Here is a 72,089-nt window from a genome sequence, read left to right on the forward strand (position 1 = left end):
TATATATATATATATATATATATATATATATATAATAATAGGCAAAGCCCTCACTCACTCACTCACTCACTCACTGACTCACTCACTGACTCATCACTAATTCTCCAACTTCCCGTGTGGGTGGAAGGCTGAAATTTGGCAGGTTCATTCCTTACAGCTTCCTTACAAAAGTTGGGCAGGTTTTATATCGAAATTCTACGCGTAATGGTCATAACTGGAAGCAGTTTTTCTCCATTTACTGTAATGGAGATGAGCTTCAACGCCGTGGGGCGGAGTTTCGTGTGACATCATCACGCCTCCCACGTAATCACGCAGTACATAGAAAACCAGGAAGAGCTCAAAAAAGCGCTGAAGAAAACATGCATTATATAATTGAGAAGGCAGCGAAACAATAAGAAGCGAGCGAGTGACATATACAACCATATTCATGAGTTCTGCTACTTCAGAAACAAAGCACGATGTAAACCTACACTTTAAATTAAGTTCATAGACAGGCTGACGCTGGCGTTTGTAATTTAGTGCCTGCCCATATAAGGCCGTCCGTCAGCGGCAATCCAATAGCAAACTGCCACGGGTAAATATTCACGGGTGAAGGACTGTGCTTATGGAGAGGAAGATGAGATGGTCAGGGTGGTGTTTGACACAAACTCAGCGAAACTGCGAGAGAAAGTTTTAAGAAAGTTTTAAGTGCCAGGACTAAGGTAACATTAAATACAGCCACGGACATAGCACGAGATGGCACCAGCACAGCTGGGAACCTTCGATGCATGTACACCGAGCGGCTCACGTGAACTGACGCGCGTGCACAGATAAAAGGCAACAGTTCCAAAGAGCGCTGAACAAAACCAATTACACAATTGAAAAGGCAGCAAAAATATGAAGCGTCTGATAAGCATATTCATAAATCCAGCTACTGCGGAAACAAAGCACACGGTGGAAAAAGTCAATGTCCCGCTAAAGGAAGACAGTGTAAAAAACCCGTGCATGCAGTGTGTCAGGTCTCAGATAAAGAAGAAGACGAGCTGTTTATTGATGCAGTAAGAAACGAATCGATGAATGAAACCTGTCATCTTTACAGCGATTGACAAACACGGAATGTAACTTGAACACAACACATCCTACAAATACGAACCTGATTGAAAGAAATAATGATAATCAAATCCTTGATGACAGCAACACTCAGTAACACTCACAAAACAAATACTGTATATTGACAGTCATGTTACGTTATTTTTAAAATGTTCCCTTTTCTTTTCTACCTTTTTAACACACTACTTCTCGCTGCGATACGGGTATATATATATGTATATATATATATATCCCGCTCTACATACTCGAATAATGGATACTTTATTCGCCATCAATGATTGTTTTGGTAAAGCCATACTCAGTGTATTCATTAGATGAACGGTAAAAAAGTAAGAGCGAGGGGAGGATGACTCATTGAGGCATGCAGGCTGTAGTCGCGTCAACTCTATCTGAATTGCGATCACATTTGAAAAACATATCTTTTCAAGTTCTATTTAGTCCATATGTGTCAAACTCAAGGGCGCGGCCACATCCGGCCGGCGTGTAATTATATCCGCCCGCAGATCATTTTATATACTGTATTATTGTTATTAATGGCCCGGGTATATGAAGCGCTGGTAACACAATAAACTACAGATCCCATAATGCAGCGCTTCAGCTGCCTTGCATCAGGGTAACCTGAATGCAATTCAGAAGATACAGAAAACAGCATAATTAAATAAGAATCTGACACTTCAGCGGACGTTTTAACCCGTGCACAATCACAAAGTGATTTCAAGTGAAGCTGCTTTTATGGGAGACACAAATGCACCAGTTCACCTTGCCCCACTTTCCCTGTTGCCAAGTACTGTTAAACCAAGTCGTCACTACGGTGTTCCCAAATACGCACTTTGCTGATAAACTGAGCGCACTGCGCACTGAGTTTGCACGGCGCTTTGGTGACTTTGATGAACAAAAAAAGTCCGTCTACATGCGGCTCGAACCTTGTGCATGTTTGGTAGCACATATCTGTGTGAGAAGCTCTTCTCAGTGATAAAGACTAACAAAACAGCACACAGGAGTCGCCTCACTGATGAGCACCTGCAATCCATCCTGAGAATCTCCACAACACAGAACCTCACAGCAAACAGAAACGAACCTGTGGCCAAAAAGATGCCAGGCGTCCAGCTCTAAAATGACATATGAGCAAAGACAACTGAATGATTTGATTTGTTATTGCACGTAAGGCGGAGTCAACCGTTTTAACAAACAGCGTATTGCACTGATACGAAATAGCTGTGTGTGTATATATGTAGATATGTATGTATATGTATATATATGTTTATATATGTGTGTGTGTATGTATGTATATATATATATATGTATTTGTGTGTATATATGTGTGTGTATGTATGTATATGTGTGTATATATGTGTGTGTATATATGTAGATATATATGTATGTATATATGTGTATATGTATAGATATGTATATATATATATATGTTTATGTGTGTGTGTGTAAATATATATATATATGACAACAACACTCATCACTCACAACAGTGACAAAACAATTACATTGACAATCAGGTTACGTTATTTTCAAAATGTTTCCTTTTCTTTTCATTGCTTCTTTAACACACTACTTCTCCACTCGAAGCTGGTATTTTGCTAGTATATACACTGTGTGCACAATTATTAGGCAAGTTGTATTTTTGAGGATTAATTTTAATATGGAACAAACACAGTGCTATCAGTCAATCCAAAATGTTAATAAACCTGAAACCTGAATGTTTCACAACGGAAATGTGAGTGTGAACATCATCAGGGAATACATATGTGCACAATTATTAGGCAACTATTAGTGTGCAGATTTATTATGCAACTAAAGGAAAAATGAAAATTTTCCCATCTCACTTGTTTATTTTCATCTGTTATAGTGAGAATAATAAACAAACACCTCAAAATTTACAAATAAACATCTCTGACATTTCAAAAAATCAATCAATCAATCAATGACCAATATAGCCACCCTTCTTTCCAATAACAGTCATAAGCCTTTCCATTCATGGAGTCTGTCAGTTTCTTGATCTGTTGACGATCAGCTTTTTGTGGAGCAGTGACTACAGCCTCCCAGACACTCTTCAGAGAGGTGTATTGTTTTTCTCCCCCGTAAATCTAGCGTTTAAGAAGTGCCCACAAGTTCTCGATAGGGTTTAGGTCAGATGAGGAAGGGGCCATGTCATTATTCCTTCATCTTTAAGGCCTTTACTGGCTGGCCACGCAGTGGAGAACTTCGATGCAAGTGATGGAGCATTGGCCTGCATAAAAATCATGGTCTTTTCCTGTATCACTGTTTGAAGAAAGTGTCTTGAAAAACTGGCAGTAGGTTTGGGAGTTGATTTTGAGTTCATCTTCAATGCAAAAGGTCCAACTAGCTCATCTTTAAAAATACCAGCTCATACCAGTACCCCACCTCCACGTTGGAGTGGAGCTCTGTGCCCATTACTGATCCACAGGTCCATCCATCTGGTCCATCAAGAGTCACTCTCATCTCATCGGTCCATAAAACCTATGAAAAAAATCTGTCTTCAGATATTTCTTGGCCCAGTTTTGACGTTTCAACTTATGTTTCTTGTTCAGTGGTGGTTGGGTTTCAGCCCTCCTTACCTTGGCCATGTCTTTGAGCACTGAACACCTTGTACTTCTGGGCACTCCAGGTAGGTTGCAGCTCTGGAATATGAAAGTACTGGAGGATAATGGGTTCCTGGTAGCTTCACGTTTGATTCTTCTCAAATCTTTGGCAGCTAATTTGCATCTTTTGTTCTCAACACGTTTCTTGCGACCCTGTTGACTATTTGCAACAAAATGTTTGATGGTTCTGCGATCACACACCAATATCTTAGCAATTCCAAAAGTGCTGCATCCCTCTGAAAGACTTTTTACAATTTTTGACTTTTCAGAGTCAGTTAAATCTCTTTTTTGGCCCATTTTGCCTGAGGAAAACTAGCTGCCTAATAATTCTGCACACCTTGATATAGGGTGTTGATCTCCTTAGGCCACACCCTCCCTCATTACACAAATACACATCACCTGACGTGCTTAAATCCAATAAGCATTCAAGTTAATACAGCTTGGAGTTGGAATATACGCATTAAAAATGATGATATGGTCAAAATACTCACTTGCCTAATAATTGTGCACACAGTGTATATATACACTTTGCCCCATACACTACGCTAGACAATTTGCGTTTCTGCCGCTCGCGTATGGGGTTGCAGATATACAATTTAAACAGATTGTTATTTTCATGGGAATTGTTACATATGCATAATAGAACTATTTTACATTACAGTGAGTAATTAACCACATTAAAAAATAGTAAAACGTAATAATTTGAAAGAAAATTATTTTTCATGTTGCGTTATACAATTTCGTTTTATTTGGCTTTGAAATTAACATGCAAATACTTTTAAAACTTAAAACTTCAGTAAAAACAATTTATTTAATGAAATTTATATCAATATCGCATTGAATTTTGATTCTGTGTTTGGAATTACATCGTGACCACGCAACGTATAACTGCCCGTGAGTGAAGACTAAATGGTGTTAACAGTTGTAGATATTCTTCGGGATATTGTAAATTGATGTTTTCACCTCCTCACAATCACCACCAACTGTTTCATGATAGTTTATTGATACGCATTTAACCAATTTGCCGTGTAACCGATCAACAATTTTCATGTTAATTTGTTTGTCTTCATCGTTTCTTGGTGATAGGATTGCCTGTATACTCATTTCTTCTGCTGATAACTCTTTGGGATGAAATTTTTCAATAAGATTTGGACATAATACGTCTTGTTTAATTGGGAACTTAAAGTGACTAAATGTAAAAATGTATAAGAGCTGAGAGAGCAGGAACTGTGTCTGTCAAAAGCATTCACACGAATGAGAAGTGAGAGGATTGTGTGTGTGGTTGAAAATGGTTGAAGGAGGGCAGGACATGAAAAAATCTCATGGAAATAGTATTGTCTCATCTCGTCTCAGGGTTTTCTTTTATATATATATATATATATATATATATATATATATATATATATATATATATATATATATATATATATATATATATAAAATCCAATGCCTGTCTATGTCTGTTCGCTTTTCATGAGAGAACTAACTAACGGATTTAGATCTTTTTTTTTTATAATTTGCTTGAACATTCTAGGTGATTTTGCAACCTTTCTCATCACGCTAAGAATCATATTTCACTTGCTGGAGTGATTTATTTGCACTAATCCAAAACAGAGGCTGAGGGCTAAGGGGAGGGGGAAGAGTGACATCAGGATATATATATACTGTATATATTTTAAAGCCAAATTTCCTTTTTGGGACAAATATGATCTATTTATCTGTCTATTTATCTGTGTATCTGTCAATTCCTGGCTTGTGCCAGGTGCCATCAGGATAGGCTGGGGGCCCACAACGCTGAGCTGTTTTAAGCGGATCTGATAATGAATTGGCAGGTTTTTTGTTGGCCCTTGTCATTCCGTATTTAGAAGTAAGCTTAATCTTCCCTTCTATAATTCTTATTTTTAAACATGTCACAAAGAAAAGTCAAGCAGTCGCCATTGTGTTTTCAAAAATATTGTACACTGCATAAGTATTGTGTATAATTTTCTCTGAATAAAAACACACTTGGAGGGTCTAATCATTTTAGAATAGAAAGGAGACAGTCTATCACTAAAACAGAAAATCAATCACTTTTAACATGGATAACTTCCGGTGTAGTAAGGTACACCCCCATTTTGTCTTTAGAAAGAGAATATACCTTAGAAATGATATTACTTATTCTGAATATTGTTCCACCATTGCATTCATCAGTCTTTCAGTTTTCTCTTAGATGTAACCTTGTGTAACAGTACAAACTTACATATTATTTATTCTACAGTATTACATTTGTAATATCTGTATGTATGATTTCTTAATTGTTTTTTTTAAGTGAACATCTATTAAAATGAAATGACTCCAGTGATAATATATTTCTGGTCATTTGTCTTTTTGAGTGAGCAATTGGGTAACCTTAAACTTGGGCAGCTAAACTCAATCTTTAGGTCAAATCTTAACTACTTGAAAATATCATTTATTAGGCTAGGTTGACATTTCTGTTTGAAAATTGCACACTTCTTCAAATGTATTTAATCTTTACTTTCAAAAGCACAGAAGACCACTAACTGTTTAATAATTGTCCATGACACCAGCTAGGCATGTTGTAATCAGTTAGACATGCTGTCAGTGGTCTCACTTCTAATGCAAGACTTAGATGACATGAGTGTGATTAGAAACTAATATGGGAGAGAATGTGAATAATATGCCATTGTTAGGTTTTTAATTTTAATTTGAAAATGTAATCACAATTTCTTATAATGTGTGTTCCTGTAGGAATATCAGAAATCAAGACAAAAATTGTCAGATCTACCCCAACCTAAAACAGGAATTAATTACTGTATTTATTAGTATGAGCCAGGCTGTACAGTACATATTAAAAAAGTGCTTTATAATAGCAGCTTTGTCCTCGATATAGCTTTTAATGGTAGATAAATGACTCTGCAGTACAGCAAATTAGAAAATGAAAGATATTACAGTGTATAAAGATTACTTGAGTGAAAACATTACATTTTGTGTAAATTGAATGCTTTACAACTGCCCATTTGTTCATTTTTAAATTAATACTTTTTGTTTTTGTCAGCCTTATATTTAATCAGATGGCAACAGAAAAGAAGAGGTCACCATGATACAGCTGCCTACTATTATACCATAATAATTACAGTTCAAGCATCGTAGGATGGATATTTCTTCAATATTTTCAGTAATACTACTGCTGTGAGTAGTTACTAACCTATAATAAATTAAAAATGCAAAATGCACTTACCTGTAGTAATAGTTACCTGTAGTAAGATTTTTTTGAAGTGTAAAGACGTAGTATTTTTAACATAATATTTAAATGGAGTGTTTAAGTCTTAATTATAGCATATGGACACCTGGATGGGAATAGCTAGTTTTACTGTGTTTAATCTAAGAATGTTTAGTTATTCACCTTCTAATGTCGTGGCGAAAAATTCATCATCAGAAGGCTTTTTACCTAAAAATAAAGGCTATTAGGACTCGAGATAGACAGACAGAGTTATAAGGCTTTATTGCAATAAATCAACCACACGGACTCAACCCAATTCGGCCGAATGAGATTGAGCCCCGATCATTACAGCCATTGAAGTTTTATAACAATTTCTTATCATTTTGGCTCATTCAATTAGCTCATTCTGCACCTGGTTTTACTGTCCATTGTTCATCTTGGTGTCTGTTTGGCTTATTTTGATTGGTCTAAGACTGGGTGAAAGGCTTCCTCTTCACCATTTTTGGGCTTTACTATGTGATTTCCTATCTTTTCTGACCTTGCTCTAATGAGCTTGTTTGCCCACCTCCTCTGACTCCCTTTTACTCCTGTCTAACCAGACTTTGAGTTTCCATGGGAACCCTTATTATCTCCTTACTTTTCCTATTACTGGCCCCCTTATGGAATTTGTAATCTTTCTATGCTGTTCCCATTTTTCTCTAACTGGCCAAGGCTTCAATTCCATATATGGGTTTTCCTCTCATTGTTTCCTCCCTTAAGCCTTCCAAACTTTCTACAATAGTGACCTGAAGTTTAAGCTTTAAAAAGAAGTATAGTATGTGCTTTCATTTAATCATTGCTTGGCATGCTTGATTTGTCGTAATTTCTACACTAAAATTAATTGCTAATATATTCTTATATTTTTGCTAATGCCTGGATTTTCTCTTCATGCATTAGGTCAGCGTGGCCCTGCTTATAGCAAAAGCCTTTCTGCTGATTCAGCAACCCAGCTTCTTCAGCCATCTTTATCTCTTCCTAGCCTTGAATCACAGGTGTTCTCAAACTCTTATCCTGTCCAAAACTGGTCTCGGTGTATCAATTAGCTGTTCTTTTCTTACTTTGGAAATTTTAATGTAAGCCTATAAAATAATGCAATATTACTGATTTTAAGTTAACTTTTTGCTAGACCTATCGTATTTGCTTTAATATTCTAATTTATGCTTAATCTAATGTTTTAGAAGCTTTTAATTACTTTTTATGGCTCTATATGTTAATTTGCTATTCTCTTATGCTAATAAAAATTTTCCTTCTACACTAACTACTGCGATGGACTGGTGCCCTGTCCAGAGTTTGTTCCTGCCGTGCGCCCTATGCTAGCAGGGATAGGCTCCAGCAACCTGTTCAGGACTAAATGGGTTTGAAAACGTTATTATCAGAGAAGGACTTGAAAAAAATTTCTCTATATGCAGATGGTATGGTAGTGTATATATCAGATCCACAAAATACTACGGCTGCAGTCCTCACAGCACTAACAGAATTTCAAAAGATTTCTGGTCTCAGAATTAATTTGAACAAAAGTGTGCTCTTCCCAGTGAATTCTCAAGCACACAATATTAGATTGGACACCTTCCCTTTTATCAATGCAAATCAATTTAAATACCTAGGGTTAAACATCACAAGTAAACATGAAGCTCTTTACCAACAAAATTTTGCTGTCTGTATGGAAAAAATTAGGCAAGACTTGCATAGACGATCTACCCTCTGTCTCACTTTAGCCGTAAGAATTAACATTGTTAAGATGAATATCCTTCCTAAGCTTTGTTTTCTATTTCAAAACATTCCAATCCAATATACATCAATAAATCATTTTAAGAAATTAGATTCAACCATAACCTCATTTATTTGGAATTCAAAACATCCACTTATCCAAAGGGTGACCCTACAAAGGTGGACGGTGGCATTGCTCTACCTAACTTTTAATTTTATTACTGCAATACACAAGCGGTAAAAGCCTGGACATGGACACAAATAGATGAACATACACAGGCTTTGTCCGCAATAGAAATAAAATCCTGCAGCACTTCTTTATATCCTTTGCTTGGTACTCCAATAAGTACAAGTCATCGCCAAATTACAAACAACCCAATAGTGCTTCACTCACTCAGAATATGGAACCAATGTAGGAAGTATTTTAAGATACAGAAGCTTTTACCTGTGGCACCTCTACACGAGAACCACCTTTTTCCACCTTCTGAAATATATGCAATATTTAATGTCTGGCAAACATTCAGGATTAAATCACTTAGAGATCTATATATAAACAACGTCTTTGCACCCTATGAACAATTACACTCCAAATTTAACTTTCCAGCAACACATTTCTTTCACTATCTCCAAATCCAAACCTGCCCAGTTTTACTCAACCCCCTACCTGTCTATGCCGGAAAAAATATTGATCAGTCTTGAGGACAGCATCTCTGTAATATATAAAAACCTTTTACAGTCCCTCCCTTTCAAAGATCCAAGAGTACAGTGGGAAAAGGATCTCTCACTCAACATCTCAGAAAAGGAGTGGAAGGTAACAATGCACAGAATTCACTCAAGTTCAGTATGCACACAGCATACAATTAATCAAAATAAAATCATCTACCAAGCACATCTGTCTCATTTAAAATTGTCCAAAATGTTTCTAGGGCAAGATCCAATATGTGAACGTTGCAATCATCTTCCAGCCTCATTGGGCCACATGTTTTGGGCGTGCACCAAATTAACATCATTTTGGACCAAAATCTTTAAATGCCTTTCAGACAGCCTTGGTGTTACAATCCCTTCTAATCAATAAAGCTGTGTTTGGGTTACTTCCAGACCGGCTTAAAGTGGAGAAGGACAAACAAACTGCAATTGCCTTTACTACACTTTTGGCATGTAGACTTATCTTGCTCAACTGGAAGAATCCTAACTCTCCTAGTCTAATTCAGTAGATAACTGATGTTATATACTATTTGAAACTGGAAAAAATCTAATTTGCATTTAGAGGATCTGTACAAAACTTTTTAAAAACCTGGCAGGATATAATCAATATCATTTTAGAATAAGCATATAAATTGAGGGAGTTAATTCTTTGCCATCATTTGTATTCTATTTATTTTTATTCATTTATTAATTTATCTACTTATTTGTACTAGTTTAAAGTTTTACTCTGCTGGCCTAGTTCTCTTTCTCATGGGTGGGGATGATGTGTTTTGAACCTAGTTTTGTTAAACTTGACTTGCTTGTATGGAATGTTATTTGATTAAAAAAAAAAAAAAAACGTCTGACCTTCTAACTATCATTGATAGCCTTCTCATTTTAAACATTAAGAAAAATGAAGGCACATACTAAAATAAATAAACACACTTAATATTTTCCATAAGAGCATCCACTGCTAAGATGCAAACAATGCCTTCTTCTAGGTACAGTCTTTGTTACCATCTTACATGAATAACATTCTCAAATTTGCTCAGTCCATTTCAGACTCATGCAGGGCTAAGCCTATCCTGGAAGCCCAGGTTGTAATGCAGGAAACAGGGCTTGGACAAACTTCTAGTCCATCACACACACACACACACACACACACAGAGGGGCCAAAAGTTGGAATCACCAGCACCAGGCTTTGAGCTATTAATAATTTCATAAATTAATTTAGCAAAATAAGATAATACTAATTATAATAATGTCATCAACCAGTAATAAGGAGGAAATGTTGAAATGCCTATGGGACTATCCTGTTTACTTGAAAAAGGTTTCAGCCAAAATAACAAGTGCTCAAAGGTGCAGAAATTAACTGAAGTAAATGTAGCCATTGGCTAACATTACAAAGCTTGTATATAGCAGTCAGAGTTGTGGTTTGGTGCACCATCTTACAAGATGATCGTCTTCCAAATTGTCTTCTCCTGGGAGTGCCCTGTTTTTATAGCTTCTGGACCAGAAGGTCGGAGTTAGTTGTCCTCATTGAGCATCTTCTCAGAAGCTGTGGATGGAAAAGAAGACAAGGTGGTTAGGGATCACCCCCCCTGGTGTTACAGGGGGCAATGTTTACCTTTGATGAGCCCAAACAGTGACTCTCTGACATGCATACGTAACGACAATAAACACATTGAAAATAACGAGTATCTGTTTAGGCTGATCAAACAAAAAAATTTCAAAGGCTACAATTTAACAGCAGTTTCCATTTAAAAAACAACTTTAATGGAAATTACTTTAAACCGAAAGAAGCACCATGTGCCCAGCCTCTCAGCTCACACTAGCACAGTGCTGGTATTTTGTGCAGGCAGTGGCTACTGCCAATCATGACCTCCCTCTGTGAGAACCACAAGGCAGACATCCACGCTCATTTCATACCTTCTGCATGGAGGTGGTTATCCATTCTAATCCCTTGATCTCTTGTGTGGAGTGCAATGCACTCACACTCTGCCTTCCCAGGGGCAGAAAAGAGGGGTTTGTTTGTGTGGATAGATGGCTTTCCCCCATCATGATCTCACTGACAGCTGCACAGAGTACTCTGCTCTTTTCTTTCAATTTGCTTGGCTTGCCAAGACATTTTAGCAACAGTGATCTGCATAGTACTGCTGCTGCTACTTTCATGGCTGGCAGCTACTGTCACCTGCGCTGCTAATGAACACTGACAGGTATGTGGTTCACCCTGCTGTGAAGTACAAGCACAGCGATTTTTCCACTTACAGTATAGGCACCATGAAACCCTTCTACAGAGGTGTCACTTCTAGCAGATTTCTGGCAGCATAGCTATTTGGCATTTTAAAATGGAGTTTTTGAGTGTCTATACCTTTTGAACTCACACAGACTTTCTGGTGAGGCCAGTAAAGCTTTGGTTTCATCCACAGACAACAAAGTCAAGCTATTATATATACAACAGCATCTTTTATTGAGCAATGAGGCAATAAAGGAATACAAATGATCACACTACAGAATAACCAGCTGTTTTTCTATAGCAAGATTCTGTCACATGAGAGAAAAAAGTAGATATTAGAGACATTGCAATATTTTTCAGCCTGCAAGAAAACGTAGGGAGCTACGGGAAGAATCCTACAGGTGCACACTGTTGTACATTTGTTATCCTCAGTAATTTTCTTCTGAACTGTCAATATTTTGATATGTGTTAAGGTGACCAAAAAGTTACAGTAACTAACTTAAAACATAATGAGAGTTGTGATAAGTTTCCTTTTTCAATTATTTCCTCATTATTGGAACAATTTTCTGTTATGCTTTTCTAGGCTGCTGAGGCTATTTCTGATTTTTTAAGTTATTTTATTTTGACTTAATTTTTATCTGATTAAAAATTATTGGTGTATTTGCTTGATGCCATGTTGGTTTTCATGTGAGCTGTAGGTTACTGGATTATCTAACATTTGGAAAAAGATGGTGTTTATTTTGTGTGTGTTTTATTTTGGGTTTCCTGGTATTTGACTCATTGGCTTTGAACTTCAGCTTTAATTTGATTTGGTGAAAGATGGGTTACACTTTTTAGTTACAAACACTGCTTAGTTTCTGACTTTCATTTCCTCTTGTGGTTACTTTTTAAATTCCATCTGCTGCACAGAACAAAATGATGATTCGGTCACTCAAGGTCATTTGGTTACCTAATTAGCTAAATTGTCCCAATATCTAATCTAGATTCTTTATAAATGTTTTCCACTTGTCTCCATGACTTAATGTTCTCTCCAAATTTTCACATGCCTTTGTGTAAAGAAAAGCTTTCTAGCTTGAGTCAGTTGTGATTATGTGATCTTATTATTTTTGATTCATTTTCAGAGTGATCTTTTTGAAAGATTTAGCTGTGTTACCCAGCTTCATCTGGATATTTCCTAAGACAGAGGGCATCAGTTAATTGAAAATATGAGAAGCACTATGTACTTTTTTGTATCCAATATTTGTTACTTATTTCTTTTTTTTACCGGGGCTAATTTTAGCTTTCTGGAACTTTTTACTTACGAACTTTGCTAGATACAACTGGCCATGAGCAACACATTTTTTGCACTGATCAAATCCCACTTTTCCTGGTCTTGTCTTTTGTTAATGATCACTGCAAAATACAATTTTTATGGAAAACTATATTTTTTTGGATTGAAACAGGTAATTAGTAAGAATAATTGGAATTTTGGGTATAAATCTATTTCACCCTGGAACACATCCTGTAAAAATGGTAGCTTCAACCAGATTTAAAAGTAATGCTTTGATCTGTAATCTTGAATCATTATTAGTTTTGAAGGGTTTAAATCAAACACAACTTATTATATCCACCATAAACATTTACAGGTCGAACATTTAAGGAGGACTTACAATAGGTGGGGGCGCATGGTTATGTCAAAACTAATAATTGACAATTACTGTATTGCCTTTGATATTATAATTGTGATTATTAATTTTAATTAACAGTACAATGAAAAATGTATCTTATCTTGCCAATTGTATATCCCATATTTAGTTTACACATAGTGCAGTACAACTATCCTTGTGGCAGGAACCACTGTAAAATTAATACGAGATTTTAAAATGCTGGATTAGTTGAAAATTTAGTGTTTAATAATGTAGCACACTTATAAAACTGGTTTCATAATTTTTATAATAGTAAAGGCAGTAAGTTATTGATGTACTGTGCATATATTTTTATAATAAAATTTATGTATAACACACATGTTCCTCCTTTTTTCCAAAATTAATGTACCTTCTGAAGCAGCCATCACCACCACTCACCACTCAAAATGTAAAATGTGGGCAAATTTTAAACATGGGAATGTTAAATTGCATGTGTATGAGTATGTAAAAATAAAAATACATGATAACATCTTAAATGACAGTAATGTAAGATTAAGAAGTTAATATTAACACAACCTGACAGTTCTGATGTTCTGGTATATAAAAGCATTACATTTAAAAATATTAATATATAACTAGCTTGAGAAGTATTTAGATAGTAAGACACTGGTACATGCTGCTATCAGACTCAGTCCTTGAGCCATGGAGACCCAGAGCTTGAGGAAAGTACTGTAACAAAAATCCTACTCGCAAAAAGGAGCATTGCGAGCATCTGCTTTTCATTGCATATTTCAATATATTGAGCCATTATGGTTATGCATACTCCAATAGTTCTACTTAACCACAAATCAGTCATAACTGCATAAAGTGCTTTTTTAAATCCATTTTGATTTTTGTCTGACATTTGGAATAAAGTGAATGCAACCATGATTTTGGAATAATAATTGCAGGAGGGGACGACATCTTTTACCCTGACTATTGATCGCATTTCTTGCAAACAGTTTTAATTGTAGCCTTGTCTTTGGATAAACAAAACATGATGACTATTATTATGTGGCTTACTTTTGATAGTGCATACGGACATGTGTTAGGGTAACAAGTAATTAATGTTCATCAGTGTCAAATGGCCTAACGTTACTAGAACTTAGTGCTGCTTGCTTAGATTTCATGCACTCTTCATGATGAATTATGGGTTGAATTTTAAATGGCTGTATTCATGTTTCCCTGTATTGGCTTAACACTTTGCAACTTTTGAGAACAAAATATTTTTAATTTATTAACAATTCTCTTCCTTTTGGTGCCTAAAAGTTTAAAAAGTGTTGTGATCTATGTTCATAATTACTTATACTCATAAATTTTTCTGAAAACTGTGTAAAACAGAAAAGAAATATAGTAACACTTTTTTAAAAATTTGTTTGCCACTTTGCATGTAGTTAGCCCTATGATACGAGTGCCTCTGTATACAGTAATCCCTTGCTGAATCGCGCTTTGACTTTCGCGGTTTTGCTCTATCGCGGATTTTATATGTAAGCATATGTAAATGTATATTGCGATTTTTCGCTGATTCGCGGATTTCTGCGGACAATGGGTCTTTTAACTTATGGTACATGCTTCCTCAGTTTGTTGGCCCAGTTGATTTCATACAAGGGACGCTATTGGCGGATGGCTTAGCAGCTACCCAATCAGAGCACGTATTACATATTAACTAAAACTCCTCAATGCTATAAGATATGCCTCCTGCGCGGTGCTCGATTGTTTGCTTGTCTCTGCCTCTATCTCACCCTCTCTGACATTCTCTGCGCCTGACGGAGGGGGTGTGAGCAGAGGTGCTGTTTGCACAGAAGCTGTTTGCCTAGTGGATACGGACGCTCCTCTAAGAAATGCCGCTTTATCGAGGTGCGTCCAAAAGCACACTTATTGATTTTTTGATTGTTTGCTTTAATCTCTCGCTCTCTCTCTGACGTTCTCTGCGCTTGACGGAGGAGATGTGAGCAGAGGGGCTTTTTGCACAGAAGATGTTTGCCTAGTGGATACGGACGCTCCTGTAAAAAATGCTGAAAGGCTACCTTCGCATTGATCCCTTCATTGCCGCTGCTTTATCGCGGTGCTTGCATACTTAAAAGCGCAACAGCCCTATTGATTTTTCATTGTTTACTTTACTCTCTCTGACATTCTCCGCTCCTTACGCGCACTTTGAAGAGGAAGATATTTTTGCATTCTTTTAATTGTGAGAAAGAACTGTCATCTCTGTCTTGTCATGGAGCACAGTTTAAACTTTTGACTAAAGGGTGTTATTTCATGTCTAGAGGGCTCTAATAATGTTAAAAAACGTATTTAGAAGGTCGTAAACAGGTTTTCTATGCTCTAACTGCGAAAATATTAGATTTATAAATAAAGAATCCTACTTCGTGGAAATTCATTTATCTGTCTGGAGCGGATTATCCGCGATAAACAAGGGTTTACTGTATAACTGTGCGGAGAATATTTATGAACAGTGTGGGAGAGTTTCTAAGGGCTTAAAATATATAAAAATAATCATACAAACATATGGTTTCTACCCCCGCGATCGAGGAGGGATTACTGTATACAAAACAGTGCTTGAATTGGATGCATAAGTAGTGATATCCTATGTGTTACACTGATGTAATAGTGCAAAGTGGGAATCAAAATTGTGCGATTATAGCAACACATTTTGTGTGGCTTCTCTGTTAGAAATTCATTTATCCAAGAAAAATGTCTCACACTTTGAGTTTGTGGCACAGCAGTCATTGAAAACTGAGGTTTGGGGGAATTTGAGCCGTCACCGGAGGCTGGGGATTGGCAGAGTGGAACAGATAACCAATATGAGAGCCACTATGTAGCTAAGAATGCCAGTATTCAACACGAAAAAAAAAACAGTGCTTGCTAACCACGGAGCTTCACTTTTCTAAACTTTCTTATTCCATTTTACAACGTGATCATGTCTCTTATTTCCCATCCAGGACACTGCACCATTCAGTCATCTGTCCACCCTGTTGGTTAGTGGTGCTATTTGTGTGGCTCTTCAATTACATCTTCTGTCTCCTTTATTTGCATAAAGCACTCACTCATCGCAGAAATGAGCATGTAAGTTATCATAATATAACAAATAACAAGAATAAAAAAACACTTGTTTTCTTTTTTTTCTGTAACATCCCCAAATTTCAATCAGATCCATTAAGGCATTTAGAGATTTTGGGGTATATAGTTTTTCTATTTTTTTTTAAGGCATTAATATTAATATGTCAAAATGTCCTATCTTGGTGGAAAACTACTAAATGTACCATCTTGCCAATTTTTTTTTTTTTACTTTAACAGGTAGTTTTGTTAATTAATAAGTGAGTAAGTGAGTGAGTCAGTCAGATTTGCATTATATATCTAGAGATTATGGGTCTGAGAGCTGCTAAATTAATTTCTAAAACATTCTTCTGTTTGTTTTTCACTTTATTATATTTTGACATCTTTTGCTAATGCTGTTTTGTTAATTATGCATGTCGCCATTTTGCAGTGCGGTTGCTTTTATGTTGCTATGGAAATCGGATAAGAAACATGCAGCACATGATATCAGTGTCATGACAGGATACAAAATTACTGCTGTGCATTTCCTGTTCATCTGGAATTGGATTGTTATTGTGTGATTTAATGTTTGTAATTGATTTGCAACTTCTTGTTTAACAAATTATTGGCAGAGAAATAAATAGGGATTTAAGATTGTATTTCTGACTTTGCAAAAAATGTTTTCTGACATTTTGGCAATGAAATTAGCCTGGTATTTAGAGGAATGTTTCATTATCTGGTCCTCAGTGAACATCCACCGCTCTCTTCAAGTAGAACACAGTCTTAAATGTGCGCCCCCTTAATCTGCACCATTGCTCTCTAGTAGTTGATCCAGTATTAGAAAGAATTCCTCTAGGTTTAACTTTAGTGATTCCTTTTTGAACTACAAAGAACTGGATCAGGTATCCATGTGGCTTTCTCTGCTCAAGACCTAATGAAGTTTAATTCCCTTAGCATGGCAAAGCAGGTCCTGAGATACATTTGCTTGCTCTGTTCTGCAAGCAGGCATCTAGAACTGCTTTATGTTTATACCATACAATCTGAGCATAACATCCCTTGAAATTCTGTTCAACAGTTTACAAAATATAAACTAAATATAAGGTGTAGACTTACTATTCTACAAGGTTTACATTTATTTTAAACATATCTTATATGGCCTTCTGTGTAAGGAGAGTCAAAACAACACTCCTGAACTAGAAGTTCACACCTAGAAAAGTGTCATACTGCTACTGTAAATGAAAAAAGCAGAGAGACATTAAAACAGTCGATTCCATCTGATAGGAAAAAGCCCTTTTTAATTGCCATGGGTAAAGATGTGTTGTCGTATAAACGTAGTATTTTAAAGAAATAGTGTCAGTACAACATGTGGTGCACAGCCGGAGCCCTTACCCCACTGCGACGCCTGTGAATTGGAAGGACCTGGGGAGAGTACATAACACAGGGCTGTACCTCCCTTAGGTCGGTAGGGTTGCAGCGGTGCCTCAGATTTCCACAAGGTAACATGGGACTTTGAGTTTGGGACAGCCCTGTTGGGTTCTATGGTTACTGCTAGAGGGAGCTGCAGAGTCATAATTTGTTGGGCTTCTGCAAAACCTGAAAATACTTGTGGACCTCGCTAAAGAGCCACCTGGATTGTCTCCGGGTTCGGCATAAAAGGAGCCAGCTGCCACTGCTCAGGGAGCGAGAGTCGGGAAATAAAGTAGCAAAGCTTGACAGGATTAGTCGAAGCGAAGAAGGAAGAAGGACAAAGACAGAGGAAGAGAAAGAGAAAGAAAGACAAGAAGTGCTGTTTTGTTGCTATACTTCGTACTGTGCTGTTATGGGGACCACTTGGGGAGGCGTTGTGCTGAACATGTGCCTGGTGTCTATCTGTGTCAGGTGTTGGGGGGCTGCAGGCCACAATCTGTATTCCTCTAAGGTGTAGGTTCATTTAATGATGGCCACCTTCTGTTGCAGTCTTCTTTTTATGGAATGGACCTAGAAGACGTTGTCTTTATGCTGAGATTCAAATAACATCATCCATTATTTTTGTATGTGTTCTCGTCCATTCTAAGGACAGAAGTAGATCTCTGGTTAAACAATACGTATATATCAATCCCTTCCTTCCATCAAGCACCCTTAAATTGGTGTGTTTAAGACACTCACTTTGCTCACACGTTTTTGTATTAAGTGTGTGCACAGTCTTGAGCAGGGAATCTGCTAATATGATCGTGAAGGGTTGTAGGGGCTGTAGTAGTTTCTTTCAAACGAATTTCTTAATGAGAATTCAATTATTGTTGTTGAAGCATTTGTTGCTCAAGCAACATTTTTATGCTTCATTTTAGCTGTCTCTCTTGTTTAGAGTTACCAGTGTTAATCACTTATTTTAGTATTACCTGTTGCTCCTTATTTGCAACAGGCTGCAAATGACAAAGGGCAGAGCAGTTCTCCCTATAACTTTTTTTCTATTTACACTTGTGTATATTCATCATGAACTATTTTGTTTAATGACATATTTGGATGGAAACTGTCTAGAAAAAAAATGAAGGACTGAGAATTGTGAATCCACTTAAGGCTACAAATTATTTTAATGATATTCTTAGAAAGGAAAAAAAATCTTCAGTATAAGAATGACCTAATATGGCTGAATGAAAACACTAACAAGGTGTAAAATTAAAAAAAAAGATCTGTTATTGGAAAGGATTGGTTTAAAAAAAAAACTTTAGTGACACCTGGTCTAGGCCAGGGGTATAACTTTCTAATCCTTTACACTTCTAAAGTAAAGAGAAACAACGGCAAATCTAAATATTTAAAGAGGAGACCTTATTAAACTGGCAAAATACAATAAACTATGATTCTTTTTAAAATAATAAAACCTAAAACACAATTTCTTGTCAAAATGCATGACAACATGAACACACAGCTGAAATTTCTGGACTGCAGTACAAACTGTAGATGTTATTACTCTTCTGTCAATATCAATTGAATTGTTTTCGACAAATGCTTCACTTGACATTCCCACATGTGTATGTGTTTGGTACAGTCAATAAGTATGATCTACAAAACATCAGAGTCCAATCGTAACTCTCTCAAATACTATGTACATCAAGGAAAAGTATTCTGGAAGGAGAGTGGGGAGTGTGTCTATGAATGCTGCTATAGGAGTCTTGACATGAACCAAATACTATGACTAGACTGCTCCTCATCTACTGTCAGATATATTACCTTTAAAACTCCTTTGTTGACTTGACAAGATGTTTGACTTAGAATTTCATATCTTTGTTGGTTACACTACAAAAACTTTAAAATATATGGTGACCTTCTTAAAGTTTGAATATCCAAATATGCAAATATTGTCAACAATTCAGCTTTGTGCTTCTTACTCTGTTCTTTCTACATTTAATCCTGGGGCTTTGTCTCTCTTCTTATTCAAATTTCCACTAAAACTGACCATTTTTCTCTGTCTTTGTAATTGCTTTCTTTTAGTTTCCAAGTTTCATCAGTAACTGCCATTTGCCAAGACATATTTTAAAATAAATTGCTTGCTCTGGAAAATAAACCATTAAGCTGTCAATTTTCTGAGTACTATTACTCCATCACTATTGACATTTATCATCTTTCTTTCTGGCTATTCACTTAGGAAAATTTAAATATTGTACTTAGTTACATATTTAAAACTGTATTGTACTCTTTTTTACTCTCTTAAAACACGCTGGGACAGTACATGATGTTCATTCTGGGCTACTGCAAAGAGGAGTGATTCCTTTATAGTGCCATGAATGACTAATCAATAGCCAGGAAACATCTGCTTGCAGTTATTGCTGTTTCTCTAGGAGTAATCATTTATTGCGTGCAAAGGGGCAAACTGTTTTTCACAAGGCACTGGGTATTAATAGAGTTTTCTTAAAAAAATAAATAGAAAAATATCAAAAGTTCGTGCTATTTGTCAACTAAAGTATTGTTTTATGTGATTAGAGATTTTTTCCAAAAATCTGATAACAACCACTGAGAAAGCTACATCAGAAAAACTCACAGCTTCACTAATGAATAATTATTTTCATTTTACTGTATCATCGAATGTACTGGTAGTCCTTTACTGATGCTGTTCCATTTGTAATGCACCTTTCTGTACAATAAAAATCATATCTAATTTTTTTTTTAATTGAATTGCTAAGATGAGTTTTAACAAAAAGATCAGCTGCACTCACCATACAGTATATAAAATCATAAATACAATCAATGCAACATTTAAAATAAAAAAGAAGCATTGCATCACAATCCTCACTTAAAATTCTGTCTCCAACCAAATTTGTAGAGCTGTTTAAAGTAAGGTCTATTATAAAATAGCTCTCCATGTACATTAAAATAACAGAGTAAAGCAAAACAGAGGCAGAACTTAGACAGACTTGTTTAGGGAATTTGTTCAGAATTTCAAAAAACATTTTCCATCATTCTATACAAAGAAAAATTTCCAAGTTTTAGATTCTATAAAATGTTAGTTTCAATTTGAGTTATAAAAATTAGACTGGAATTCCAGTTACGTAAAATCAGTCGACATGCTAGCAATGCATTGTGATGGAATGTCAGTGAGTTAATTGCTGCATAATCTCATCTCATTTGGTGTTGCTCCCAGGATTAGGAATAAGTAAGTATAAATCCTCCACAATCTGATTGGTAAGCAAATATCTTCCCCTTTAGAAGGTTTTAATTTAGGACACTGCCAAAATATATGAACTAAAGTGGCATCTAGAAAGATGCATACAGTACAAAATATCAAGGAATTTAAGAATATTTTTTGTACCGATGGATGAAGATTATACATTATGAAAAAAATAATTCCATTCCTTCCTTACATTGTTATAATGGTTTCTTCTACATTATTGTTTAAGATCAAGGCAATGATTGATAAAGTTCAGAAAAACTGTCAATATTTCACTGATTACTATCTTAGAAATTCCAGCATGGATGGATATACTGTATATCCTTAATGATATGTTAAGGAAATTCCATATTTAACACATAGTAGCACATAGTATTTGAATATGTTGTCAGTATAAAGATTTCAGTTGCTCCAGATTCCCATTGGCTTCCAAAAAATAAATTCAGTGTAAGTTAAGGAGGGATAATACAAAAAATAGATCCCTGCCTTAAAGTGTTTCTTATATTGCATCAATTTTTTAGGAAGTGATAGACAACTGGATTGCTAGTAAGCTGTTGGAAGTTAATGATGACTGGAGTATAGAGAAAGGTACAAAGTGTGGAATTCAGTTCAGTTAAGATTTCCTTTCAAGGTCCAATTACAAACATACCCAGTAGTAGTGTTGGAAGCTAGGCAATGCTGAAAGTGCTCTAATGCAATATGGTGAACAAATAAGTTGACTGGGAAAAAAGCAAACGTATGTCATTAATTCAAATTAATTTTGGAGTCACAGATGCTTTATAATTCATATATGATCAGCAATGAAGAGAATCATGTTGTCAACACAGAAGGATGCTTTTTGTTCCATTCCTATATGGATAGCCAGCACTTCGATAACTATTGCCAAAGCAATGGCAGTAGGAAACAGCCCTGTCCAGATCCAGACATTATTATGATGGAATTAGAATAAATACTGTTACAGTCTTCTGGTCTTGATTTCTGCACGAATACTTTATCCATTCCAGTCAACTGAGCATGTTTTGTTCACCTAGAGATAGTATAGCTTGGATTGAAAAGTAGCACATTAAACAATTGTCATACTGTCATGAATAGAGTTTCTTCAGGGTTAAACAGTAAATGGCTTGAGCACGAAAGGGGCAACAAAGAATCTTTATAAATCAAAGAATTGTTATGTACAAATAAAAAAAAAAACAAAAAGAGACGCTCAAAAGAACAAAAAAGAGGCACACTGGAGTTTGTTAAAGGGCAACCCTAAGCAAACAAAGACCCAAAACAAAATCCAGAAATCACAATCCTTAAACAGTGAAAAGACAGAAAAATCGAAGACACAATACATACTTTAACTCAACAATAGACAAATGGTTTCCTCTCCTAGGCCTTCTCAGAAAACTGATATAGGTAGAGGGAAGGCCCAGGAATGGCGATGCCATGGTGGTCCCACCTCTTGGTGCTACAACCACAAAGGAAATACAACAGTAGAATATTTGAAGAGACAGAACACAATAATAAACATAACAGAAATATACATAATAAGTAGGACACATAATAACACAAACAACAATAAAAAACTAACACATTTAATACCGTAACACATACAAGTTTGGTATGATCCTGTGATTATTGAAGGGATCACACTTTCTATCTTTTTTGCTTTCACTAGTACCTTAACATCCTCATTTAGTACTAAAATTAGTCTGTAGTGTGACTTTTTTGTTTTTTGTCAAAACACAGACATTTTAATTATAGTTTTATTACACATTATAAGAAATATGTCATCCTGCATTACTCAGTGTTGGTTGTCATTTTTATCTGCATGAGAGTGAAAAGGTTCCTTATCCCAAACTTTGATGTCGAGTCCCTTGGAATCCCAGTCCCAATATGCACTTCTATTGCACATCTTTATTCTGCATATATAGTACTATTTGAGGTAAGGGTGTATGTCATAATTTACAATACTATCAGTTAATACCAAATCATTATAGAATGATAATTTCTGCTATAAATCTATGTTTAGAAACTTAGCATTTACTTAAATTGTATTCAGACTCTGATTAAAACTTGTAGGAGTTAGAGTTTTCCTCAGTGACTCCACAAACCCAATTATTAATTCATCCAGTGACTCCCCGATCAGTGTGTCAAGCTGTAGCAGTTCTAGTTTATCAAGGGAATAATTGGTAGAGCTTCTCCTTCACTGCACTGTGATGTACATAGCGACATAAAACGCCTTAAATATATTACTAAATAATGCAAAAGTTAATTCACGAATAGCTATGATGTACTGTTGAATATCTCAAATAACAGTAGATCTACATAGGTCCAAAAGGTTAGCATTCCTAACTGAAACCTAAGAATATTATAGCATTTTAGATGTTGTTGTCATAGCAGTTGATGACCTATCTACAGTATATTGGTTTTAATGCACTTTTGAAATCACCTGTCATTATTAGGAATTAATGCTAAAACTTTAATTACAAATGCAACTCAGTGTATATATATTGACCAGTATTATTTTGGCTTTGTATAGTTTTGCCACCTTCATAATATAGCACCTGTCAAGGTCCACCATTACAAAGAAAATAGTAATACATTTTGGATAAAAAGTTCCACTCCTCTGGTTGGTAGGTAGAGTTAAACACTTGACTAACCCATTCTTTTATATTTCAGTCCATTTTTATTTCTTTTATGTTCATTTTTGGTTATTTTGTTTATGTTAACATTATTAGTCAGATATACAAATACCATTGATGTCTAGATATCTTCTGTCATGTACCATGAGTTTTTTGGGTGGTCCCCCAAGAGGCAGGACCACTTGGGCATCACTGCAAAGACTGTACTCAGTGCTATAGGCCTTGGGAAAACTCACAGTCCTTTGAAGTTCATTGAATGTGCTGATGTTGATGAGTCTATGAGATTTTGATTATTGATTATTCTGTGGTGTTTACCTATTTTGTGGAGTTTTGACTTTATGCTTTGTTTTTAAATTCTGGATTTTTGTATTGGGAGATTATTTCTTCTGGACTGTCTCTTTTAGGCAACTCCTTCTTTGCCTTTCTGTGTTCCTCTGAGCCTCATTTGTTAAACACAGCCTTATTTGTATTATAAATCTGTTTATTTATAAAGATTCAATGTTTGCCCTTGTTGTGGGTAGCCAGAGTTTGATGGCCTATCCCCCCAGAGGGCATTTGTGAGATATTTTGTGACTCTTGTGCTTAGGAACACTCTAGTTCACAAACACAATCTCTTTTAATTAAAGTTAATCCCTGCTATTTAAATGTGTCTTTTACAGAAATATCATACCTGATCTCAAGAAAACGGATTGTGAAAGTACAATTGTCATTTCAAGTTAATGGTAGCTAAGCAGCTTTCTTACAAAAATAAAATTTCACATGCAACCTCAGAGGCTAAGCACCATTTCTTAGTGTGTGTTTCAGAATAAAACCTCAGAGACTAGACTGCTTTACTTAACACATGTTAAATTTAATTCAAAGACTAGTGATTAAAGAATATTCACCAAATAGGAATATTTAGACTGTGTGAGAGGTGGCCGGCAGTTTATCCCGGCCAACACCCCCAGGGTGCTAGATGAAGTCCTCCCTGCAACATGGAGGTGCCCCGAATTCCTGCAGGGCATCATGGGCAATGGATTTCGGCTTAACAGCACTGCTGGATACCGTGGGGGTCACCAGGGGACGCTGCAGGGAGGCACAGGGATTTATATTTTCCTCATAGTCCGGAAGTACTCCCTAGTCACAGGGACGGAAGAAATGAAGTACTTCCAGGCTGAAGAAAAAGAAGGGTTTTCATCTGACCTGGAAGTGCTATGGAATCACATGGACTGATGGGCAGATGCACTTCCGGGTCACAGACTATAAAAAGAACTGTGGGAAACCCAGCAGGCTGAGCCGGAGTTGGGAGGGAGTGTGACGGAGCTGCTGGGAGGAGAGGAGGATTGATTATTAGTATTATCGTATTGATTATTTTTTATTATTGAGTACCAGTAATGGCGCACTGCACAATAACATGCAGTGAACACACTTGACTTGAGCATTCCTAGTTTTTATCCTCTTTCTTTCAATGTACATTTATCATTTGTTTGCTCAGAGGTTGATGCGCTTGCTGCTTCCTGAGCAGCTCTTCTTGTCTCCACACCAGCAGCCCGCTGCTTCTCTTCTTCCGTCGGCATCTTTTCAGGTTAAAACTGATTAAGTTAGTTTTTTCATTGCAATTACTTACTCTACCCCTACCCCTACTCTACCCCTACTCTCTTTTCTGTTTCTTTTTCCGGTTTCTTTGTGGTGGTGGCCTGCGCCACCACCACCTACTCAAAGCTTCATGATGCTCAAACAATGATGGACGGATTAAAAGGCAGAAGTCTACGTGACCATCATCATCATCAAGCCCTTCCGTGAGAACCCTAAATCCAAAGAGGACTGTTTCATTTATATTGGGTAGAATGCCCAGAGGGGACTGGGCGGTCTCATGGTCTGGAATCCCTACAGATTTTATTTTTTTCTCCAGCCGTCTGGAGTTTTTTTGTTTTTTCTGTCCCCCCTGGCCATTGAACCTTACTCTTATTCGATGTTAATGTTGATTTATTTTGTTTTATAATTGTGTCTTTCATTTTTCTATTCTTTAATATGTAAAGCACTTTGAGCTACTGTTTGTATGAAAATGTGCTATATAAATAAATGTTGTTGTTGTTGTTGTTACTTGGTACATTTTTAACGTTCTTAATTTTTCAATTCAATCTGCCTCAAGAATGAGTTAAGATATGAAGAGGTAGGGGAAGTGACTGCGAAGTTGGTAGGGAATGAAAATGGTGCACTTACGCATGCGCCGCACGGCCGCCCTTCTGCGCGCTGCCGGGAGTTGATTCTACAATAAAATAATATAAAAATAAAAAGAGTAATAAAAATCATCACCCTGAAGACGGATAGTAGACGTCACATAGTATATGTGTACCAAATTTCAGGTCAATCGGTGAAATGGTTTGCGAGCTACAGTTGATTTAAAATCCTGGACAGACAAACGAACAGCTACAGTAGCGTATGGAAGATTGTGGAGGTGGAGGTGCTTTGTGCACAGTACTGAAGAGATTAAAATTTATTTCTTATACTTTTACCTGCTGTCTGGACGTGTTGTCTGCGGGTTTGGAGGAGAGACAGCGCCCTCTAGTGCCACAACTGTATATTCAGAATTTGAGTATGTGTCCACAGTGTGTCCACTGTACTTTTTCAGCATTATTTATAATTATAGGAGACAACCAATCAGTACAATTATTAACAATTTATTAATAGCAAACCAAATTATACCTTTTATTAGCTAACTAAAAAGATTAAAATATGCAAGCTTTCGAGGCAAATCAGGCCTCTTCTTTAGGCAAGATTTTATCAAAAGATTAATAAAAAGATGTATTTAAAAGGTGCCATTTTGCTTGACTTCTCACTACACCCATAACGACTAGTACGGTACAACACCCTAGAACTTAATAGCAATCCCAAATACAGTAATGAAAAGAATAATGTTATAAACACAGCAACATTAAGAAAAATAGAAATGCAACTTCTGTTAATTTTATGCTGAATCCAAGCAAATTAAAGCAGCTTTTCAGGTAGTACATATCTTACAGAATGCTACAATCCATGATTTTTATTTCTTTCCATCTATGATTAGCATCAGTGAGACATGATCTCCTATGTCAAAACCACCCAGACTATCTCATAAATGTGTGTGCCTCTAGTTGATACAATAACTTATTTTTAGTTATGTTGATGATTTTTTGTTTTTCAAATAACTGTCAAGTTAACTAACCTGTAATTCTGGAATTTCTAGGGTCTGCATCAGCTCATTTTTATGCAAGTATTAATGTACAATACTGAAATGTGCTCATTTGTACCTTTATGTTTTTAATAACTGTAAAAACAGAAGGAAATTATTAGTAAATGTAATTTCTGAAGTAAAGATGTTTTTGTCCACATTGACTTAATTTTTTATAAGTTTTTATGTAATGTGGGTGCAATGGTGGCTCTGAGGCTAAGGATCTGCCAGAAGTGAGTCCTTGAGCAAGATCTAAAACAAACAAAAGAAAATTCTCCTTAGGTGTTATTGCCCTTGTCCCTGGGCCTCAAGTTACACAAGTTAAACTTGTCTTCTAAACTGTCAGCTTACTCAAAAGCTCTGTCCGGTGGGTCACTCTTGCCAAAATGATGCCTCTTTCCGGGAAGCCGGGATTCTTATGGATGAAGTACCGGAAGAGGCAAAGTTAGGTGCCCTCACTGGGCAGTTTTTTCAGTGCTGTGTGGGAAGAATGAGACATTTATAGCGTGTCCTCTGTTATTACATACCTCAACAAAGCCCATAAGAAGATCCTTTGACATGCATGTATGATTATATATATAAATTTATATATGTATACAGTATTTACAGTATATATCATTTTAGAAAAAATATTCATTAATAAAATAAATTCCCATAAACCACTATTAAACTAAAAAGTAAAATATTCTAAAAATGTAGTCCTGCTTCCATGATCTGAACACTGCATCATTTAGTTAATGTATGTGAAGATTGTATATAATCTTATTAAAAGACACGTTTTCAGAATTTTCTGGGCAACCTAAAATATACCATTACTATCTATGACTTACTTGTAAATCAAATTTGTCAGAATAGCATATTATTTAAAGTCTGGCTATTATAAATGACATTACATTGCTAACATGTAGCCACTGTAATTACATACTGCACTGTATCACTTACACTGTAAAACAGATTTAGTTGTGACACTGAGTAGCATTATGCTTTACGGCTCATAGCTTTGGATAGCTGACTTGAACTTTTTAGCAAGAGTGCATTAAAAATGCCACAAAATCAATCAATAGAGAATTAGTTTAAATAGCAAACATTAGAGAACTTGCCAAAATAATTGGTTCTGTTGGAACGTTCTCCCACTTGCAAATTAATTTAATGAGCTCTTAACAAGTCTTTACTTAAAGTTTCAATTAAGTCAATAATGTTTTAAGAGGAGCTAATGACCTCAGATTTGCAGATATGCTATGTGAGTATAGCACCTTTCATTTTCAAAGCCCTTGAACTTTAATAAATTATTTTTTTTTCCTGGACCGGATTCAGCTTTTTAAGATTTAGAAAAGGAGGCCAGAAATTATAACTTTAAATGATCATAATATGGAAAACTCTTTTATAACAGGAGGGCAAAGGCATTAGGGATGCACTTGTGCTTGAATAAAAATAATGAATATTTCATGTGGCTCAGCTGCAGTTATTCATGAAAATCTAAGCTGCAAGCCTTTCTCTAAATTTGAGATTTGTGAAATGGCCCTTTTGTATGGGAGGTGAAGGAGTTAAAAAAGCAGTGGGCAGGGGGCTGTGAAATTAGACAGTGACACCCCACCGTACGGACCGTGACAAGGTGGGAATGTAATAATGTAGCTCGAGGCAGTTCAGCTCAAAACACGGCAGCGGAATCAATATACATAACAACATTAGAACTGTCACTACGAGAATAGAAATGGGATTAGTGTCGGCACAGATAAGGCAAGGGCAGGGGAAAAATTGGAAAAGGAAACCTTTTTTGATTAATTTCATTTCAACATCAGGCCTGCTGAATAAATACGGTATTATAGAGTTCTGGAAGTTAATGGAATATTTATGTTGTGACTCTGTGTTTAGCCTGCACCATCTAAGTTTTATTTTTTTTTCCCGGAAAGTAAGCTCTATTGCTCAGAGAGGAGGAGGTCCAAGAGATATTTTGACATGTAGATAGACAGATTAAAAATGGGTGACTGTAACACAAGGTGATAAAAAGAAGAAATGAGTGTTATAAGAAATCCCACATAAGCATGTAAACTATTTTTACTTTTAACAAGTCTTGTGTCTTTATAGGATGCTTATAAATGTCTTATAAAAAGTTAAAAATGACTTTTGTTCACTTGTAAAAAAAATCCAAGTCAGTAATACAACTTTAACCACAGCCAGGAGACAAATAACAGTACAGATAATCCACATTTTTAGAATTATCAACAGGAAACAATAAGCAGCTTCTTTTTTATTTTAATCTGAATCATTGACATTGAACAAAAAATCTGTCATTTGCATAGTGCCACCCTCTACCTCCAGTGAATCTTTATATTTTCTTCCTTTGTTCTTAAAGTTGATGAGGCACTTGGTACAATAAAATCAGTCATCTCTCCCAGCATTTCCAGCAAAGACTGTACTCTGTGTCTGAAGACTGGACCTTCTAAGAGCCCACTTCCAGAAGTCCATGCCCAGAAATTATTTCTTCCATATTTTATCATGTATGCCACATAGTCAAGAACACAACTCTATTTCTGACATCTAAACTACTGCATACATTTTATCATAAACATATAATTAAGCATGGACTGCAGAAGTAGGTGGGTGCACCATAATCTGTGTAGCAAGATTTGATGTGGTGGAGGGTCTACATATGTCAATAAATCTGAACTGACCTGGTTACACAACATTACATATTTTCTCAAAATTAAACCTTAGTTTTTTTTCAATGAACCAATGCCTTAGACCACCTTTACATGCTTACTGAATCCACACTACCATCAACTTTTAATTGTATTTGCTTCTATGGTATGCACACAAGATATGAAAAGTTCTTGGGGTAGGAAATAATGCAGATTATACAAAACAGAATGAAGCACCATGAACCAATTTAATGAGGTACTAGTGCATCCGGAAAGTATTCACAGCATCACGCATCACTTTTTCCACATTTTGTTATGTTACAACCTTATTCCAAAATAGATTAAATTCATTTTTTCCTCAGAATTCTACACACAATACCCCATAATGACAACGTGAAAAAAGTTTACTTGAGGTTTTTGCAAATTTATTAAAAATAAAAAAACTGAGAAATCACATGTAGATAAGTATTCACAGCCTTTGCTCAATACTTTGTCGATGCACCTTTGGCAGCAATGACAGCCTCAAGTCTTTTTGAATATGATACCACAAGCTTGGCACACCTATCCTTGGCCAGTTTCACCCATTCCTCTTTGCAGCACCTCTCAAGCTCCATCAGGTTAGATGGGAAGCGTCGGTGCACAGCCATTTTAAGATCTCTCCAGAGATGTTCAATCGGATTCAAGTCTTGGTTCTGGCTGGGCCACTCAAGGACATTCACAGAGTTGTCCTGAAGCCACTCCTTTGATATCTTGGCTGTGTGCTTAGGGTCGTTGTCCTGCTGAATGATGAACCGTCGCCCCAGTCTGAGATCAAGAGCGCTCTGGAGCAGGTTTTCATCCAGGATGTCTCTGTACATTGCTGCAGTCATCTTTCCCTTTATCCTGACTAGTCTCCTAGTTCCTGCCGCTGAAAAACATCCCCACAGCATGATGCTGCCACCACCATGCTTCACTGTAGGGATGGTATTGGCCTGGTGATGAGCGGTGCCTGGTTTCCTCCAAACGTGGCGCCTGGCATTCACACCAAAGAGTTCAATCTTTGTCTCATCAGACCACAGAATTTTGTTTCTCATGGTCTGAGAGTCCTTCAGGTGCCTTTTGGCAAACTTCAGGTGGGCTGCCATGTGTCTTTTAATATGGAGTGGCTTCCGTCTGGCCACTCTACCATACCGGCCTGATTGGTGGATTCCTGCAGAGATGGTTGTCCTTCTGGAAGGTTCTCCTCTCTCCACAGAGGACCTCTGGAGGTCTGACAGAGTGATCATCGGGTTCTTGGTCACCTCCCTGACTAAGGCCCTTCTCCCCCGATCGCTCAGTTTAGGTGGCCGGTCAGCTCTAGGAAGAGTCCTGGTGGTTTCGAACTTCTTCCACTTACGGATGACAGAGGCCACTGTGCTCATTGGGACCTTCAAAGCAGCAGAAATTTTTCTGTAACCTTCCCCAGATTTGTGCCTCGAGACAATCCTGTCTCGAAGGTCTACAGACAATTCCTTTGACTTCATGCTTGGTTTGTGCTCTGACATGAACTGTCAACTGTGGGACCTTATATAGACAGGTGTGTGCCTTTCCAAATCATGTCCAATCAACTGAATTTACCACAGGTGGACTCCAGTTAAGCTGCAGAAACATCTCAAGGATGATCAGGGGAAACAGGATGCACCTGAGCTCAATTTTGATCTTCATGGCAAAGGCTGTGAATACTTAAGTACATGTGATTTCTCAGTTTTTTTATTTTTAATAAATTTGCAAAAACCTCAAGTAAACTTTTTTCACGTTGTCATTATGGGGTGTTGTGTGTAGAATTCTGAGGAAGAAGATGAATTTAATCCATTTTGGAATAAGGCTGTAACATAACAAAATGTGGAAAAAGTGATGCGCTGTGAATACTTTCTGGATGCACTGTAAGTCTGCTTCTAGGTTCTGATGCCCATACCAAGTTGTGATTTGTAGCAATTTTAAAAGAGCTTTTAGTTTTAATTATCCTAATAACATTGCCAAATATTAATTAAGAGGTTATGTTGACGTCACCTGTCGTACTGCATCAATCTCTGTGTATCTACTCACTAACCCACTGCGGGTCCTTTCGATCCCCAAATGGCTACGTAAATTATATAAAACAGATGCTGAAAACAAAACGTTGGTGCTTTATTATTGTGAGCTTGAAATCCACGAAATGAGAATACAAAAGTACAGACACAAGTAGAAAGAGGGAAAAAGACAAGCAGATGAATAATAAAACTGTGCTGCATTCTGAGATTCCGTTCTGGGACAACCTACTTGAACTCCTGTCTAACTGGTCAACCAAATGTCATTTCATTTCTGCCCAATCCTTGATATTGCATTCAAGGTGAAGAAAGCTGAAAGGCACACCAGGCAAAAACTCTCCTTAGTGCCTCTTGGTTTCCCTGCACTACTATGTACTCAGTAGCCTTTAAAGGGTCATGGGACATATAATCAGTCTCAAGGATTCAGACAGCATTTCTGTAAAATATAAAAACATTTTAAAGTCCCTCCCTTTCAAAGATTCCAGAATACAGTGGAAAAGGATCTCTCACTCAACAGCTCAGAAAAGGAATGGAAGATAGCCATCCACAGAATTCACTTGAGCTCTATATGTGCAAAGCATACAATTATCCAACTCAAAATTATATATGAAGTGCATCTCTCTCATTTAAAACTGTCCAAAATGTTTCCAGGGCAAGATCCAACCTGCAAATGTTGCAATCAAGCTCCACCGTCACTGAGTCACATGTTTTCGGCCTGCAACAAATTAACATCATTCTGGACCAAAATCTTTAAATGCTTTTCAGACAGCCTTGAAGTCACAATCCCTCCTAATCTATTAATAGCTTTGTTTTGTGTACTCCCAGATGGGCTTAAAGTGGAGAAGGACAAACAAATTGTAATTGCCTTTACTTCACTATTGGCACAAAGACTTATCTTGCTCAACTGGAAGAATCCCATCCCACCTCTTTTAAGTCATAGTGCACTGCTGTAGTAGTGTCCCAGCTAATTGCCATTGTGCAGTACCCATTACATTGTCATGTTTTACCAGCCACTAATGGTAGCTTTCTTCCCATACTTAAATGTAGAACTCTGTTGCCACTGTCAATACAGGTTCTCTTTCCATTCTGCCCCAAGACCAAAATAGCTCCTTTCCCAACTTTTTGCCATCCTTTCGTCTTTAGCAACTTCTTGTCAAACAAGCAACATATCACATCACCATACAATATAGTGTGACAGAAAGGGGCCTACATGCCCGCTGTCTGTAACCACGGTAATACCAAATAAATAGAAAATGTATTAAAACTGCAAGTACAAGTAACAGCAAATATCGACTCTATGGATTCTCAGTGCCCATTTAATTCATTGCAATGCTTTATTGTACCATGAGGATAACTTGGCCACTTGTTTGTACCAAAAATGCTCTTCACCTCCCTTCACTCTCTCCCTCTCTCTGTCTCTCTTAACCATGCCTTCTTTTCTTCAAACTTACTGAACCTTTACCACAAATTCTCAATAAGCCATCCTAGACTCAAGCCTTTGGCGTCTGGCGAATTTAAAACCCAGCAGTCATTTTGCTTCAGGGAGGCCATGCTAGAACTCTCTTTCATATACTGTACATGGGTATCAATGTCAAGTTTATACCCAACACAGGGCCAGAATAAAGCAACAAACAACTACTGCTACATTTTCTTTACAAACAAGATACACTGGTACCTCTCTGCTCATCAAAATTGACTATTCTGCCTTGTGGCTTTTTTAAAACTGTCTATCATCTTCATCAGCTTTTCTTTTCTTGGATATTTCAGTGGATAAAGAGAGCTACCAGCAGCCACAGGTTTGAAATGAGCATTGGGTGAAAAACAAATTAGCACATAAAGTCAAGCGAGTACGGCAGCCTAGATATTTGAGATAATCTACAGTATATATATAAAAGTCAATGTATCTGTGTGTTTACATGTATGTATGTTCCAGCATCACTTCTGAACGGCTGGAGTGATTTTCATGAAACGGGGCATACATATTTCTCATTGGTCGACTAAAAATACTGTAGGGTGAAATCAACCCTAACCCACCCCCTTCTGGGTAGGGTGGGGGCTGATGTTGCGGTTCTGTATGCATGGTATCATCCAGTTGACACTCAGAACGACCACCAGAGGGCGAACTGGAGGTGACTGCCAGCATTCTTTATGTTTGAGCACCACAGCGCAACCTGTTGTTTTTGAAATTAAATACAGTTGGCTGGTTCCAAATTAGTGAGTCTTCATCGTTTGTTAATTTATTTTTATTTTTAAACTTGTGTTGTTTTAAATGATATTTTTCTCAAACAATTAAAAAAAAACACTTGATTTTCCTCCCAGGCAACACCGGGGATTTCAGCTAGTGTTTAGCTAAAGCAAAGTGTTAGTTTTACACCTACAGTAATATGTATAATAATCAGATTTAAAAAACAAATTTAAAAAAAGAGGTGTAAACACGCTGATCATAGACCACACAAACAACACTTGAAGTTAGTTTGACCTGGATAGCAATGACATTTGACACAAGGAGGGACATGACTGAGCTGTTTGGAGAAGCCTATCAAGCACATCAACCCTGCATAGAAGTGGGAAAAGATGATGAAGAAGAAGAAAGTGCAAATACTTTTCCTATATATATATATATACAATAATTAAGTCAGTGGAAACGACAAATGAAATGTACAGGTTATTGACAGCAGTCACATGAGATGTGGGCAGCCCTGACACCTTTGTATCTTTAAAAAGTAAGTGGAATGGCAGCAGTGGTGTTTGTGAATTCAAGCTTCCATCTTCTTTATGAGACTGTCGCACCTTTAGCATCATGCTTAAATGCTTAAAAGTCTTTATGGCAGAGTGAAATGTCACCTTGTTTTCACTTTTTCTTGTTGGGTCATTAAGAGCAGGCCATTTCCATTCTGACAACGAGGTTAGTCATTGCAATTAGCTGTGCTGCGCACATACAGTATATGTGAGCGAACACTTGAGATGCATTTTAATAAGAGGTGTAAATGTAATCCATCTAAATTATATACAAATGTAATCTGTTGAGAAAAATAACAGTTATTGTATGTAACATATTTTGCATATTGATGAAGCAGGCTGCTTTAAAAAATCCCAGGGCTGAATCTGGCCATGGCCTTTGAGCGTGACACTCATGTTCTTGTAGAACCTAATGTTCCTGCACTTCTGTATGTTTTGTTGACACTAAAAGTTAAGGTCTCAACAACAGTCCCTCAGCTATCTTCTGTGTCACAATTAAATCATACATATTCCTATTTTGGACCATTTGACCCTTGACCACCTGGAGCTGCTGCCACCCCTAGCACTGACATCTATGCCCCCTTTCTCTCTGTCTCTTTTGAGATAGGGCAAGGTGGGGTTTTCTACCTTTTACATTTCCATGGGAGCACTACATGCTGACACCCGGGCTTCCTCTCTCTTACATACTGTGCCTAATGCCCAGATGAGCACTCAGCACAAACACAGTGTTACCACATTGAGAGCCTACTTCAAGCCCACAGTGGCATCATCACAAGCTTTTCTACAGCCAACCCATCCTGCATTGTGCTATCCTGGTGGAACCTGGTTTTGAGTTATTGTCTTAGCATCTTCTTTCCGTCTGGGACCCTTCTCAAAGTAGACACATAGGTAATAGTAAGCACAAATAATGAAAAGCACTATATTATATACTGCAGATAAACAAATAGGTAGACAGAATAAGTGTAGCAGAATTTAATTTTGTGATCTTAAAAATAAAAAGGTATGAACCAAGTATATATAAACAGTAGATAGAAATAATGAAATTATAATCACTTTTATAACTCAAAAACTCTAAAAAATTCAAAGAGAAACTTCCAGTCCATGGATTCGATTTAATGCTCATTGTTCATTTAACCTTATTAAAAACACACACTGTCTGGCAAGGAAATTTCAAATCACCTCTTTGCTGTATTCAGAGAATCCCAGGAGCTTTAAATTTCATATTGCTCGTCATACACAATAATCACATGCTAATAATATTTATATGCCACAAATATGTGACATGACATATCATTTCTGAAGGCCATCTAAAAATGAAACAAGTGGTTCAGCCAAAAGGCAAATCTTAACTATTTTCAAACACCATGTCTACTGATGGCTAAAGAAAAATACAATACTGTATATAAAATATCCTTCCCTTGTATACCCAACACTCCCTCTTAAATCTGTCTGGTATAAGGGTTAGTGTGTGTGCTTGCATGAGGAAGACAATAGGTTTGTCCCCAATTCTTCTGTCATAGTACTTTGATAGAAAAAAAGAGGCTTAGAAAACAGGGACGGATGAATTTCCTAGCATCCAATTGCACTGATTGTTGTCTGTATAGCAGACAATAAAATGAATTAATTGAAGTAATTTCCTAATGCCCTAATGCATCCAGTAAAGAACTAATAATTCATCTGCTCACATACCCATCCTCTTTTGACATGAAACAGATTCTGATTATGCCCATCACTACTGATAATGTTTAATGCTCTTATTATTTACTAATTTTCCACCATATCTACTCAAAACCTGAGCTGCTGCTGCTTCTATTAAAAACAATAAAATATATAATGGCATTAAATTTCTAAATAACACAGCAGATGGCGAACAAAACATCTTAAGGGAATATTGTTCAAACAAATCTCTCTTCCTGGCATTTATCAAAGTTTAGCTGCATTAATCTTTCAGTTGATAACTTCAAACATGGGTGCACTACAGACTGCAGGCATTAGAAGTAAATTGTGCGCAAACTGTTTGATTATTTGTTTACTGGGCAAGTAGGGAGTGAAACTGATTGATTATTAGATACCATAACACCATCAAGATTAAAACATTCTTAGCATTGTATTTTATAAACTGCAGTAGTTGATATTGTAACTTTTTAAAGGGATACAGTGAGTTTCTATGAGTAATCTTTTTGTGATTTGCATTGTTTGTTTTAATATGAGGTTTTACAATATCTGATTTGTACTAAAGTATATACAGTATGTACATAATATGCTATAAAATATAGGTGAAAGCTAATTACACACTGCCAACATTTTTTTTTTATTTAAAATTTCATCTCATGAGACTTGGTCAAGTAAAATGAACTCAATAATTATTTGCATTCTTGAACATTGGAGTCATCCATTCATTTTTTTCTGAATACACTACTTGATTTCAAGCTTGATTTATCACAAGATGGGAATGCCAGTCTATCACCGGGCACATATATTCACACTCTCAGTTATACACTGCCGAAAGATCATCACCAATCTGACACCTACATGTTACGAGTATTGAGAAAAACCCACATTGCCATATGGAGAATATACAATGATATGCAGATTGTGGTTTGGATTAGAATCTAAATGAGTTACATTTGATTTCCAAAACATGGGAAACCCATACCTTTTTGCTTTAATTCACTTATTCACAAACAAGTTTTATTCTCATAAACACAGATATTAAAAAGTTTAGATCCATTGTCTAATAGTGCAATACTCTTCTGGTTGAGTCGCTTGTAATTTTCAATAATTTGGGAGAGCATAATTAATGGAATCTTGAACTATTCCTCTTTGAAGAAAGCTTTCAGGTTCTTGATGTCATTTTGTCAGATTACTGCTTTTCAAGTGAATGGTTTCTCCAGAGACTAAATGTACACAGCTAAACATTCCAGCCAACCATTTCTTTGATGATCCTTTGCTGAGTTATGCCTAGGATCATGACTATAAAAGACTGACCTGCATCCAAAATGCCATTTTCTGACATAAGCAAAGAGATTTTTGGAACAAAATATTCAGATATATTGTGGAACTGAAGATGCTTCTGAGGGCATCTTTACAGCATTTGTAATCTATTAATGTATTTAGGTAAAATATATAAGGTAAACTTTATATTTTAAGTAAGAGGTTATTTTATTTGTACATTTGTATACCGTTTTCAGGCAAATGTGCAATTAGAGTGACCAATTTGTTACATTTTGGTTTCATCTTATAAGATATTGTATCCAGCAGGGGGCATTAGCTCCCTTGTTGGAATGAGTTCTTTTGTAATTGCGGCATGTTACATAACCCGAATCTATATAGATATAATATAAAAAGGCGATACTCACCCCCTTACTGATACGGCGGTAAGAAATCACATAGGAGAAATAACTTAGCTTTCTTTAATGATGGCTTACACTGCATAACAGATAAAGGGAGGTATTGGCAAGAACCCAGTTTGAGAGTAGGGGCCTGATGTGTAGTGTCTGCCATTTTCGCCTTGCAGTGGAAGGATTTTCAAGATCGGATGACGTTATCTTTCATCCATCCATCGGCTTCAAAGGTGTGCTGGGCAATGTTCCAAGGCTTTATTCTCTTTCTTCATGTTCAGGCCCCCACATAGGTGAATAATACAATTCCAAACAAGGCAAAAGAGGATACAATTTCATTCACAGATGAAAAATAGTGCATGTTTCCCCAGCTGTCTTTATCCGTCTTGTCTTATGCTTTGCCTAGCAGTTCTAAATGATGAGCCTCTGTGCTAAATCTGTGTCAATTGTGCATATGAATAGAAAGAAATGTAGATTTATAACATATATTTCCAGAGAGCACAGTGACATATTAAATGTATTACAGATATAAAAACTGTACGACAGAGAAAAGTGAATAGGGATAGTGAAAACTGCAGAAAAGATGGAAGATACAGTTGTATGAAGGTAAAGAAACTCAACAATATACATCAAAGGCCGACGTGTGCATTATCAAATTTACCTTAGGGAAATTAAAATCTGTATTTAATAAGGTAAGACAGGGCAACACAGAAACACAGTAATTAGTGGAGGATTAGGTGCTAATTAATGAGGGATAAGTCAATTTCAAATAATAATAATAATAATAGATTTTATTTATATTGCACTTCATATTTTAGAAATCTCAAAGTGCTACAGAGTAAAAACAAAAATAATAAAACAAGAAAATCTATGTATACTTTAACAAAATATCTTTCTAAAAAGATGAGTTTTTAGATTCCGTTTAAAAACATCAGTCGACTGTGGGGCTCTCAGGTAGTCAGGAGGGCGTTCCACAGTCTCGGCGCCACAGATGAAAAAACCCTATCACCCATACTGCGAAGCTTGGTTCTAGGGACTTGGAGAGTGTTAGTGTGTACAGAGCGGAGAGTGCGTGAGGAGGTATGAGGGGTAAGGAGTTCCTGTAAGTAAAGGGGGGCATGTCCATAGATGCACTGATGGGTGAGAAGAATGACCTTGTACTCAATTCTGAGTGGAACAGGGAGCCAGTGAAGGGTTTTCAGGATTGGGGTGATATGGTCATGCTTTCACACCCTCATCAGGATCCTGGCAGTGCAATTCTGAATATACTGGAGTCTCTGAATACTCTTGCCAGGAATCCCGATGAGGAGCGCATTACAGTAATCCAGCCTGGAGTAGACAAAGGCATGGACGAGCTTCCCTGCATTTTCCAGGGTGAGAGTTGGTTGGAGTTTAACGATATTCTTGAGGTGGTAGAAGGAAGACTTACAGAGGTGTTTGATGTGGGCATCAAAGGTGAGTTGAGGGTCCATTTTAACACCCAAATTGGTGACAGATGTGGAAAGGGGAATGTTTTGGCCAGCGAAAGTGATACTGGTGATGGTAGAAGAGCGGAGATGGTGTTATGTGATAATTAAGATGGCTTCTGTTTTGTATCTGTTTAGCTGAAGAAAATTGAGCCTCATCCACACCTCTATCTCCTCCAGGCAGGGACTCAATGTAGATATTGGCAGAGGAACAGTAGAGGAGTTGATGGTAGTATTGAGGTAAAGCTGAGTGTCAGCAGCATAGCAATGAAAAGATAAACCATGTCTGCTAATGACATTTCCAAGAGGGAGCATGTAGATGGTAAAAAGGATGGGGTCTAGCACAGAGCCCTGTGGGACACCACAGGTGACGTTGTGGGTATGAGATTTTGTGCTGCCCAGGGTGACATGCTCAGTTCTGCCGGTCAGGTAAGATGTGAACCAATTGTGAAAATTTCCTGAGAGTCCAATGGTGTATTTCAGTCGATGAAGGAGAATGTTGTGGTCTATTGTGTCAAAAGCAGCTGTCAGGTCAAGGAGGATGAGTAAAGAAGGGGAACCAGTATCTGCTGTTATCAGAAGATCATTGGTGACCCTGACCAGGGCTGTTTTGGTGCTATGGCCAGGGCAAAAACTAGACTGAAACTTTTCAAACAGATGATTCAGTTTGAGGTGATCATGAAGTTGTGTTGCAACTATTTTTTCAAGAACTTTAGAGAGAAATGGAAGATTGGAGATGGGCCTATAATTGGAGAGATCTTCAGAATCCAGGGTGGGTTTTTTCAGTAGATGTCTGATGACAGCAGATTTTAGTGAAGAAGGAATATGGCCAGCCAAGAGGGACTGGTTTATGATCCTGGTGATATGTGGAGAGACGGCAGAGACGTTCTTTGCTGAGGGGAAAGGGTCCAGGGAACTGGTAGACAGTTTCATTTTCCTGATGACGTCCTCCACCTCTTCCCATGTGGCAACAGAAAAGGAGCAAAGGGGCTGGACAATCTCAGACAGTAGGTCAACAGTTTTTGGCAGGATATCTGTGGTGGAGAGGTGTAAGCGGATGTTATCAACTTTTTGTTTGAAGAAATTGATGTGCATATTGCACCTCTCATCGGTGGCCTCAGACTGGGCAGGTGAAGGAGGTTTGAGAAGGTGATTTATAGTTGAAAAAAGTTTTTTGGGGTTCCTGGAGCTATTGCTGATGATGGTGGAATAGAACCTGGACCGTGCAATCTTCAGAGCTTCTGCATACGCCCTCCTGCAAGCCAGTTTGTGGACAGTCAGCCCAGAGGCCTTGAGCCTCCGCTCAAGGACACGCCCAGCTGTCTTCATTTTTCGCAGTTTGCAGGTGTACCAAGGTGCTGAGCACGAGAATGAGACGGACCTGGATGTTAAGGGGGCGTGGAAGTCCAGGAGACTGCTCAGAGACTGGTTGTAAAAATCCACAAGGTCAGCAACAGAGAGGGAGCTGATAGGGTCAGAGGAGATAAGTTTAAGGTCCAGGGCCAAGGCATCCACATTGATATTCTTCAGATTTCTGAAATGGATCTGTCGTTTTAGTTTGGTATGGGGGGAAAGAAAGGGCAGCTCCATTGACACTACTTTGTGGTCTGAAATACCAAGATAATATACCTGTAGGTTACTGATTAAGGCAGAATTTGAAATGACCAGATCAAGTGTGTGACCCCTGAAATGTGTGGGAACATCAACATGTTGTTGTAGATTGAGAGAATCTAGTAGCTCAAGGAAATCAGCAGTGAGATAACCTGTGGGATTGTCAACATGAATATTTATATCTCCTAGAATTATGATGTTGGCAGAGGTAGCATAGAGTGTTGTGAGAAGATTAGTCATTTCCGGGATGAAGGCAGAGTTGGGTTTTGTAGGTCGGTAGATAAGGAGAACAGTCATCAGAAAAGGAGGCTTACATTTAAATGCAAGGCACTCGCAGGAAGATGTTGCAGGTATCAAGATACGGGACAACCCCAAATCCTGATGGTGGATGATAGCTAAGCCACCACCATGCCCAGTGCTGCGAGCTGCCTCCAAGTAACTGTAGCCAGGAGGACAGGCTTCATTTAGGGCAGAGTAAACCTCTGACTGGTGCCATGTTTGTGAATTTCCCCTCGGGATTAATAAAGTATCTATCTATCTATCTATCTATCTATCTATCTATCTATCTATGTTTCTGTCAGACACATGAAGTCAAGTCCTTTCTCCCTGATGTGTTCTTCAATCAGTGTGGCTTTATTGCTGATGGATTGAGAGTTAAACAGTTCAAATTTGACTAATGACTGTGAGGTAAATCTCTGTACTGGTCGCAAAACATTAAAATCCACTTCACGCAGCTTAGAATCGACTCCACAAAATAAATCCAGGCGGGGATGTGAGAATCTCGTGGTTTTTCTCTCAATAGCTCTGGTGTTTCCCATGCTGGAGTGCAGAGATCTCACAATACTTTCAGAGTTAATAGAAGTTGGAATGACGGTGCTCTGATGATGCATCAAACGTGCGATAGGTGACCAGAAAGATAGAATATTGGGAGCAGAGCACTCTGGCTGGTTATGGAAGATGAACTTTCGACCGGAGCCTCTATGAGTGTATCGAGGATGGTGAAGGAGTCCAAGTTCTTTAATGATGGGGATGTTAATTTCAGGAGTGGTTGCGGGATTAAGTCGGCGGAGTTGTGAGCTGAAATAACTGAATGCCATTCTGACCGAAGAAGAAGGGAGAGATACTATCCAGACAGTGCCATAAAATCCAAAGCAGAAAATCTGGGCATCAGGTGAGTAGACAGCAAAAACTTGATAAAATCCGTAAAATCCACGGCAGACGGTGAAACAGTATATCCGGGCAACAGTGAATAGTCAGCTAAAACCTAATAAAACTTGATAAAATCCATAAAAACCCACGACAGACAATGAAACAGTACAAAAAAGTATGAAACTTTCTAACTAAAAACTTAAAGTAAGATAACAAATTAGTAATATAAAACTCAGAGGGAGAAGCGACGAACATTCAATGCCAGCGTCCTCTCCACTCGCTCTTGTAATTCATTACCTGTAATCTATATTAGGAAGAATGCTTAGTGGAGGTTGGGCTGTCTTCTGGCCTTGGAACCCTTGCAGATTTGTTTTGTTTTTCTTCTGCTTATCTTTTTTCTTATCATCAGACTCATCTTCAGTGACTTACAATATTATATTACATATAAGGACTCTACCTTTCTACAAATTCTGTTATGTAATCTCACATTGACTTATTTTTCATTACCTAGTCATTATTATTCTTAACTGAATTTTTTATTCTTTTCTAGTAACTATTTCTTTGATATTTTGTAAAGCACTTTGAGCTACATTCTATGTATGGAGACGTGCTATAGAAATAAATGTTTTGTTGTTATTGTTACTGCTATATTTGAGTTCATGTCTGGTCTCTAAATGTTTGTGAATTCTCACATTGCCCCTGGAACTGTGTGTGTATTTTTCTCTGGTTTCCTCCCCCATACTAATGCTTAATTTATGATAAACTGGACATACCTGTATGTGAATGTGGGTGAGGATTGGCAAAAATACCCTAGTAAATGTGTAGCTTGCACTTTGTAAATAGAACTTTGCCACTAATATTTTCTTTTGTACACACCAGTCTTAATGAATGGTAACTATATATAGTCACACACTTGCAAATGAGAGAAAGTTGATGGACTTGACTAAATGTCTTTTCTCCTTCCTCTACAGATCTTGCATAGGAAAATCAACCTGAACCCACTTTCCGTTCCTCCTTCAGCTCCAACACTGACCTCACTTCTGGTTTCACTACAGACCACCCGCCCATGCTCATTACTGACCTCACTTCTGGGTACATCACTGAAGACATGCCTCTCCCCCGCCTTTAAAATCACCACTGCCTTGTTTCATCCACAGTAACATCTGGACTTAGTCACTCATACTCATACTCATTTTGTATTGTGATTTTTTGAGCACTGTTTCTTCAAAAATATGGGGTGGATCCCCAAATCATTATCTCTTTCCTTATCTTCTGTTGTTACTATATATATATATATATATATACCTGTATATATATATATATATATACCTGTATATATATATATATATATATATATATATATATATATATACCTGTATATATATATATTGTAGCAACCCGGCAGTCCGCTGGCGGAGTGACGCCTTGTGGGTAAATTATGTAAATAGTTGTGGGGAATTTATGGGAAATTTATGTGAAAGTTATTGTTGTGTAAAGATTAACTAAGTTCGTAATTGTCTTTCTTGTTGTAAATGTTATATGTGTTTGTGCGCAGCCCGGTGGGGTGGGTTGGGATATCGCCGTCCGGGTTGTAAAATGTAAATAGATACCGCCGTTAAGAAATGTCGCTTTGTTGTTGACCTTGACAGTGGTTAAGCGGATGAATTTGAGCTTTGCTTTCTGGCTATCTGTGAATAAAGAGATACAACAGGACAGAGCTGTTATTCATTGCTAAGATTTCATCTAAGCAATTAATGCCGAGACACTCAGAGTCGTGCGGTGTATGGGACACGAGTGCTCGTTACTTGAGAAGCTGGGTACAGCTGCGTGCTGCCGAGACGCTCGTAGTCGTGCGGTGTATGGGACACGGCTCGTACTTAAAGAGCTGGGTACAGCTGCGTGCCTAATGCTGGCAATCCGCTAGCCGACAGCTTGGAAGAGGTGCACGGCGAAATCGGCTTGAAAATATTCAAGACTTCGACCACGGTCGCTACATTGGTGTCAGAAGTGGGAGACCAGGCTGTTTAGAAGACGCCGTCATGGAACAGAGTCTTGAAGAAGTAGAGCGTGCCATCTTAGAGAACAGCGTTACGTTAAAGCGCCTGATCAGCGGAGCTGTTGCGGAGAAAAGAGGCAGACCGACCTGATGGTGCCAGTGTTCCCCGGACAGTGTTGCGATCGTCCAAGCACGGCCAGAGTGGGTCGTCGGCAGCCACCGCGATACCCCAGGTTACCAGTCGGCCGGTCCTCTTCTCTCGGTCACCTGCTAAGCTGCCGCGATACAACGGATTGACGCCTTAGAACCCTACCTTGCACAAGTGGACCTGGCCGCGATACACAATGAGTGGAACCGCGAAGAAGCTGCGACACACTTGGCCCTTGCCTTGGAGGGTCCCGCACTACAGGTACTCATTGATCTGACATCAGAAGAGTGTCGTGATCTTCAGGCTCTCACAGCTGCTCTCACCAGTCGCTTTGGACAAAGAACTTCAGCAGAATGCAACAGAGACAAGCTGACTAGCCGACGTCGGCATGAGGGTGAGAGTATAGGAGCCTTTGCCGCTGGCGTCAGGGTATTGACACGAAAAGGTTATCCTACCTTCGACAACAGTGAGGGAAGAACTCGGACTTCATGCTTTCCTGCGGGCCTCACACCAGAACGTCTTCGCCAGCATGTCTGTCTATCATCACCCGAGATTTGAGCGAGGCAATGAGAGAGCTGAGCGGGTCGAAGACATACTACAGGCGGAGTCACCGGCAAAACGAACACCACGACCGAGTCGATTAACCAGAGCCGTTGAACGAAGGGTGGAAGGGGACCTGTCTGAGGTAGTGGAGGTCAGCCGCGCCCAATCAACATCCACCCCCCGACAGAGACAACGAGTGGACTGCTGTTTTCGATGTGGAGAGCCAGGACACTTTGCCAGGGATTGCCCCGCCCCAAGTCCGTTACCTCGTACAGCATCACCGCTGGGAAACGACATCGGGTGAGGCCGTGAGGGGCCCTCGCTCCGTTTTCAGCACCCCTCAACAAAGACTGCTTCAAAGTTGGGCTGTGGATTTTCCACTGGACTATACCTGGACTGCACTATTGATGGATGGCCATGCAGTGCCTTAGTGGACACGGGGTCCACTATTTGTTTGCTGAGAAAAGGAGTGTTGCCGAAACAGCTAGTCTTCTTCCGAGGGCTGGACCCCACACATAGCGAACTACGCGGTTACGGGTGAGCGGACAGTAATGCCGGAAAGAAACTGTTATCTGTGATGGTAGGGACGAGCCAGACCAACCACGAATTCTGGCTTGCAGATATAAAAGATCCGTGCATTATCGGGTTGGACTTGTTGGCCGCTGGGGAGCATGTGTTGATGTCTCTAGGGCCGTCCTTTGCTTAAGTAATGAGACTGTGCCGCTCCAAGCGGGCCGGAACCGTCCTGGAAGGGCTGCTGGCTTGGATTTGCCTGAATCCCGCGGCTCACCGGCTCCCGATCGTTGCTCAGGAGATGCAGAGGCTCAAGGGGATCCTCAGGAGAATGTTGCAGCTCAGACCAGTGCTTCCCAACGGTCTTCCTCACGCGACCACCCATCAGCTGAGACCGTCGCGCTGTAGAGGAATTGGGCGTCGAAGTGGGGAACATCTGAGCAGCGACACAGCAGGAGCAACTTCAGCAACTTTTGAGAGACTATGTGGACGTTTTGCGGCTCGAGAGGAGGACTGTACTAGGCGAATTTAGTGAAACATCACATAGACACTGGCAATGCCACTCCCATTCGTTTGCGCCCACCGATTGCCTCTTGCGGCGTCAAGCTGCCGAGGAAATGATTTGTGAGATGGCAGCCAACGGCGTCATTGAGCCTTCGGACAGCCCCTGGGCTGCACCAATGGTCATGATGCGGAAGAAAACGGGGTTGGCGCCCTGTGTGGACTTTCGAAGGTTAAGCGAAGTCACTCGAAAAGACTCGTACCCACTGCCACGCATCGATGATGCACTGGATTATGTGATGGATCCTGCTGGTTCAGCACCTTGGACTTGCGCAGTGGGTATTGGCAAGTGGAACTAGCACCAGAGGACCGACACAAAACCGCATTCACCATAGGGCAAGGGTTGTGGCAATTCAAAGTGATGCCGTTTGGGCTGTGTAGCGACCGCCACTTTTGAAAGACTGATGGAGAGGGTGCTGAAAGACATTCCCCGAACCCGGTGTGTGGTCTATCTGGACGATTTGTTAATCCATGCCAGAGACTTTGATCAGGCTATCCACAACTTACGGGAAGTCTTGACGGCCATTCAGTAGCGCCGGGTTGCGGTTGAACCCCGCAAAATGTAACCTCCTCTCCCAACAGACTCAGTTTCTGGGACATGTGGTTAGCGAGAGTGGAGTGGCTACCGACCCAACAAAGGTGGCTGCCGTGAGGAACTGGCCCCACCAGCCAACGTCACCGAGCTGCGAGCTTTCTGGGCTTAGCCTCATACTACCAAGATTCGTGAAAAACTTTGCAACTATTGCTAACCCCTTGCACCAGCTAACGAGTAAGGGCCAACAGTTCGAGTGGGCGGAGGACTGCGCGATGCCTTCCAACAACTCAAAGCTGCTCTTACCAGTGCACCTGTCCTGGCATACCCTGACCCCAACCAACCCTTTATTTTGGACACGGACGCCAGTAATGTGGGGTCGGCGCAGTACTCTCCCAAAAGGGGAGACCGGAGAAAGAGTGGTGGCCTACTATAGTTGCAGCCTCAGTCGGCCGGAGAAAAACTACTGTGTTACCCGGCGGGAACTATTGGCAGTGATCTTGGCAGTGCGACACTTCAAGCCTTACCTTTTGGGCACTAAGTTCACGATTCGAACTGACCATGCTAGCCTTACATGGCTGTTAAACTTCCGGCAACCTGAGGGCCAGGTGGCAAGGTGGATAGAAATACTTCAGGAGTATGATTTCGAGGTGCAACATCGACCAGGACGGCAGCATGCAAATGCTGATGCCCTCTCCAGGCGGCCATGCGCCCTCGATGACTGCCGATATTGCAGCCGGCAAGAGGAAAGGGTATGGGACCATCATCATCAGCAGCGGACTAGAAGACACGGATGGAGCAGAGGAACCATTCACCATCGACCAGTTAAGGCAACTACAAGCAGGCGACCAAGTGCTGAAGGAGGTAAGGGGCTGGCTGGAGACCCAGGAATGCCCGATTGGCAAACCGTATCTTCCCAGGGCCGGAACTCAAGTTGTTACATTCGCAGTGGGGCAGCCTGGAGTTGCACGATGGTGTGATCTACGAAGATGGCAGGCACCAAGGGGGGTACTGACCATTTGCAACTTCTGGTTCCCCAGGCTTTACGTACAACGGTCCTCCATTGGGTCCATGGAGCAGCTGGATCTGGGCACTTTGGAAATGCAAAGACAGTCGTCGCTGCGGCAGCGATTCTATTGGCCCGGATGTCGACAAGATGCGGAGATGCACGTCCACTGCTGTGACGTTTGCACGGCGCAGAAAGGACCTGGTCAACGCTCTCACGCGCCACTACAACAGTATCTCGTCGGGATCCCATGGAGAGGATTGGGGTAGATGTGCTGGGTCCTTTCCCTACCACAGAGGCCGGAAATCGTTTTGTTTTAGTGGCGATGGACTATTTTACCAAATGGCGGAGGCATACGCCATTCAGATCAAAGTGCCTCCACAGCCGCTCAAAACTGCTGGACGAAATGTTCACTTTCGATTGGGTGCGAATGAACTGCACAGCGACCAGGGCGGAACTTTGAGAGCCGGTTGTTTAAAGAGGTGTGTCAGCGGATGGGGTGAAGAAGACCGGACCACCCCTTCACCCAAAGCGATGGACTGGTAGAACGGTTTAACCGCACCTTGGCCGCCCAACTTGCGATCCTCACTAGTCAACACCAGAGAGACTGGGATCAACATTTGCCTTTGGTCTTGTGGGCGATAGGGCGGCTGTTCAGGAATCGAGTCAGTGCACACCGGCGGGCTGATGTTCGGAAGGGAGATGCGCACGCCGGTGGACTTGGTGTTTGGCTCACCCCTGAGCCTGAGCTTGCTGGCGGTCCGAAACGGACTATCTCCGACGATTGAAAGAGCGACTGGACACTGTACACCAACTGGCCAGAGAGGCCCTAGAGGGAGCTGGAGCCCGCCAGAAGCGGGCATATGACACTCGGGCATGGTCCAACCCTGAAGCAAGGGGACAAAGTGTGGGTGTTTTGCCCCAGAGGAAACGGGGGTTGTCCCCAAAACTGACGCACCATTGGCAGGGACCTGGAGAAATTTTGGATGCAATTTCGGACGTGGTTTTCCGAGTCCGAATGCCTGGACGGGGCAGACGGGTGGTGCTGCATAAAGACCGTTTGGCACCATACCACCCATTGGCCCCAGCACCAGAAAGACTTGAGGACCAAAGCAACTCTCCAACATCCACCCTCGGTGCCGAGACAGACCTTGACAGTCTCAGGACTGAGCCTGGCACGGGTGATAAAGAGTCAGGCAGGCCCAAACGTGTCCGCCGCCGGCCAGGACATTTATCAGACTTTGTTTGTGAAAATTAGGGTTGTGGGGACACTAACCCTCTTGGGGGGGGGCTGTGTAGCAACCCGGCAGTCCGCTGGCGGAGTGACGCCTTGTGGGTAAATTATGTAAATAGTTGTGGGGAATTTATGGGAAATTTATGTGAAAGTTATTGTGTGTAAAGATTAACTAAGTTCGTAATTGTCTTTCCTGTTGTAAATGTTATATGTGTTTGTGCGCAGCCGGTGGGGTGGGTTGGGATATCGCCGTCCGGGGTTGTAAAATGTAAATAGATACCGCCGTTAAGAAATGTCGTTTTGTTGTTGACCTTGACAGTGGTTAAGCGGATGAATTTGAGCTTTGCTTTCTGGCTATCTGTGAATAAAGAGATACAACAGGACAGAGCTGTTATTCATTGCTAAGATTTCATCTAAGCAATTAATGCCGAGACACTCGAGTCGTGCGGTGTATGGGACACGAGTGCTCGTTACTTGAGAAGCTGGGTACAGCTGCGTGCTGCCGAGACGCTCGTAGTCGTGCGGTGTATGGGACACGGCTCGTACTTAAAGAGCTGGGTACAGCTTCGTGCCTAATGCTGGCAATCCGCTAGCCGACAGCTTGGAAGAGGTGCACGGCGAAATCGGCTTGAAAATCTTCAAGACTCGACCACGGTCGCTACAATATATATATATATATATATATATATATATATATATATATATATATATATATATATATATATATATATATATATATATATATATATATATATATATATATGTTGGGCATCCCCCAACAGCAGTTGACAAACCCCGAGATGTGCCATACACTGAAACTGTGTTAAAACAGGCAGAAATTTGCTGCCTGCTCAGCTGCAAGTTCACAGGCTCATCACATAATGTGTCTGTCACCCGATGTGGGGAACATTTAAAACCAGCCGCTGACCAGGCCGTGTGCTCGCTTTCTTTCTTCTCTCTTCCAGAGTGCACCTTCTCTGGCTGCTGACTCACAGCTACTGAGCCTGGTTGATGAGAGAGGCTATCTTTTCTTTTATTCTGAAGAAGGGAGATAATGCAGGACAACTGGCAACGTCATTGCTTGCGTGCTTTGAGCTTGAGGCTGATGTGACAGCTCCTGTTTGGTTAAATGCTTAAGATTGTTACTGTCTTCACAACAATAAAGCTGATGTTCTCAGAAACTCATCTCTTTCTCTCTTGAGCAAATCTATGATCCACACATCATATATATATATATGCTTGTGCCTCCTCCAGACCGAGAGGGGGCGTCCGTCCTGGTTATACTGGAGGCCTCGGGTAGAGGGCTTGGAAGCCCAGCCCTGTAGGGACCCGTGGCCACCGCCAGGCGGCGCCCCAGTGCCTGATTATCCCAGGAGCCCGGCACTTCCACCACACCAGGAAGTGCCGGGGGGAAGACGACAGGGGACACCCGGACGGCTTCCGGGTGTGCAGCAGGCACTGTGGACAGAAGCTGGAGAGTGGACAGAGCTGGAGAGAGGACTGGAGGCGGCCAGGAAAGAAAGGCACAGGAACTGTGAGCCCTGGACTTTGGGGAATCGGTGCAGAAGGCACTGGGGTTTGTGTGCATGTTAAATTTGTAAATAATTATTGTAAATAAACAGTGTGTGGTGGAGCCAACGATGTCCGTCTGTCTGTGTCCGGGTCCAAGTTCACAATATATATATGAAATGAGCACACCTAGTTAGTGTAGCAAAGATAACCAGCAGATGTCCTTTTGCCAACCTCAGCGGTTCAGCGCCTGCTAACATACCTCTATAATTCTCATCCTTACATGGGACAAATTTCAACAGAAATGATAAAAAATGAAATAAGAAATAGCTGGAAAGTGACAGATTATTCCAGTTGCTGAAAATCCACTTTACTTGAGAAATAAAACCTTTAAGAAACTCTTTGGCTCATAAAATTGCCTTACTGTTGTGCTCAAGAAAACAACTGCCTTTGTAGCCTTTTCTCCGTTTCAGGCCTCAGTAGCTGGAGTTGGATTAAGCCATGAGAAACTCCTAACTTTGTGTTACTTCTGCCTTACTGAACCTTGAAGTTTTATCTGCCTTTTCCACTCTTCTCTTCAGGTTAAAATAAAGTGTTAAAGTGCAAACATTCAGAAAAAAATTCCTCTAAATACCATGGAACCCACAACAATATATACTTTATACATAAAAAGTTTTAGCATAGCTCCTAAAGGCCTTCTAGATCGAAAATAAATGAATAGTATGAATGAAAAATTATTCAGATTTATCTGTTATTGGAAAATATGACAGGGTGAGAATAAACAGCAACATTTACACAACACCAAATGAAAAAAAATCAAAACAGAACTTGTGAGCGTTTTATTGAGTCTACCAGTGCAGGATTTCACCTACCTTCTCTTGGGGCAGCTTTCCTGCTAGCTTACATTAAAATACAGCCTAAAGGAAAGAAAGTCTAGAAACAGAGACTGAAAAGATCGAAGGCTGCAGTTTGTGGGAAAACTGAAATTAGCTACTTGTTGTGTGCTAGGGGAATGTGTAAAAGAAATCTGAGAACAAATTACAGTTCTGCTGTTTCCTCTTTTTCCCTAAACCATGTCTCTGTATATTTTTTTAAATTCACTGCTAATAAAGAATTGCAGCCAAACTATTTTATTGTTAATATTTGCTTAATTTTTCAGCATGGCATTTCTTTTACATTTATTGTCTTTAAAAACATAAATACTGCATTCTTCTTCACATTTGCTTTATTTATAGTTGATGAACATCTACTGGACCACTAGGGTGAAAAATATGGGATCTGCACTGTAGGCCTAACCTATGAAAAACCATACAGGATTAAGATCATTTGATCAGTCTATACGTTATATTGATTCATTAAAGGCAAACTACATCTAAAAGGTGTTTGATAGAGAAAATAAGAATACAAAACAGAAACAAGTTTACAAATTGAGTAGTACAGTGTAAACAGTTTTACAAAAATAATTTTGATTTTTATAGAACATTTTTATACAGAAGGTCATAACTAATGTACTTTATAAATGACAAAAAACAAATTACAATTGGAAAAATAAATTATCTAATGGATATAGTCAAAATATTGTATATGCTGTGGTCAAATGGCCAGGGAGCAGAGGAATAAAACAACTCCAGCCATTGTGCATGCTGGAGAAAATAAACCTTTTAGGGGTTCCAAAAACCACTTTCCCTGTCTGGGCATTCTACTGTACTCAAATGGGACAAAGTTTTTGCAGACAGTGGCAGACAAGAGGCATAAAGTCAATAAGACTTGGCTCCCACAGATGCGATAGCAGGTACTCACCTCTCTTGAACTGAGAAGTACAGTTTATTTTATTTTTTTATTTTTTTTCCTAACACTTTTGCTTGTTTCCTGTCCCTGTTACAAAATAAGCTGAACATTAAAGCATGTGGATTCTTTGGTCCTTCCTGTTTGGACCAACTACATAGCACTCTCAGTAATATTAGTAATGGATTATACACAAAATTCTCCACTATGGAGAAAGCAGAAAAAGAGTTAAGAAAACTGATCCTGACACTTTTTTGAAATATGATTGTGAGTCATATCCAGTCATGGCATGGCAAAGAAGGTCTTGCCGGCTGTTTGATCCACCTGCAGTGATACTGGTACTGTAGTTATACATTCTTTTCTCTTCCCAGCCACTTTTTGTTTATGCTTTAATTACAATTATATGTGTATATCTATGTATGTATGGAAGAAATTAGTGAAAAGCCAAGCAGAATGACACCTTTTACTGGCTAACTAAAAAGATTACAATATGCAAGCTTTTGAGTCAACTCAGACCCCTTCTTCAGGCAAGATGTAATACAGAAAATGGAGTTCCCTGTGTTTATATACACTCTAGGACAAGAAACAACATTGGTAAATCTTTAAATGAGAAAACTTAAATGTAAAAAAATAATAGATTTATTCAGGCTAGGGTTCATTTAACAAGAGAGAGAAGAACAATGTATGGTCAAGATGTTTGGATAAGATAACTGTCCAACAAGGTCTTTTGAAGTTTGTGATGAGTTTTTCAAAACAATATGGGACTGTAGACAGGTTATCTGTGTCAGTCTGAGAGATGCAAACAGTCCTCATACCTGGCCATAAAACTCTTGTCTTTATTCAAGCCATGTTGTAATATATTACATTTTAACATGAGTTTAACTTCCCATTCTTTTCTCTCTTGCTGTGTTTTGAAGTTGTCCATAAGCACTGTGACTTTAAAGTCCCTCTCACAGTGTCCATGACTGTTGAAGTGGGCCGCTACAGGAACATCTGTGTTGCCACGTTTAATGTGGAATCTGTGTAAATTCATTCTCTGGCGGAGTGTTTGTCCAGTTTTTCCCACACAGAGTGCAGCGTCAGGACATTTCATGCAGAGAATTAGGTAGACAACATTAGATGATCTGCAGGAAAATGATCCCTTTATGTGATGTTCAAGTCAGCAGTATGGTATAACTACACGGTCTGTATTATAAATGTAAGTACACATTTTACATCATTTCTATAGGCGTGGAGATGTGCCATTCGGACAATTAGTTGCTGGAGGTTTGGTGGTTGCCTGTATGCCAGGAGGGGAGTTTCAGGAAATACATTTTTCAGTGTTTGGTCATTGTTTAGCATTGGCTGAAGTTCTTTTATAATTTTTCAAAGTGTTTCAAGATGTGGGTTGTAAGTGACAACAAGGGGGATGCGGTTCTTGTTGTCTTTGTTTTTATATTCCAGAAGGTTGTCTCTGGGTATGGCAGTAGCTCTTCTTATTTGAGTGTCTGTTGTTTTGAGGGTATAACCTTGTCTGATGAAATCTTGTCTGAGCTCCTGCAGTTGTTGTTCCTGGTCTGTCGGGTCTGAGGAAATACGATTGTACCGTATTGCTTGGCTGAAAATAATGGAGCACCTTATATGCTTGGGGTGGAAGCTATCACTTCTTAGGTAGGTCCATCTGTCTGTTGGTTTGTGAAAAACAGAAGTTACAAGGATGTTGTCTTTCAGTTGAACAGTGGTGTCATGGAAGCTGACTTCTGTTTTTGAGTAATTCAGCTTCAGATTTACGTTGGGGTGAAAAGAATTATATTTATTATGAAAATGGAGGAGGTCCTTCTCACTGGCAGTCCAGATTATGAAGATGTCATCTATGTAACGGAGATACAACATTGGTTTTATGATGCACATTGACATGAAATCTTCCTCCAATTTTGCCATAAATAGGTTTGCATAGTGAGGTGCAAACCAACAGTCCATTGCAGTCTCCATTTGTTGCAAGTAGCAATCTTGTCCAAAAGAGAATAAATTATGTGTCAGAGTGAATTTTAGCACTTCTATTACTGACTTTGTGGGTAGATCATGTTGTCTGAGGTACGTTTCACATGCCAATCTGCCATCATCATGGGGGATGTTTGTGTAAAGTGCCTCAACATCTATTGTGGCCAGTAAGGTTCCCTCAGGTAAGGGGCCTAAAGCAGACAGTTATTTTTAAGAATTCACTGGTGTCCTGGATGTAGCTATGCAAACCAATATACTAACAACCCAATTGTGCTTTACTCACTCAGAAAATGGAACCAATGTAGGAAGTATTTTAAGACAGAGAAGCTTTTATCTCTGGCACCTCTGCATGAAAACCACCTTTTTCCACCCTAGTACAACTGTGAGTATGAGAAAATGCACCTTAGGGCAGGTGCACTCAAGATGGCGTTGCACTAAGTAGATAGTTCCTCGGGGACACAGTGTTGACAGTGTCACTGCCTGCTCCCTAATAGGAGGAATGAAGATGAGTCTTTGAAGATAGGGTGCCACATTCTTCCCAACAAATAAAACAAAGCAGCAAACATTAGGGGTTGTCTTTTGACCAAGCCTAGTGTACAGCTAAACCTTGTGTACAACGGATAAAGAGAAGATAGTGGGTGTTAAAGCACATTGTGTGTAGGGGCTTGTAATGGTGGGTTTTTCCTTTGTATATTTTTGTAAATAGCTTTCTCATGTTCTTTGATTATTTTTCATTTGAAAAGAAGGACAAAGGAAGAATGGCTTTTTGTGAATAGTTTTTGTAATAGCCCTGGTATGTAGTATTTTAAAGGAAGAATCTTTTCTTTTTTTCCTTGACCATTTTCTTTTTAGAAGAACAAAGACAGAGGATCATTTGATTTTGTAAATATTGTTTGTGTTGAGGAGTTTCTTTTTTCCTTTCCTGATATTTTTTTGTTTGGAACAAGAGAGACGACTACACTTTTTGCAGATAAACAGTATAGTGTTTGTCTTTTCTTCCTTTTTTTGTGTGGGTGTCTTTGATGACTGTGTTTCAGTTATTGACACTATACTAATTTTTGTTTTTGGGTTTTATTATTACCCTTATTTTTTTGGTAGTACATGTAAATAAAGAATACTTGCTCTTTTTACATTTTCAGTTTCTTTTCTGTGCCTCTTCACTATCAATATGTTAAATTTATAACCTACAATTGCCCAGTGTAGCATGGTGTCATTCCCACTACATGAGGTGTCACGTATAGCCATTGCAATAATTTATTTAAATAGCATCTTCCGAACATCTTTTCTTCTTTATGAAACATAAATATAATGAATTATATGAAGCAAATGTTATTTTAAAATGTTCTATGAATACAGTTATCATTCTGAAATGTTCTATATGTGAGAGAGACTAATGTGTTCTGTTAGGCTACTGTATAAAGATGTGATGCTCACCTGAATTGCCAGTTTAAATCAAATAAAGACCAATGACCTCCTTTATATCCTTTTTAACATCTGTTGTCAAGTACATCACTGAATAGATACTGTACTATAATAGTACTATTCTCATTTTAAATATTAGGATATGCTAAGATATAACACTTCCATTGTTTAATCGTACCAGTAAAATCTTAATAAGTTTAACTAATGTAAAATGATCTGCTGCAGTTACTCAGTGGAGATTATTTTGTGCACAGTTTTTACAGTAAGATAGTAGACCTGCCTCAAGTTTTCTCAAAGACTTAAATTTGAATAAATTATAATGCAGTTTTCTTGCAGATGATGCTTGATATTTGCAAATTGACTTACATTCAACAATTCAAGATGAAATGCTGTTCGAAACAATACTTTTTTGCCCCTGTGCAAGTGGGAGTCAACAACTGTAATATATATCTTAGAGCTACAATGTACCTCTGTAATTGGGTTCTATAAATAAAACTGCTTGGGGCTTGTAAAAGAGCCAAGTACTCTGGACTATGCTAACCTGTAACAAACAGGGATCCCCAGCAGTAAACACGCACTTTACTAGCAGAGAGGCAGCTAAAAACTATCTGCACAATGTGTTACTGGAGAGCATTTACAAAATCCATCATTCAGTACAGATGAAAAGAGGAAAAGATACAGATACAAATGATAGTTCCAGGTGCATCTTGATCTTCGAGTATGCATTCTAAAGTTAATTAAATTTAAATTCAGAAATTAAAGTATATCTGAGGTTTCAGACAATAAATATTCATTTTTTAATTTTCTAAACATAAACATTATAGTCAACAATGCTTAACCAAACCTGAAGCTAGAATTCTATCATTATGATCAGTCAGTCAAACTTAATTGGCTCATATCATAAATCACAGGACAGTAAAAAATTCTTGAATGAGATGTGTGGCCCAGACCCAACACAGACAAATGTAGAACAAAAGTTCATCACATACGGTTTTATTTTTATTTTTTTTCCACGTGGGAAACGCTTTCCCCCATTTCCCACCTGCACAGTACAGTTTATGCACAAGCACAACTCTGTGCAAAACACTCTTCCCTTCTTTCTTTTCCTTTTTCATCTCTCTCTCTTTGCCTCCACTCCTCTCCCAGCAAGCTTTGTCCACCTCCTCCCGACTCCCGGAGTAGTGGCCATTGGCTCCTATTATAGGATAACCAGAAGTGTTCCAGGTGTCCAGTGATCTTCTTCTGGCAGCACTTCTGCATGTGGTGGAAGTGATGCACCAAGGGGCTCAGCCGTTCCTGTAAGGTACCCTGGAAATGCCCACAGAACCCAGCAGGGCTGCTCCAAGCTGCAACTCCCGGGAAGCTTTGTGGGAGTCTGAGGCATTGCTGCCCTCTAGCATTCCTGGGGAGGTAATACCCTGAATATGTTCTCTCCCCCTGTCCTTCCACTATATAGGCGTTCTGGCTGGCTATATTCATGATTCACTCTAACATGCGTGGTTTTGAGATGTAAGAGGAGACATGAGAGTGATATGCTGGAAATCTAGTGAAGTTTATTATAAACTTTTTAAGAGAATTCTTAACAAGTTCACAAGAACAATGTGAGAATCTATAAAATATAGTTTGTCTGAATATTTCATATGCATGTAGGCCTATATGACATTAGCATTGCTAAAATTAAAAAAATTTTTCAAGATTGAAAATGTATTTTTGTCATGGTTGCTGACCCAAATGAATGGTTTGTTTCTCATTTACACATTGTAACACAAGACAACAGACAATGTCAAAGTGATGTGACACCTTCCGGCAAACCCTGTATAATGAAAGTTGTAAGTTCAGAAAGAAATGCATGTACACACAAAGTCTTCCTCCGACTTTTCATTCATTCACAATGACTTACCAAGATGGAGGCTCTTCCATCTATGAAGAATTCTGGGAGGAATAGGCAGGTCCAGGTGGGTGGACCCCAGAAGTGACATCAGAGGTCGAGAGCCATCAGTCTTCCTTTCTGCAGAGGGTGGAAAAGAGAGACTGTTATTACACAGTGCCAGTCCCTGGCAGGGTGGATAATTACCATCACCTGAGCCTTTCAGCTGTCTCTTATGCGCATAACATAGTGTCCATTGTTATCATTTAAGGCTCTCTCTTTAGACTATTTGTTTTAATGCTTGTTGGAAATTAAATATTTAAATGTTTAAAACATATGTTATTTTACACATCAGCTGCTTTCAAATTTTCCATGTTATCCATCATATGAATTTATTAAGATTTTGTTGTTTAGATATGCCAAGTTGACCATGTAATGTGCCAGGCTGACTCCATTGACAAATGAGTTTCATTTTAAAAAATTGTGGGGTCTTAACAATGGCTGGTCTCCAAAAATAGATTTTTTTTGTTTAAAACATAATACATTATTTATACAGAATTACACAGGAATGCTCAGATGGTGCATTTATTTTTGCATTTAGTTATCATTTTGCACAATGTTCCTAATTCACTAATACACTTTGGAGACATAAGTAACACTACAGATGGAAAATTGAAAAAAAATTACAAATCAAAATATATATAAAGGCTATAAAAGCTACTGCATTTTTTCTCTTCTGGAAGGCTGCACTAAATTCGTTTTCCGCCTATATGTAGTTGTTGCTGCATTTAACAGCTTTCTCTTTAACTCTCCTTATTTTCTAAAGCTTTCCACTTTTAAGCCACTTTTCAAGCTGCCTAATAATATGTCTTTTAGGGCTGATTCATTCACATGAAGCTCAGTACACATGTGTTTTATCCATCAGTTTTTTTTTTTTGGCTTGTTCACACTTACGCCAACCTGATAAATTCTTGGGAACTATAAAAGATCTCAAACGGGAAAACTGTCAGATAGATTTTCTTGGAATTCTTGACCCAACTGTTTACATATGCACTCAACCCGGGAATATACTGGTAAATTCCTAGGGTGGGTGGCATGTGTGAAAATGGTTATTTGTGCTAATAGGCCTTCTGGAGTCATATTTTATGAGACACACATTTTTATATGCATCATTTTTGTATAATGTTCCCTCAAGGTTAAATAAAAAGGTTTAATTTGGATTTGGAATGCATTAATGAATGCACTACACATGAGCTAAGAGTCATCAAAACCATAGTAACAGTAAAATGTTATTTACAGTACCATTAAATATGTACAAGGTGCAATAGATAAAAGAGAATGTTCCACTATTGTCGCATGAAAAGGTGAGTCAGCAATAGGTAAGTAACAACATGTTGTTAAAGGGCTGTCAGGTCTTCCATGTTGTTAAAACAAATAAGTAGTATTAACTTGGACAAGGTATAATGCACTGAACATAATAATGAACATAACATGCTTTTGCCTCATGGCAGCCCTTGTTTAAGAGAACAAATTAGCACTAAATTCTCTTTTATCTGGAAGCCAATTTGTATACTTTATATACCAGTATCTAACTTAGTGTTTTTGACCAAAAAATTGATTTAATCTTCTACTTATCCATGTAACAATTTTTCCAGTTTGTGTCCATAGTTTAAAGAGAAGTGGCTGTTACAGATTTTCCTCTGATTCAGTGTTGCTGACGGCTTCCTTTCACTGAAGGCGAATGAACACCAGATGTTGCCGTACCTCTAAATGTCTCAAAGTGTGGGCTATTGTTGTTAAGATAAAAACCATGTTGATATGGTAATACACCTTTACATGGCAAAATATTTGCACTTTAAGGGTGCATATTTGTTGTCCTTAAGGTTGATATCTTTAAGTACTAATTAAAATCTTGTTTTTGGATTTAAATCATAATCTGCTGAAGTCTGCAAATTTCTCTTTTGCATTTATAGAATTTTGTTTTCTTCTCCCAGGGTCAATTTTTACTAATGATTTTCAATTAAATTATTTTGACTGCTTCAACTGCTCCTGACTACTTCTTTGCCTCTCGCTCTTGGACTGCCTCTTTTGCAAACTGATTGTTTTTCTAACCATATGTCTGTGATTTCCTGTTACCAGTACTAACATGAATTAATATTGTGCCACAATAGGCAAAATGGTAATGTTATCCTGTCCAAGGATTGTCCCTGCCTTATGCCCTGTGGTTGCTGGGATAGGGCCCAGCTCCCCTGTGACCCTGTTCTGGATAAGTAGGTTAGGAAGGTGGATGGATGGTAATGCATTGGTTAGCACTTTCTTTCTTCGCTATGTTCAGATGCTGTTTTTCTGATGTTTGAATGTTTTCCCTGTGTCCAAGTGACTTTTCTTCCAGATAGGCTAGTTTTGCTCCTACATCCCAAAAGACATGCAGGTTATTTTAATTAGTAATTCTAAACTGGCTCCATTTTGGGTATGGAGTGAGTGTGTGCTGAATGACTGTTTCCTGCCCACTACTGATGGGACTGGTTTCACCACCAAAGACCAAAAACTGGAGTAAGTAGGTTTGAAAATGTTATTTGTGCAGCATACACAAAGTATCAAGTCAGCTAAAAAATTACCTTGACAGTGTGACCACTAGGGGGCATTGCAGCAAGCAAATTCACTGATACAACTGTTTCCAGGGAAACAACCCTCTTTAAATCGGGATTGGAATTCTGCAGGATGCAGAATTGGTTCGTTCTCCAATTCTCCCACCGTGAGCCAGCAGGTAAACAATATTTTCAGCCAATCTGTTTGCAAAGGGTTTCCTATTCTTATTTGCAAAATTGTTTGTACATTTCATGAGGTATGACAGCCATGTTTTAAAATTTTAGTGCAAAATTGTGTTGGAGATTTTGATCGCAATGAATTTATATGGTACTGCCAAGGAGATGGCTAGGGAATTCTGTGAGCTACGACCAAATTGTGACCATTACATGGCACTGCAGCACTCCAGACACAATTTCATGAACATAAGTTCAGGTAAAAGGTTTATGATAAAAAATTACTTTAACAAAGGCTTCTTTTGATATAATATTCCAAACACAAGCACAATGAACCTCTTTTTCTTCTTCCTTCCTTATCTACTCCTCCCAGGTGAGCTTTGTACTTTTTCTAATTGGATCCAACTTCCCTGGGCGAGGCAATGCAACTCCTTTTATTCAAGACCTAGGAGTACTTCCGGTACGAGGGTATATCCCATTGGAAGTACTTCCAGGTAAGGTGGAACTCCCTGAAAGCAGGGAACATATATCTTCGCAGCATCCAAGGAACCCAGCAGGGCTGCTACTCTGTGCTATACTGCCCAGCATGCTCTGCAGGTGTCCATTTGTGTACCAATGCTGCCATTTAGCGAATGGAGTCCTCTGCCAATTGCTGATTTTATTGTCATTTAAAGTTCTTATTCTTTTAATGTCCTGTTTTTAAAAAGGGGCTCTTTGAGGGACTTTTGTTTTATTATGGGATTTGTTTTTAGTGCTTTTATTATATTATTGTTTTAGTGCAGTGATATGACGAAGATATGGACCTTGGCCACCAGTTGCACAGGGTTGGTTGGATTGTTGAGCCTTCCCATTCAACTGGAGTCTCATGTGGGTGGTGGTTTACTCTAGGGTGAATTGTGATTTTAAGAAACAATTGTGAGTCCTGGAGTGTGCAGGCTCCAAGTGGGTGCAAGTGCATGGTTGAGAGTGAGGATGCACGCACTCTCTGATGCTGATTGGGGTTCTTGTCTAATCACACATTCACATGCAAATGCGAACAGGCCTGTCAAGTGTTTCGTTCACATCTTGGAGTAGGTGAAGGATAGTACCTGCTCCCAATTGGATTTAGAATTGGATCTTGGATAACAGAAGAGGGAGAATGAGGGAGATGAAAGAAGAAATGTGAAGGAATGGAGCTTAAGGAAAGTGAAACAGACAGGAATCATGGAGCCGAACTGGACTATCACACTCTGTCACAATCCAAAAAGGGCACACACTTAGCTTTCTCTCGGCCAGCTTCTCCAAACAGAGAAAATGGTATTAAATCATTATCATCAGGTCAAGGTTATATTCCCATGGAAATCAAAAGCTTCTTGAAGTAGCAAACATACCATCTATACAAAACTATCTAAGGTTCTACTTCATTTTCGCTTTATGTAAAATACTCTGAATACTGCTCTGCCTTTCAACTTTCCCAGGATATACAGCACATCAATTCAGCATGACAAGACTTTCAGGCTAAGGACTGTTACCCGAAATCTCTCAGCTGGATAGGTTAAAGATCCCCATAGAGATGCCAAGAAAAATACTGTAACTGCTCTCAAAGATGTTTCAGCAAATACTGTTTATTAGAACTTTTTAGTCAATAGGAAAGTTTTTCTTTAGATTTGAAATTGCGCATTTGGATTAAAAATGTATTCACTTAAAATTGCCCTTTTTTACATTGTGCATTCGTAGCTGTCTTAGAATATACAGAATAGTGAAATGTTTAATTGACAGGAGCTGAATAACAAAGTTCGTAAAAGGTGAATGGGATACAAACACTTAAAAAGCTAGATACAAACTTTAACCTAGTTGCAAAACTGGCACTGAGTAAGAAAACTGTGTTTTTCTACGGATAGGAACCATAGCACACTGCCACAGTAAGCCTGTATTGACTGAAAATAAAGCAATGTTAATTCCCCTGCAGCTATCCTGAAAATGCTTATTTGAATGATGGTATGGCAGCTTCTACTGTTGGTGACTTATCTTTGATGCCATCCCAAGGCTGATGCAACTTGTCAAGCCATTGAATTCAAAGAGTAACACTGTTTTGGCTTGAGATTAAGACACCAAGTGTGTCCAAGTGGCCCAGTCAAAGCCCAGACGTTAACCTCGTTATCTATCATTAAAGCCCACTTGATGCATCTAGACCAATTTTGCAAGCAGCAAGCTTTATTATAAAAGATCAAACTTTGTTAAAGCTGCCAAAATTATTCTGGCCCAGGAAGATAAACCCCCTAAAAAATTACACTGTGTTAGTTTAGCAGTTTTATTATTTTATTGTTTGCTCATTATTTTATATTTTTTCATTCTTAAAATTATCCCAACAAAGCCCTGGCTATGAGACACATACATGTGGAAAAAGGATTGACAGTGATACTTTTTCAAAACAGTACAATTCAAGTTCCTTCTCCTTTGGTATTTTTGAGTGCCTTTGAAATCAGAGTCAGCCTTATCATGACAAAGTATACAGCACAAATAAAAAGACGTAAATCAAGAGACGTCCCCCAATGTAAGAAAAATACTAGACTGAGTGGCTGTTTTTTTCCATTGGATCTGTTTGTTGGGCTGGGTCTCTGGCCCAATTTATTGCTTATATTATTATTTTCAAATTGGTTTATATTGTTCTTGATTTGTCCTTCTGATTGCATTAACCGGTAAGTGAAATTCTTTTTGTGGTTATGAATTCTGACTGCCAGATGAAGAGAAAATAAAATAGCAAGAAACTCTATATCCACAAATAAAAGAATGTTTTTTGAGAGAGGTTTCCTTTACTGATCCTGGTCAAACTCTTAAAAACATCTTGGTTTACATACTGTTTTTCAGCTAAATACTAATCTTTGAAGCATTTGTGGTTGGAGGAACTATACCCATCTTTTTACATATGAAATTGCTATTTCTGCATAGCCTCTGCACACTGCTACTTGTTAATCACTACTCCTCAATATGGTACTAAAGTGTACCAACAACTAATTTTGTTGTCAGAAATTATTTTAAAATAGTAGAATTATTTCATTCACAGGGTACAGAGTTTCTGTATAAATATACATAATCAGATGCTCCAAACCATCAAACCCCTGCAATAGCATGAAACCTAAACCATTCTGGGAATCATCTGTTTGCATGACAAAATCCTTTGTGAAATCAGTATTCCTCAGGACTACTGAGAGCCTGCTTTAAACCCCTGGGGTAAGATGAGATAGGAGAACTGCAAAATTCAGAATTAAACATCTGCAGTAACTAGCCAGCTCATGAAATGCAGATGTCAGCCTTTTGGAATTGTGTTGGGAGAAAGTGTCTCACTGATTTTGTATAATATATTTTATTCAGCTTTTCCCTGCAGATTACCCTATTTTCAGTTTCAGACACCCCTTATTTATATTTTTTTAAACTTGCAGTCAATCTGACTTTTCTCAAACTGCCTGCTTGGAGCCAAAGGCTATATGAGTCAAAAGAAGAAGAGCAGTAGTTAAGAGGAAACTGCAAACACTGATAGTTAACATGATAAAGGAAAAAAGGCATGTTTTATTGGTTTGCATGTTTCTATGTCACATTATCACACAATTGCATATGGCTGGCCAGATACACTTTCTATCTCTTTTTACTGGGGATCATAATTTACCAGAAGTTTACCAGATTGTTGTTTTTTTTCCTGTTTTCCACTAGCAACCGAAGTTTACTTATTGACTTTACCAATATCTGAAGTCCCTTTTTTTAGGGCAGCAGAGTAGCACTTTAATAATAGTAAAAATATGTAAATAAATGAATAAATAAAAATAGATAGAATAGAAAAAGATTGGAGAGAATCCACTTCCTCAATTTAAATGCTTATTCTAAAATGTTATTTATCAGATCCTGCCAGGTTTTGAAAAAGTTTTGTAAAGATCCCTAAGTGAGAATTAGATTTTTTTCCAATTTTAGATAATATATAATAACATCAGTTATCCACTGACGTAAAAGAGGAGAGCAAAATAAGTCTACGTGCTGATAATGAAGTAAAGGCAATTACAGTTTGTTTGTCCTTCTCCACTTTAAGACCATCTGGAAGAACACCAAACACAGCTGTTTGTGGATTAGGAGGGATTGTGACACCAAGGCTGTCTGAAAGGCATTTAAAAGATTTTGGTCCAAAATGATGTTAATTTGGTGCAGGCCCAAAACATGTGACCCAGTGAGGCTGGAGCTTGATTGCAGCGTTTGCAGGTTGGATCTTGCCCAGGAGACAATTTGGACAATTTTAAATGAGACAGATGCTCGATATATAATTTTCAGTTGAATTAATTATATGCTTTGCGCATATGGAGCTCGAGTGAATTCTATGCATTACTACCTTCCACTCCTTTTCTGAGATGTTGAGTGAGAGATCCTTTTCCCATTGTCCTCTCGGATCTTTGAAAGGGAGGGACTGTAAAATGGTTTTATATATTATGGAAATGCTGTCTGAGTGGGGTGGGAAGTGAAGAAAATTGGGCAGGTTCTATGTAACAGTTTCTAATTTGAAGGTAGTGAAAGAAATGTGTTGCTGGAAAGTTACATTTGGAGTGTAATTGTTTGTAGGATGCAAAAACGTTGTCTATGTACAGATCTCTAAGTGATTTAATCCTTAATGTTGTTCAGATATTAAAAACTGCTTATGTTTTAGAGGCTAGAAAAAGGTGGTTCTAGTGCAGAGGTGCCACAGATAAAAGCTTGTCTATTTTAAAATACTTCCTACATTGGTTCCATATTCTGAGTGAGTGAAGCACAATTGGGTTGTTAGTATATAGGCAATGACTTGTACTTTAAGGAATATAAAGAAATAATGCAGGATTTTTTATCTTGTGGCGGACCGAGCCTGTGTCTGCTCAACTATTTGTGTCCATGTCCAGGTTTTTATAGCTCATATATTTGCTGCCCAGTAATAGAATTGAAAATTAGGTAGAGCCATGTCACCTTCTGCCTTAGGTCTTTGTAGGGTCACCCTTTGGATACGTGGATATTTTGAATTCCAAATGATGTTATGGTTGAATCTAACTTCTTAAAAATGATTTATTGATGTATATTGGATTGTTTTGAAATAGAAAAAGAAGCTTAGGTATGATATTCATCTTGATAATGCTAATTCTTCCAGCTAAATTGATATGAAGAGTAGACCATTTCTGCAAGTCTTGCCTAAGTTTTTCTAAGCAGACAGCAAATTTTTTTTGATAAAAATCTGTATGTTTACTTGTGATATTTACCCCTAGGTATTTAAACTGATCTGCGATGATAAAAGGGAAGGTGTCCAATCTAATATTGTGTGCTTGTGAATTCACTGGAAAGAGCACATTTTTAGTAAAATTAATTCTGAGACCAGAAATCTTTTGAAATTCTGTACGTGCTGTTAGGACTGCAGGCGTAGTATTTTGTGGATCTGATATATACAGTACCATATCATCTGCATACAGAGAAATTTTCTGTTCAAGTCCTTCTCTGCATCTGAAGTCTAATGGCTCCTACATTTGTATACAGTATATGTTCAATATATACAGTCATGTGAAAATGTAAGTACACCCCAGGGAAACAGTAGAGGTTAATGTAAAAAATAAAAAACAAACATTTCCATGGGATGTACTTAATTTTTCACAAGAAACAATACCTATTATATAATAAAACAAAAATGTCTGTGTATCCAGTTCCTCAGAGCAATTTGATTGGTCAGTTTAGCTTTTGGCTGTAATATTGAACCGGTGTACAGCTCATACAGCATAAAGTGCAAAGGAGGGGTGAAAAATGAATAAATAACACGTAAGCTTCCATGCTTCTATGTATACATTTAGCTTATAAACCTAAATGTTTGTTGAATATATACTTGGATACTTATAAAATGATTAAATAAAATAATATATTTAAGCAGAAAATGCATTCTTACACACAATATTTTGAGCCTCTTTCTTCATCGGAAATAATTTTCCTTGCTTTACTGTATCAGAAATTTGCTTGCAAAGTTGTTCTACAGCATGTAACATATGTTAGGCCATATTTAAAAAGTGGTGATAATGTATAAATACCAAAAATATCTAAAGTTTACCAAAGTGATGGAGGTGGAGGATGTGGAACATGTGCTTACATGTCGAAATATAGTACAGAAATGAATGCAATAGTACAGTTATAAACATACACATTTGCATCAGCCTTAAAATCTTTATTCTTTATGCAGATTTGACATATGTGCAGTTTGTGGTGTGTTTTTAATTCTGTCTGTGAGCTGTACATAAATATAAGGAAGGATTCATACTTCATACTTTATCTTCAGTTCATCAGTGATGGTTGCTCCAATTATTTTTAAGGAATTCATCCCTCTTTCCAGCATCCCCTCAGAAGTTGATGGCAGTGTGGTCAGACTTCTACTTTCAACAGTCTATGATTAGAGCCTTGGTTTTGATGATGTTAACAGTGAGATTTTTCTCCTGGCAGAACTGAATTAGCAGACAGAGCTCTTCTATGTAAGCTGCCTCTTCATTGTGAGTAGTCAGACCTCTGATGGTGGTATCATCAGCAGATTTAATAATGATTTGGAGCTTTGTCTGACCACACATTCAGTGGTGAACAAGGAGTACTGCTGGGGGCTCAGCATACTACCCCGTGGAATGCCTGCGGAGACACCCTTGCAGAGTTAATTGCTTTACTTCATACTTCAATTAACCCAACATGTATTTCTTTATATGTGTGAAGACAGTGCCTGGAGTGAAATGTGAGCACAGGACTCTGGACAGTTGCCATGTTTTTGTGTTTTATTTCAACAATATTCTATTTGTAAATATGAACAGCAGACTATGCCTGTTAATAGGAATTATGTAATACAAAAGGAATTCAACTAACAAATTTAAATTCACACTAGCTAAGTCATTATATTTTCATTAACTTTGTCTTTCTTTCCAGGGAATATTTTCGTATATGCTCTGTCTACTTTTCTCATGACAAACACACACACCAAAATGTGCACAGTTATTATTAATGTGCTGTGCTTTGTCCATTCCTTCACCCCTCCATACAGATGAAACAGCATGCATAGTCATAGTGTAAACACTTGACACCATTAAAAACCCTTATCTGATTCAGTAAAGTTTAAATTCACCACAGCATTTTAAATGTTAAATACACATAATAATAAAAATACATTTTATTGATATAGCACATTTCCCATGATCAAGGCATACTTGTACATTTATTTCTATCTTGGTCTGAACGAATATACATTGTAATAAATCAAGAGTCTTTTCAAACTAGAAAAAGGTTTGGGGTATGTCCCCATATATTGTCGTCCAGACAGAGAATGAAAAAGTTGATTCAAAATGACTTTTCAGTACAAAGTGAATACATGACTGCAACAAGATGGCGTTTTTATAACAGATGGGATGATGGGAAAGGAAATGGTTGTCAGGAAGTGACGATTGGAGGCGGGACCATGGAACCAACGTCACCAAGAGTAGACCAGAATAATCGAGTGTGGAACCGGAAGTGACGTCATCAGACTGGAACCGGAAGTGACGTCATCGCGGCCATTTTGGATTTAAACTGGAAAGTGTTTTATTTTTCTTCCGGTTTTCTGTAGATAGAAAGAGATTCAGGTAAGTACCACGTGATAAACCCTTGTCTCGCGAGATTTCACTCACCTTTAGGCTCTTTGACTGCCTCCTACTCGCACGTGTGTGACATGACCCCCTCAGCCCAGACCCATCCGGTCGGGCGATCTGCACCGAGAGGTCGTGGACCCGGGAGAGAGCATCTGCGTTGGCCTGTAAGGAACCCCTACGATAAGTAACGCTAAAACGGTATGGTTGAAGATCCAAAAACCACCTAGTGACACGAGGATTTGACTCCGATGAAGGGACATCCACTGTAAAGCGGCATGATCCGTTATCAGAGTGAACTCTCGCCCCAATAGGTAGTACCTTAATGATGTAATAGCCCACTTAATCGCCAGAGCCTCACGCTCCACCGCAGCATACTTCATCTCCCGGTCCAGCAGTTTCCGGCTCAGATACATAATGGGGTGTTCAGCACCGTCGATACATTGGCTCAACACGGCACCCAATCCTGTGGCCGATGCATCGGTCTGGAGAACAAAAGGAAGAGAAAAATCAGGAGATTTTAATACAGGTGCTGACGTAAGGGCCAATTTTAAGTCACCAAATGCTTTATCTACTTTATCATCCCATACCACTTTAACAGGTGCTCGCTTCTTTGTCAAATTGGATAAGGGCGTAGCAATTTCTGAGAAATGAGGTACAAAGCGCGATAGTATCCAGCTAATCCCAAAAATGCTTGTACTTGCCGCTTATTTATCGGACGGGGCCAATTAATGATGGCATCAATTTTAAGACATTGTGGCTTCACGACACCTCCCCACTAGGTAGCCCAAATATTTGGCTTCTTTCAATCCAAAGAAACATTTCTTTGGATTAATACGCAGCCCTGCTGCTGCCAGTGTGGAAAGCACCGTTTTCACCTGCCGTACATGATCCTTCCATGTGCTGGAATAGATGACAACGTCATCTAGGTAGGCGGCACAAAAGGAATTGTGGGGCCGTAGCAGTGTGTCTACCAGACGCTGGAAAGTAGCTGGCGCCCCGTGCAAACCAAATGGAAGGACCCTATACTGCCAATGTCCACTGGGAGTGCTAAACGCGGTTTTTTTCTTTTGCAGAATCCGTTAAGGGAATTTGCCAATACCCTTTTGTCATGTCAAGGGTAGTTAGGAATTGGCGTTTCCTAGCCGATCGAGCAGGTCATCTACTCGCGCATCGGATCGCATCAAATTTAGAGACCTGATTGAGTCGTCGGAAGTCATTACAGAACCTCCAAGACCCATCGGGTTTAGAAACTAGAACAATTGGACTAGACCAAGGGCTATAGCTTTCTTGATAACCCCTAAATCCAGCATTCGCCTAATTTCTAACTCCACTTCCGCTTTCTTTGCCTCCGGGAGTCTGTAAGGTCTCTCCCTGACAATCACTCCAGGGTCCGTAATAATATCATGTGCAATCAACGCAGTACGTCCAGGTAATTCGTCCACCACCTCAGGTACAGACAAGATAGCTTTTTCGAGATCTTGTCTCTGTTCGGGTGTCAAATCGGGACCAAAATTAAGTTTGGCACAGGACATAAAAAGTGAACTAGGCTGTCCGGAGGAGGGATCAGGCTCCCTTTCCTTCCACGGTTTCAGCAAGTTAATATGATATACTCTTTCACTCGGTCGACGATTAGGTTGTTTAACTAAATAGTCGGCAGACCTTCTTTCTTTAATTTCATAAGGTCCTTGCCAATGAGCTAATAATTTATAATGGGAGGTTGGGACTAATACCATAACACGATCACCGGGACAAATTCGAATGGTGGTGTTTCTATTATAATAACGTGACTGTGCTGCTTGCGCTTTTCTAAATTATCTTTTAGGATAGGTCGGATTTTCTCTAGCCTATCGCGTAACTCGCGATATATTCAAGAATATTTGAGGTAGGGAGTACCTCCTCCTCCCAACCTTCTTTTAACATGTCCAAAATCCCCCTGGGTTGTCTTCCATATAATAATTCAAAAGGAGAAAACCCTGTTGAGGTTTGAGGGACTTCCCTGTAGGCAAACAAAACGAGGGGAAGCAACTGATCCCAGTTTCTCCCGTCCTCGCTAACTACCTTGTGTAACATCTGTTTTAACGTCTGATTAAAACGTTCAACCAGTCCATCAGTTTGAGGATGATAAACTGATGTTTTTAGATGTTTTATCCTGAGTAATTTGGCCACTTCCCTGAACGTTTCTGAAGTGAAAGGAGTCCCTTGATCTGTTAAGACCTCTTTGGGGATCCCAACACGCGAATATCCCTACTAATTCCCGTGCGATATTTTTTGAATTTGCTGAGCAAAGGAACAGCCTCTGGAAAGCGAGTGGCATAATCTACTAGAACTAAAATATATTTAAAACCTTTTAACGAGGGTTCTAATGGACCAACGAGATCTATACCTACTCGTTCAAGCGGGATGTCAACAAGGGAAGGGGAATAAGAGGAGCTTTAGACCGTCTGGGTATCTGGCGAAGTTGACACTCGGACATGAAGCGCAAAATCGCCTGACCTCCTCATTAACTCCCGGCCAAAAAAATCTGAGTTTTATTCTCTCCAAAGTTTTTTCGGAGCCTAGATGAGCTCCTAGAAGGTGGGCATGTGCTAATTCACATACGTTTCGCCGAAACGTACGTGGAATTAACAGCAAAGCCCGCACCTCACCCTCGTGTTCTGCCACTCTATATAATAATTCATTTTAATTACAAAGAACGGCATCGGTGGCATGGGATCTAGGTTTGTATAACCATCGGTAGATACTATTGCATTTCTTGCATTTTTTAATGAATCATCATTCCATTGTTCTCTTTTGAATGATGATGGGGTTAACCGAAATTGAGTTGCTAAGTTTTGAATAGGGTCTCTTTCGAGTTCAATGGGAGGGGCTATCGCCTCTACGTCTTCGCGTCGACTGTATCAGTTCCCGCAGAGGACGATGGGACATCAAAATTTTCGCACTGGGTACCCGTATGGATCCGTGCTACTGAGGGACACGGCGTGGAGGCAGTCGGAGCATTATTCTCCATTACTAAGCCTAAATTCTTTTAGATGCAGTTACGTTCTTACCGCTGTTGATGTTATTCCAATCTCTTCCTAAAATGACTGGAAAAGGGGGATCGGGTAACACTGCCATAGCCATACTGGTTATTTTATGTTCTAGCGATATTACACACCTGGCAGTTCTGTAATATTTAATATCCCCATGAATACATTTTAGACTAGTTTTCCCCTTAGTCCACTGTCGCGGTAATACGTAACGGGCAGCAACAATGGAAATGTTACTCCCGGAATCAAACATTGCCCTTACCTTTCTACCATTTATTATAACTGCACCTGTATATGGAAGAGACAGAGGGTTATTCACTGCGCACAGTACCTTTCTCCCTTCACTATCGAGCAATCCATAGGCTCGTAGGCACAGCTCGGGGACAGATGTCCAATCTCCCCGCACTTGAAACAGTGAGGGGGACCGGCTAGTCTGTCCCTTCTACGGACGGCAGGTTCGGAGTTTGTCGGGGGCTCAAGGGCTGCTCCACGATATCTGTTGGGTTCGGCGAGAAGACCGTTCCGATCGCCCCGATTTATAGGCTGCCCAATGACGCTCTGCTATTTGTATTAGGGTGTCCATATCCTCGAACGTGTGCTTTCTTATTTGTTGGGCGATGTGGTCAGGGAGGGCATTCACGAAGGTTTCGCATGCCAGGAGCTCAGCCATTTTGTGGGAGGAATTTATATCGGGCCGTAGCCAGCGACACACCTTACCCCAAGCTTCAAAGCCCTGAGTTCTTAGCGGCCTTTCTGGATCGAATTGCCACTCCCTCCACTCTCTCGCCTGTTGTTCTGCTGAAACGCCGTAGCGCTTGAACACCTCCGTTTTCAGAGCGTCATAATTGGCCGCCTGCTCCTCGGTTAAATCGTAATAAGCCCTCTCGCCGTTCCTTCAAATAGGGAGCCAGTAGGTATGCCCACTCCGACTTGACCACGCGTTCCGCTTAGCGTGCGCTCAAAAATCAAAAAGTAAGACTCGATGTCATCTTCTTCAGTCAAAGGAGTTAACTGGATTGGCTGTGGCCGAACCACCTCCGGCCGTGCACCAGCACGAGAACGAGCCTCGGACTCTGCCAGTTGAGTCCTGGTTTCTCCCATCTGTATCTTCAATGTTTGGAGATCTCCCATGATGGTGTGAAGTACCGTATTGAGGTCCTGTTCTTCGCTCATGATGAACAATATCCTGCCGGCTACGCCAATTGTAATAAATCAAGAGTCTTTTCAAACTAGAAAAAGGTTTGGGGTATGTCCCCATATATTGTCGTCCAGACAGAGAATGAAAAAGTTGATTCAAAATGACTTTTCAGTACAAAGTGAATACATGACTGCAACAAGATGGCGTTTTTATAACAGATGGGATGATGGGAAAGGAAATGGTTGTCAGGAAGTGACGATTGGAGGCGGGACCATGGAACCAACGTCACCAAGAGTAGACCAGAATAATCGAGTGTGGAACCGGAAGTGACGTCATCAGACTGGAACCGGAAGTGACGTCATCGCGGCCATTTTGGATTTAAACTGGAAAGTGTTTTATTTTTCTTCCGGTTTTCTGTAGATAGAAAGAGATTCAGGTAAGTACCACGTGATAAACCCTTGTCTCGCGAGATTTCACTCACCTTTAGGCTCTTTGACTGCCTCCTACTCGCACGTGTGTGACAACATGTAACTTCCTTATACTGGCTACATTATGAGGAACCAATTGAGAGGAGGAGTTGCTCACTGTTCTGGTATTCTAAAATAAGAATTTATATTACTGGGATAAATATTTTGATGAGCTGTAAAAATAAGGCCAGTAGGGTCTGGGTCAACATCCTATTTTAGATTGTTTAGGACAGGAGGTGTGTCGCTAA

This window comes from Polypterus senegalus, chromosome 1, assembly GCF_016835505.1.
Source record: "Polypterus senegalus isolate Bchr_013 chromosome 1, ASM1683550v1, whole genome shotgun sequence".
Classification (NCBI taxonomy): domain Eukaryota; kingdom Metazoa; phylum Chordata; class Cladistia; order Polypteriformes; family Polypteridae; genus Polypterus; species Polypterus senegalus.